At 39.2% G+C, this 55,664-nt stretch overlaps 6 protein-coding genes across 8 annotated transcripts; all 6 read right to left on the reverse strand.

Annotated features, from left to right (window-relative positions):
* Positions 1-305: 305 nt before the first annotated feature.
* On the reverse strand, positions 306-5,972 carry LOC131328977 (protein ACCELERATED CELL DEATH 6-like). The gene is made up of 4 exons (XM_058361980.1): positions 5,799-5,972; positions 3,824-4,525; positions 1,923-2,458; positions 306-1,414 (listed from the first exon to the last, which is right to left on the reverse strand). The coding sequence occupies exons 2-4, from the start codon at positions 4,479-4,481 to the stop codon at positions 776-778; spliced, it is 1,833 nt and encodes a 610-aa protein (XP_058217963.1). The 5' UTR covers positions 4,482-4,525; positions 5,799-5,972; the 3' UTR covers positions 306-775.
* A 5,927-nt stretch (positions 5,973-11,899) lies between these two features.
* On the reverse strand, positions 11,900-17,079 carry LOC131328979 (protein ACCELERATED CELL DEATH 6-like). The gene is made up of 3 exons (XM_058361983.1): positions 16,378-17,079; positions 13,812-14,347; positions 11,900-12,913 (listed from the first exon to the last, which is right to left on the reverse strand). Exons 1-3 carry the CDS (start codon positions 17,057-17,059, stop codon positions 12,272-12,274), a joined length of 1,860 nt encoding a protein of 619 aa, XP_058217966.1. The 5' UTR covers positions 17,060-17,079; the 3' UTR covers positions 11,900-12,271.
* A 2,569-nt stretch (positions 17,080-19,648) lies between these two features.
* On the reverse strand, positions 19,649-28,632 carry LOC131328980 (protein ACCELERATED CELL DEATH 6-like). Of its 2 annotated transcripts, XM_058361984.1 has the most exons (5): positions 28,550-28,632; positions 27,101-27,270; positions 25,478-26,099; positions 21,145-21,680; positions 19,649-20,585 (listed from the first exon to the last, which is right to left on the reverse strand). In XM_058361984.1, exons 2-5 carry the CDS (start codon positions 27,239-27,241, stop codon positions 19,941-19,943), a joined length of 1,944 nt encoding a protein of 647 aa, XP_058217967.1. In that variant the 5' UTR covers positions 27,242-27,270; positions 28,550-28,632; the 3' UTR covers positions 19,649-19,940. The 2 variants fall into 2 exon arrangements, with proteins under 2 accessions (XP_058217967.1, XP_058217968.1); XM_058361985.1 differs by lacking the exon at positions 28,550-28,632 and having other exon boundaries at positions 25,478-26,128; positions 27,101-27,224.
* Positions 28,633-30,518: 1,886 nt separating this feature from the next.
* LOC131328982 (protein ACCELERATED CELL DEATH 6-like) lies at positions 30,519-34,227 on the reverse strand. The gene is made up of 3 exons (XM_058361988.1): positions 33,520-34,227; positions 32,011-32,543; positions 30,519-31,496 (listed from the first exon to the last, which is right to left on the reverse strand). Exons 1-3 carry the CDS (start codon positions 34,175-34,177, stop codon positions 30,864-30,866), a joined length of 1,824 nt encoding a protein of 607 aa, XP_058217971.1. The 5' UTR covers positions 34,178-34,227; the 3' UTR covers positions 30,519-30,863.
* A 6,240-nt stretch (positions 34,228-40,467) lies between these two features.
* LOC131328623 (protein ACCELERATED CELL DEATH 6-like) lies at positions 40,468-43,654 on the reverse strand. The gene is made up of 3 exons (XM_058361541.1): positions 43,099-43,654; positions 41,648-42,180; positions 40,468-41,037 (listed from the first exon to the last, which is right to left on the reverse strand). The coding sequence occupies exons 1-3, from the start codon at positions 43,373-43,375 to the stop codon at positions 40,468-40,470; spliced, it is 1,380 nt and encodes a 459-aa protein (XP_058217524.1). The 5' UTR covers positions 43,376-43,654.
* A 4,878-nt stretch (positions 43,655-48,532) lies between these two features.
* On the reverse strand, positions 48,533-53,019 carry LOC131328981 (protein ACCELERATED CELL DEATH 6-like). 2 transcript variants are annotated; one of them, XM_058361987.1, is made up of 4 exons: positions 52,172-53,019; positions 51,620-52,087; positions 50,293-50,828; positions 48,533-49,446 (listed from the first exon to the last, which is right to left on the reverse strand). In XM_058361987.1, exons 1-4 carry the CDS (start codon positions 52,275-52,277, stop codon positions 48,814-48,816), a joined length of 1,743 nt encoding a protein of 580 aa, XP_058217970.1. In that variant the 5' UTR covers positions 52,278-53,019; the 3' UTR covers positions 48,533-48,813. The 2 variants fall into 2 exon arrangements, with proteins under 2 accessions (XP_058217970.1, XP_058217969.1); XM_058361986.1 differs by having other exon boundaries at positions 51,620-53,018.
* Positions 53,020-55,664: the final 2,645 nt, after the last annotated feature.

Consider the following 55,664-nt stretch of genomic DNA (forward strand, 5'->3'; position numbering starts at 1 on the left):
TTATTTTCTCTCATAGCCCGTTAAAAATTTTCAATTATACTCGACAGTTAGTTACCGAAATTAAGATATATTTTCAGCATCCAATTACCGAAATATAATATTTTTTTCAACAGCTATTTACCGAAAATGTATGTTCGGTAGTTGTTTACCGAAAGTTAAACATATTTTCGACATGTAGTTACCGAAATATAATCTTATTTTCAACAGCTATTTACCGAAATGTTATGTATGATTTTCAACAACCATTTACCAAAATGTAGTGGACTATGAGAGAAAATAAAGGGTTGCGAATAACAGCGGCCAAATTCAAAGAAGCACCATATCTTATTTGACAACATGTACAATGTCTTCGATCTCCACGACTGTCATTATTACACATCTACATGCTCCTTTTCCTTCTACTTCACACACAAGTACTAGCAATAACAATGATCCTTTTACACAACTCCCCATCAAACCCATGCACCCAAGGAGTCTAAAACTCTCCCGAGACTTCATTCTACTGAAGTGTCTTTGCGCCAGCCACATACCATCGGACCAACATTTCATTGGTCCCAACAAACTTATTCCACAACCTAGATTATTCACAAGAGAAATAACACAAGGCCAGGTTGTACATAAATAAACGTCGAAATCTCCCCCGTCCTTCTGCCTCAAGTTCCTTCTCTACTGCACCATCAGCTGTTGAACACTGATTCTGCGGGGGAGAAGAAATTTGAAACAAAAGGATGGGATAGATTACGGACAGAGGACCCTGTGCCACGAACGAACCTCCTTAGGCTTCCTTTTCATCACGGTCGGTGTAGCTTCCAAATGCATAGAGTAGGAGACGAAAAGAAAAGTATGACAGTCGGCGACAGATACCGCAGTTGGATGAACCCAAAAAGCAGAGGGGCACAAAGAGTAATGCGAGCACGATAAGAACGTTGGTGCCCATGACCAGGATAATATTTCCAAGCCAATGGAGTTTGCTCACCACAAGGTAGACACCAGCCATGAAAGCTATGGACATCATGGCAAGTGCAATACCGAGAAGTGGCACCGCCAATTTCAAGGCAACACGCATCGAACTGAGGTCACCCAACTGTGCCCATATGAGTGTGACAGTGACTATGATGGAGCTGTACATAGCTACGGTATCGCAAATCACGAATTCCTGAAACTTCACTTTTGCTAGCATGGTTGCCATGCCTTGGTCCGGGTTGGAATTGTTGTAGCCACCAGGGACAGTGAAACCAGCGGTGAAAGTTACAGCTGCGACTAGTGTTGCCACCAGTAGAACAACATTGACCTTGTCCTTGTAATTTTCTAGCTCGGAATTTTGCCCAGCACTTGAGGGTTTTTTAGTTTTGGAAACATTTGCGTGTGGAGATCGCGGAGCACCAGCTACTCTCAGGGCCATCCAGGTCAGCCGCTGCACAGTATAAAGTGTAATTTTCTACGTAGCAATCTTACATCCACAAAAACCAAATACAAAAAAGAGCAAATAACAGTCACCACGCACTATCCCTGTTAGGGGTGGCTCAAGGGAATTGGAGGTCGACAATCCAAGATAGGCCATTTCACATTCGATCAAATTTGTTGTATAACTCCAAATCGAAGTCATTTTTCTAGCTTTCTGAGATGCAAGATTATTAGACACTATGAGATCATTAGGCCCTATGAGATCGTTAAGCTCCTTTGCAAGGACTTACCATCTTTGTTGACTTTGAAATGTTTCTGCTGTTTTGGGACCTGTTTTCTAATTGGGTACCTTTTTGCCATGTGTCAGTTATAACATAAATCAAATCTATGCAAATTTGGGAGCCATTCAAAATTTGGCCTAGAAAGGAAAATCTTTATTTGCTTTCCTATAGACCAAAGCTCATTAAGGTGTTCTGGGCATTTGTAATATTTTCAGCATACTTGCATATAGAACATACCTTTCGAAATGATGCCATTCTTTCCATATATTCCTCAGCAATGTCCAGCGCTGTTAACCCGTCGTCGTTTCCAAGCTCTAGGATGACTCTCTCATCCCCTGTTAGAGCCCTAACAATCCTCGGATGCCCACAAATGGTGGCGACATGTAAAGGCGTGTTTCCTTCATCATCCTTCTCATTTAACAGTTTCTCCAGCTCAGGCATTTTGAGCATAGAACTAACTGTTTTGTCATTTCCACTCTTGGCTGCGACATGAAAGATATTCTGACCTTGTAAAGTGAGCAGTTCCCTTGAATCAGGGCAGTGCTGGAGCATCCCTTGGATTATGTCGACATGGCCTTTGCTCGTTGCTGTGTGAACAGGAAAGAGACCGTATTTGTCCCTTTGGTAAGCGGCAGCGCAAAAATTGTTTAGCAAGAACTTGACCCCTTCAAGAAAACCTATAGATGCAGAAAAGTGAAGTGCATTTCTCCCCTCCTCATCACATCTCAAGTGGAAGGAGGACTGGTCCTTTTCCCACAATACCCTTAGGACATCTGAGTATTGTTCTCAAAGAAAGCTAGTGTTAGGACTTCAGACTAACAACAAAAATGTTTTCAATGAAGGCGAAGCCAAGGATGTAAATTCGAAACCATTTCAGAGGGAAAAAGACAGATCTCCAGTTAGCAAATAGGACAAGAATTGCAAAATCCAACTCAAGTATGCATAGAATATTTTGCATCGCGTGACCATCCTTGTTGATGTGTGTTATCATTTCTGGAAAAAGGGATAATTGTGTTTGATGCTTTAAAACTTCTTACTCAAGGTTGGTACGGGACCACCATTTGTCCATTTCTACAAGCTATATTTCAAAATACTAGCTTACTTGACCTGTCTTCTTCACTTAGAGTGACTTCGATGTAGTGATGTAAGCACATACGTACAACGCTAAAATCAGGTAGGGGACAAACCAATGCAAGGGGATGAACCCAAGTCCAATTTACAGATACGTATGCAAGGAATTTGCTCCACCTAATGTAGATGGAATATGGACTATCAGAGAGACAAAATTGGTAGATGATTAAAAGGATGAGTATTTTCCATTAGCAGCTGAAATAAACAAAGGCGACCGAGTCAACTTTCTGTGTATTCTTTTTCCAAATGACTTTCTGAGTATTCTCAGATAGGATGTAAAAAGTTACCCTGAAAAGTGACAACGCAAATGCATTAGTTGGTTTTTCTCGCTTACAAGTGTGGCACAAAATAAAAATGATATCAGCTCCTAATCAAAATCTAGCATGAGAATATGAAGGTTTTTCCGAGTAACATTTTTTTTTCCTCTTTGTTATCTCATATCGTGAATTTATTCCCAAACAGGATAATTAACTACCCTATCACCTGGGTCAAAAAGAGCATTACTACTATATTACAACCTCTAAAAAGATGTCCAAAATGGAAAAAAGATGAAAAGAGAACAAAATTATATTCCATAAAACACACACAGTGGCGGAGCCAGAATTTCGATTTAAGAGGGGCCGAAGAAAGACTCAAATTTTCATTCGAAAAAGTAGTTTTTATACTAATTTTATTTTGTGTTTTGGACTTTTCGTATAATACACATGCAGATTATTTTGGGTCAATATGTATGTGAAGTTGTTTTGTTTTTTCTTCAAGTAACTAAATACAAGTACTTATTACTTATCTATGAAAGTAATTCTCAGAATTTCAGAAGTCGATGTAAATTTATTTGAATTTAACATAGATTAAATCATATATTAAAAAATACTAATATAATGATTATACCAAAATTCTATATCATATTAATTTCTAAAAAGTGGGGGGGGGGGGACTGGCCCCACAACAGCTCCGCCCCTGCACACACATATAGAGAAGGATGGAGCATTTCATGTAGAATTAGTTACCTATGTTCTTTCCAAGGATAGCAGCATGAACTGCTGACTTGTTTCTGAAACTCCCTTCGACACTACAATTCCCAACAGGATTATCCATAAGCAGCTTAACAAGGTCAACATAACCAGCTTCTGCTGCCAGATACAGCACAGACTTCCCTTCCTTATTAACCGAATACCATGCGCTTGGATTCTTATTGATAAGAATCCAAGCCACCTTCGGATGACGATGCCCTAAAGCCTCATGCAATGCAGTATTACCCTCTTCATTCACCAATTCCAAAGCACCTTCTCTCCAATCACAATTGATCAGTAGCGTGACAAGCAACGAGTCACCTGCTCTTGCTGCGATGTGAAGTGGAGTGTCGCCTTTAGAGTTTTTTTCAGCAACATAGAATGGTAAGTCCTTGCAAAGGAGCTTAACGATCTCATAGTGTCTAGAGCCTGTTGCAATATGAAGAACTGTGTTTTTCTGAGGACCTAGTTGGACACAGCCGGCTGATGAGTAATATTGCCTATCTAGTGTGCCATTTTCCATCGCTTTTATGAATTCAAGAATATCACCTTCTGTAGTTGCTCTGTACAGTTCGGGGTCCATGGACTCTGCCGTCCCATAGCTCTCCTCTTCCTCTCGCTCCTCCAACAAAGCTGGATTTTTGGGTACCGACATTTCTCAATGACTCGCTTCTCTCAGTCTCACAGTTGCGTTGCAATCTATATATAAAAAAGACTCTCATGCATGTCTTTTTACGCCAATTTTGCTATCAGTGACTAGATTGCTTGCCCCATTCAATTTATATATTCTCTTTAAACAAATGTACTTTTCTTATTTTTCTAGTCTTATGTATGGGCTCAACTACCTTTGCTGGTCTTTTAAAATGTAAAATTACGTTGAATCTTGAATATGAGTCCAAATGCCAAGAAAGCATGTTGGAAAAGTTTTGGACTACAGAAGGAAACTATGACAAGCAATGTACCTGTTGGCCTCTTTAATAGAACTAAGGCAATAATCTTGACAACTACTACATGGGAAAAATCCAGGATCCTTCATGAACCTCTCAAGTTCTATGGAGACAATATTTTTTGAAGGTTATACCATAAAAAAGTATCAAGACAAGAATATACTTAAGAGTATCCATTACTAAGAGACATCTAAACTAATGTGCTTGTCTTTTAGCTACTAAAACTAATCTGTTTGATGAAAGAAATGACATAGTCAACTGAGGCGTCCACGGCCTTTTCGGGTTACCTGGGGGCGGCTGGAACAGCATAAAAGTAAGCATGCATTTTCCTATGTTATGAAAGCAGAGTTATCTTTTGTTAATACACAAACAAGACATGTTCCTTGATGCTTCCCCTTCCACTGAAACAATGAAAAGGATTTTTTAATATCAAATTTTTACATCATATTCAATTCTGTTCTTTTGTGGCCCTTAAAGATCGCACATGGTTGGTGAACCAGTTGCTTTGACACTCTACGCTATTTCTATTACCAAAAAGGCTAAACTGAGCCTTCAAATAGCCTTTCTGTGGAGTTATTTGAGTTAGAGAAGGGATCTTCTAAAGATTCCATTTACACAGAGATATCTTAATCCTAGCACCTCTGAAAAAAGAAAAATGCCAACTCCGTGTGAAAAGGAGGTGAAATCAAATTTTAAGATAAAAGATGTGATCATCGCCTTCACAAATGAAAGAAAGTCCCATTAATCATCACCTTCACAAATGCTTCGTTCTCAAGTATCTATCTGACAAACAGCTCGGAGGGTGGTTGAGCTTAGTGCTGACCGCCAATTAGGAAATGATTCAAGACTAAATTCAATATGATCTACATTTTCCACCTCAAACAGGACTCCAGACTTCGAGTTGATAGTGGGAATTCAATTGAAGTGCTGAGAGGGGTTGAGCTTTTAGTTTTCTACTATTCACTGCACGTATCGACCAAATGCTACTAATGACAAATCATCATGATAATGGATAACTTGCTCACCTCAGTCTGTGGATCAAGAATTGGTTGATGCATCAACCACAGCCTACTCTCCAAAACTGAGCGGGGCATGGAAACTTAACAAGTAAAAAGCCAATGTGCTCCATACACTCCCACTGTCCCATGGAATATACGACCCCAACACCGAAAAGTCCTGTTAACCACATCAAACAGAACCCTCATTCCATATTTGATGAAAAAGTACCCTTCAAAGAAACGTGCTAAAAATAGAGAAAAACAGCGTTACAAAAAAAAATAAAAATGTCTGTGAGTGTTTAGTTATATTGGAAGGGGGGACTGACTCTTTCAGTATAGAGTTGAATTCATTTGTTTTCTTTCCCTTCTCATTACTGAAAGGGCCTGTAACAGTGTAAGAATTATTTTTAGTCTTGTGTTCATTCCAAAGAACACAAAATATACAAAACAAGCAAATTAGAAACACAAAATAGCACTCTCCCTAAATGTATTTGATGTTTCATTCATATCATCTATCTAGGATAGTTGAACAAAATGAATGAAAGAAAATCAAAATCCTGCGAGGGATTTTAAACCAACCACTGGGATTCATATGAGACATAGTCGGTTATCGGACTAACAGCCCATTTTGATTGAATGATCTGGTAAGAAAAGCAAATGACGCGGCGGAATTCACGAGAGACTAGTTAGCGTACTAGTCCAAACGAGATAAACAACTCGTCGCAACGAGCAATTCTTGCGCACAAGAAAGAAAGAGAAAATCTCTGAATATTATTGATAAAAGTTATAAAAGTTTTAATAATTGAATAGGTTACAGCCCTTTTTATAAGACTCTAACCCTAGAAATCCTACTGTAAAAGAAATAATAAATCATGCCAAAACAAGCGGCATTAAATAAAAGATATTTCCTAATTAATTAAAATAAAATCCTAATTCTTGTAGACCAAGAATCCTAATAAAGGCAGAAATCAAAATCAAACTGAATACGGAAAGTTAATAATTCTAACCTAAATGAAAATATTCCTAGCTAAAATCTTATTCTAAAACAATAAAAATAAAATACAAAAACTCTCCATTTTTGTCCTACATCAGTCTCCTTTTCTTCAAAAGAACTCGTCATCGAGTTCTCATTAGAAACTTGCCATCTGCCTTTCCAAATAAATAAATATTTGGAATACTTCAACTTCTCGCTCGTCTTCCAATAAAAGTACACTCGCCAAGATAGTTTTTTTGCACACTTCAATTGATTGACAATTTTCACAATACGAGAATTGAGTGAAAACTCAAACTGCTCCAACCCAAGAAAATCAATAAATTGAACGTCATGCAGAAATTCCAATTTCTCTTTATGTTGATCCATAGCAGAATTAATTGGTACATCATGTATGAATGATGTAGCATTAAGAGATCTTGTACCAAATTCACCATTGGGACCACTCATACTTCCGTGTGGCTCACAAGGCTCAATATTAGGGAAGACATCATCATGTCGAGAAATTATAGGTCCTGATTTATGACTTTCCTCTTCCTTTGGTTCTCGTACTTGATACAATGTTGCGATATTTTCATCCTTGCTTGCAATTACCTCATTGGTTGCACCTCCATCTAAATCCAACCGATGTTCGAGCATAGGGGCACTCAAACATTCCTCTTTGCCACCAACTTCTTCATCACCAGCTTCTTCTTCGTCACCAAGTTCAATCCGATCTCCCTCCTCTTTTGCAACTTCTTCAACATCTTTGACAATAATGGTTATATTCTGTTGCTTTGGCCCATATTTTTCCTTCAGTAATTCCTCATAGTTCCAGGGCAAAAATCTCTCCACCAAAAGTTTTTTAATTCTCGACCATGCATGAATTCGACGCTTGCCCAATCGATCTCTTGACGATTGTAATTTTAACCACCATTGTAGCGCCAGGCCCGTAAGCTTCAATAATAAAAACCTCCACCTTTGTTCAAAAGGAGTTTTCGTATACTCAAAAAAATCATCAATGTCCAATATCCAATCCAAACGATCTTCAAAAAATTCAAGACCACTAAATTTTGGCAACTTATTGTAATACCTGAAATTTGTTTGTCGCTTTATCGACTGATAATCATCATGGCCCTCGAATAACTCGCCTTCAAATTCATTCCTACTATCGTAGTGATAATAAGAATATCCTCCGGAGACGTTTTGGTGAATAGGTTGGTTGCGGGCAAATCCCTCAACGCGGTTCCTATTCTGGTTAAGAGGTTGGCGATGGGCAAATCCCAACGCGCGATCCTTCTCAACCCTTTCTGGCCTTTGGCGAATTTGTAGAGTCAACCCATGCAGTAAATCACGGATCTCTGCAAACTGAGTGCGAGTATCTTGACGGATTTCGGCTAACTGAGTGCTTCGATCCTGCATTTGTGTTCGGGTATCCTCCATCATTTTCCTTAGGTCAGCACGCCCACGACCAACGTCAATGGGTGTGTCTTCAACTTTGTTTGGTGACATCGAACCAGGCAAAGCCTTGCTCTGATACCACTTGACGCGGCGGAATTCACGAGAGACTAGTTAGCGTACTAGTCCAAACGAGATAAACAACTCGTCGCAACGAGCAATTCTTGCGCACAAGAAAGAAAGAGAAAATCTCTGAATATTATTGATAAAAGTTATAAAAGTTTTAATAATTGAATAGGTTACAGCCCTTTTTATAAGACTCTAACCCTAGAAATCCTACTGTAAAAGAAATAATAAATCATGCCAAAACAAGCGGCATTAAATAAAAGATATTTCCTAATTAATTAAAATAAAATCCTAATTCTTGTAGACCAAGAATCCTAATAAAGGCAGAAATCAAAATCAAACTGAATACGGAAAGTTAATAATTCTAACCTAAATGAAAATATTCCTAGCTAAAATCTTATTCTAAAACAATAAAAATAAAATACAAAAACTCTCCATTTTTGTCTTACATCAGTAAAGAAAGCTCATTTGGAGGAGCTTGGCAGTAGTGCCGAGTGGCCGATCCAGCCGTTCATCTTGGCATGGACCGGCCGCTCAGCACCACTGCCAAGCACCCCCGCTTGTCAGCATCTCCCATTCCCATTTTTTGGTGACCATGTGATGGTCATCATTTGCATTGGTAAAATGGGATCCACATGACAAATAGGGCGCATATTACTCATACTACATCAGCGACACACCACCAGATGGTAGGGTCACCAAATTATTAGTGTTGAAATTTCTAATCAAATCACACATTCATTTGGATAGATTGATTTGGTAAGAAAAACGATATTTTTTGATTGGTTCCTTTTCCTTTCTTTGATAAGATTTGGTAAGAAATGATTTCCCTTTCACATCACACACTTTCTCACCATCCGAAGGCACATTAAAGAATTTCAGACCCACAAAATAGGTTATGCTATAGCAGAGTAATTGGGGAATCAAAAGACGAGAACATAAAAAAAAGAAGAAAAAAAGGACAAGAAATTAAAAGAGGACAAGATGGGTTTTGTTGTACCTCAAATACTCCTAGTATTATTTTAGCTGTTTCTTCCTCTTTGATGCAATAACAATTGATAGATATCTTGGGGCTTAAGAAGTCACGAAGTGAGATAAGCATCTTCGTCACTCATCAGGGATACGCGAATTCGGTCGGAAGGCAGTGCGAAACTATGAACTGTTTGTCTTATTGGTACGAGTGGAGTATTATTTAGTAGCAGTATCTGTTAATTTTGGGAGGCAAGATCCGCTGTGCGACTGTGCCGAAAATTCTCGTGACTCGGTGCCCAGTGCCGAGGGTTTTCCGGCCATTGAATTTAAAAAGTAAAAAAAAAAAAATTATACAATTTAACGGCCAGAAAATCTCTCGGCACAGAGTCACAGAATTTTCCAGGATAAAAGGGATCGGACCCCAGTTTATCCATTTACCTGGTGCCACGAACTTTCACGTAGTTTCACAGTTATACCCTTCACTTAAAATATTTTTCGAACTTTCACGTAGTTTCACAGTTATACCCTTCACTTAAATTTTTTTTTTTTATAACCGTATGTCCGAGTGAGCTCTTTGACTAATTCCGAAGAGCTTTTCCTCGCACTCTTTTCAGTTTTCACAATTCGATTCCCCCTTTTTTTTTCTCAATACAAACCGATTTCTCTCTCTTCCTCTCCTTTGCTTCTCTGGCTGTACTCTTAATTAAAACTACTTCCTGGACGATCGTCGAGGAGATGGCTATTACTGTTCTCAGATGTGGATCGACCAGCCTCTTAATATACACTGCCAGCCAGTTTGTTTGAACATGTGTGGATGTTAAGTCGCACGTCCAACAAATAAAAAAAATGATTGAATTTTAATATGAAATTAAATTAATACAGAGTTTTGGGTATGTCATACCCCTCTTGTCTTTCAATTTTTGGAAATTAATACAAACCGGCATAGTAAACTAAGAAAGCCAGACAATGAGAAAGTGCATCTCTTGAAAGGATGTCGGCACACTTGTTGCTCTCCCGCATGACGTGATTAAGCAGCAGCGCTCCCAACTGGCGGAGAAGGTTGCAAGAGCAAATAACATGAAGGTGGTGGTGACTACGGTTATAGTCTCGTGTAGAAGGTTGAGAACATGAATAGCATCCACTTCAATAATCACTCTGTTGATTTGCTTTTCAATTAGGAGGTTGAGGATGTTGAAAGTATAAATAATAAAGTTGTCTCTCTTTCTAACAGCTCAAGTTTTTAAATGAGTTGGTGGTTAACAATCTAATAGAGGCCCTGTTGAAGAGCCATCATTTCAGCCGCTAGGCTTGAAGCTAAGCCCAGATTGGATGAGAACCCAGTTATCCAATTACCATTCCAATCACGTTCAATTCCGCCAGCACAAGCTTCCGAAATTGTGGTGCAATCATTACCTGTCTACCTTCAGTGTCGAGCTTAAACCAGCCATTCGGGGGTGGTGTCCATCCTAACGAGACAATTGAGGGACGGTTTCTGTTGTGGGGAATTTTTGGTTGAATCAAGAATTTCCATTCAAATGCCTTTCCTGTTATGGTGTTGAGGAAAGTGGTAGGGTGGGCATGTTTAAGGAGCATGTTGTTCCTTTGAAGCCAAATATGAACAAAGAGTAAGAGGAAAAAGGACACACCATGGAACTCCAGAGCTATGGATGATATGGGTCAAGCAGTTAATTTTAATCCACATTGATCAATGTCGGAATGGAAAGTTGGAAGGAGAAGGGATGGGACAGAGAGGGAATCTCAGTGCTTTGCAGCCACTGGACAATCCCTGAGGCAGTGAAGAGCAAATTCTTCAAAGAGATGGCAGCAGGGGCAAACGTTGGAGTTGAAGATATTTGTGGAGCAAGGTATCAGGAGTGTTCAGCCTCTGATGAATGGAAGCCAGATAAAGTGTTGGATTCTCGGATTTGAGGAAATACGCCACGCCCACCTCCAATCGGTAAGGGGTCTAGATAAGGGGAATGGTTTAGAAGTAAGATAAGCTGAGGAGTTGGACAATTTACCCGAACAAGAAGGTTTCCAGAAGAGGCTATCGGGAGAGTGAGCATTGAGAGATAGTGCATTGGATGGTGCTAGGAAAAACGAAGGAGGCAACACTAAAGTTCCACTCATTGTTGATCTAACAGTCCCTGACGGAGAGTTTGTGGTCAGAGGGGAGAAGCAGGCCTGCAATAAGGCTCCTAAGTGTTCCCGTTTCAAGCCAGCGATCAAACCAAAAGGAAGTAGAGGTCCCATCTCCAACACGGAGCCTGGTGTTATCCGTGAAGATAGGAAGTGCTTTGGAAGCGGCCCGAATAGTTGTGGATGGGCGAGAATGCTTAAAGGAATTGATGTTGTACTTGCTTCTCAAAACTCTAGCCCAAAGGGCTTTGTCATTGGTTTGCTGCTCAAAGGTAGTGTAGTCAGTCAATGCAATATGTCATGGGGAAATGATTTTAACATTCCCCTGTTATCTATTGGCACACCTCTTTTTTTTTGTTTTTATTCAAGTGATAATACCAATTTGCCCTTCAAATGGAAAAAGTGTTTCAGGAGGAAAGGGTAATCTAGTCATTTCACCTGAGTAAAAAAACAAAAAAGGGAGTGCAAATAGATAAAAGGAGAATGTGAAAATCATTCCCCCATGTCATGGCACTAAAATAAATAGTCGTGGCATTAACGTACGCCACCCTTTGCACGTAAGTATTACAACAATAATAGTGGTCTCTATTTATACAAAAATCCCCATCAAGCCAATGAGCCCAAGGAATCTAAAGACTCCCGAGACTTCTTTCTATCTCCAATTCCACAACTAGATTACACACAAGACTAATAACACAAGGCTAAGTTACATAAATGATCGACTGTCCAAATCTCCCCCCTACTTCTATCTCAAATTCCTTCTCTACCACACGATCTGCTTTTCGACACTGACCGTGCGGTGGGGAAGAGATTCGAAGCAAAAGGACGAGATAGATCAGGGACAGAGGATCCTGCGACATGGATGGACTTCGTTAATCTTCATGGATGGACTTCGTTAATCTTCATTTTCATCACGTTCGGTATTGCTTCCAAATGCATATAGTAGGAGAAGAAACGGAAAGCATGAGAGTCGGCGAAAGATGCGGCAGTTGGATGAACCCAAAAAGCAGAGGGGCATAAAGAGTGCTGCAAGCACGATAAGAACGTTGGAGCCCATAACCAGCATAACATTTCCAAGCCAATTATTGAGTTCGCTCACCACAAGGTAAACACCCGCCATGAAAGCTATGGACATCATGGCAAGTGCAATCGCCAGAAGTGGCACCGCCAATTTCAAGGCAACGTGCATCGAACTGGTATCACCCAGCTGTGCCCATATGAGTGTGACAGTGACTATGATGGAGCTGTACATAGCTACGGTATCACAAATCACGAATTCCTGAAACTTCACTTTTGCTAGCATGGTTGCCATGCCTAGGTTCGGGTTGGAATTGTTGTAGCCACCAGGGACAGTGAAACCAGCGGTGAAAGTTACAGCCGCGACTAGTGTTGCCACCAGTAGAACTACATTGACCTTGTCCTTGTAATTTTCTATTTCGGAATTTTGCCCAGCACTTGAGGTTTTCTCAGTTTTGGAAAAATCAGTGTGCAGAGATCGCGGTGCACCAGCAACTCTCAAGGCCATCCATGTCAGTCGCTGCAAAATATAACGATGGTGATTTTACTCCAGAAACAGTCACGACTTGTGACACACTCCCACCATCAGGGCAGGCTCAACGGAATTGAAGCCAACAATCTAAGATAGGCCTTTTCACTTTTGCTACAATTCTTGCAAACTTCCTCTTCGAAGTTCTTTTTCTAGCTTTTTGTGATGCAAATCAATATGTAGATACTAGTAACAGTTTTTATACAATTTACCGTAAAGGGCGGTAAAGCTATTCCATTTTATCTTCTTTTTTGACTAGGGAAAAGTTTATTCTATTTTCGGCCTTCTTCTCTAATTGGGTCCCTTCAGTGTATAATCCATTTCCAAACTACAGTACCACATACTAAGTCTATACAAAATTGGGATCCGCTTGAAATTAGGGCCTAAAGCACAAGCTTTAACATAGAGTAAGCCTACCCACCGTTGGACCCGGTGGCGGAGTCAGGAATTTCATTCAAATGGGGCAACTCTTTACAATCAACCAATGATCATTCTTGCAATTCCGCAATTGATTGTTCGACTTTTATTTTGAAAAGCTAGAAAATGAATTGGATGGACTAAACATGTCAAACAAAGTAACAATTTGCAATTTGCCTCCTTGAAACAAGCATTTAATTCTTTAAGGCGTCCATTGATTTGGTTGAAAATATGCAACGGTAAGCTCTATGCCCAAAATTTCCAATTTCTCTAACATTTTTGAGTAAGAGTACCCAAAAAAAAAGTACAGGGGATAAAATACCAGGGGGGCACGTGACCCCCCCCCCCCCCCGGGCCTATGCTTGCTTCGCCCTTGGTTGGACCCAAACTCATGGAAGTGTTCTACGCACTTTTATGCATTTGGTTTCTGCGCATTTGTTATATCTTCAGCGTACTTGTATATAGAACATACCTTCTGAAAGGATGCCCTTATTTCCATATATTCCTCAGCAATGTCCAGCGCTGTTAATCCATCGTTGTTTCCGAGCTCTAGGTCGACCCGCTCATCCCATGTTAGAGCTCTAACAATCCTTGGATGCCCACAAATGGTGGCAACATGTAAAGGCGTATTTCCATCATCATCCTTCTCATTTAAGAGTTTTTCCAGCTCTGGTAGTTTGAGCATAGAACTAACTGCTTTGTCATTTCCACTCTTGGCTGCAACATGAAAGACATTCTGACCTTGCAAAGTGAGCAATTCCCTTGAATCGGGGCAATGCTGGAGCATCCCTTGGATTATGTCAACATGGCCTTTGCTCGACGCTGTGTGAATAGGAAAGAGACCGCGTTTGTCCCTTTGGTAAGCGGCAGCACAGAATTTGCTTAGCAGGAAATTGACCCCTTCAAGAAAACCTATAGATGCAGAAAAGTGAAGTGAATTTCTCCCCTCCTCGTCACATCTCAAGTGGAAGGAGGACTGGTCCTTTTCCCACAATATTCTTAGGACATCTGTGTATATTTGTGAAAGAAAGGTAGAGTTAGGACCGAAACAAGATGTTGCCAATGAAGGTAAAGTCAAGGATGCAATTTAGAAATCATTTAAGAGGGAAAAAAGGCAGATTTCCAGCTAGAAGATAGGAAAAGAAAATGCAAAATGCAACAAGTATGCATAAAATATTTTGCATTGACGATCATTTGTGACGTGTGTGATCAATTTTGGGAAAGGATAGTTGTATTTGATGCTTTAAAACTTCTTCCTCAAGCTTGAAATAGGAGAACCATTTCTACAAGTTTTATTTCAAAATACGAGCTTTACGAACAATACCATTTCTACAAGTTATATTTTGGTAGATGCCTCAATGCAAGAGTGTCTTCTATCATTTATGAGGGAAGGTGGAACTGGCCTAGGTTGAGAAACTCAGTTATCCAGGAGATTCTGAACTTAACTCCTCTGGATTTGGTTCCCCATTTTGATGAGGAGGACAAGGTAATTTGGCTTCCTTCTAAGTCTGGGATGTACACCTCCAAAACAGCTTGGGAGGCTATTAGAACTCCGAGACCAACTGTGTTCCCTGGGCTCATCTGGTGTGGTTCCCTCACAAGATAGATTGGCTGCTTGGGGTGTTATTGTGGAAGACAGTTGTGTTCTTCGGTCTGATGGTTTGAGTCATGTTAAAGGATCCAACTCTCATGTTAAAGGATCCAACTCAATACCAATTGGCAATGAGTGAGGAGGCCGCCTAGGCTCATATACTAGTTTTGGAGGAGATAATTAACCGATGTGGGACAAACTTCAACAAAACCCTGCACGTGCGACCCACTACAAACAACGGTGCACTTATTGCACAAACGACGGGGAACAAATACTCTGAAACTCTAGCTCTGATACCATGTTAAAGCATTCAACTCAATACGAATTGACAATGATTGGAGAGGCCACCCAAGCTCATATACTAGTTTTGGAAAAAATAATTAACCGATGTGGGACAAACTCCAACAAGTCCCATAAACACCTTTTCTTTGAGTGCCACCTCTTGTCCTCTATGTTGAGATACTTTATGCAAAAGTGTTGGTATAGCAATGCTCCTATGTAGTGGGATATTATCCTGGATTGGATGTCTGGCCATGCAAGGGGTAAATCAAACTCTAATATTGTTCTCAGGCTTGTGTTTTCAACCATTGTTTACCACCTATGGAGGGAGAGGAATAGCAGGGGTTTTCAGCATATGAGAAGGCCTGTTGAAGCTGTCATTTTGGCCATTGAAGGAGATATTAGGGCAGGCCTCATGGGATGGAAGAAGTTGCCTTGCACTGCAGAAATACTAGGCTATGTGCTATCTGGAATCTTCCCAGTAAATGTCTGATTCATTAGTTTTAGCGTATTAGGCCTGTCTTTCATTGTATTCTTTCTATAGGCTTTCAAGGATCCTCCCTTGGCCTTTTTTTTCTTGGTAGTGTTCTTTAATGCAGAATTAGTTTAGCCAAAATATATATATATTCGAACAGGGCGATTCCGGGGATCCATAAAAAAACCTCTAAAAAAACCTTCCAAATCTTAATTTCATAGTTTCCGATCAAATTTTGATGATCCGAGCCGCTCAATGTGTTCAAAACGTGATTTTAAGGGTGCAATTGGTAAAAAAAATAACCGGAAGGGCTTGATTTGAGCAGTTTTTCATTGAATCGTTAAATAAAGTTCAATAAAAAACTGTTCGGATGAATCTTCCCGGTCATTTTTTTGCTGATTTTCCATGGGTACCCTTAAAATCATGTTCTGATTACATTGAGCGGCTCGGATCATCACAATTCGATCGGAAACTTGGGAGAGTGTTTTTAGAGATTTTTTTAAGAGTCTCCGGAACCGGCCCGATATTTTTGAACGAGATATATTTTCTGAGGGGGGGGGGGGGGGGGGGGGGGGGGGGGGGGTTAACAAGAAAACAGAACAGGAATATAATTTCACACACGGATCAAAAAGAAAAAAGAATATAATTTCACACACACACATAGAGGGATGGAACACATAATTCGTTAATTACCTATGTTCTTTCCAAGGAGAGCAGCATGAACTGCTGACTTGTTTCTGAACCTCCCTTCGACACTGCAATTCGCAACAGGATTATCCACAAGCAGCATAGCAAGGTCAACAAAACCAGCCTCTGCTGCCAGATACAGCACAGACTTCCCTTCCTTATTAACCGAGTATGATGTGTTTGGGTTCCTATCAATAAGAATCCTAGCCACCTTCTCATGACGATGCCCTAACGCCTCATGCAATGCAGTATTACCCTCTTCATTCTCCAATTCCAGAACACCTCCTCTCAAAGCACAACTGGTAAGTAGAGTGACAAGCAACAAGTCACCTGCTCTTGCTGCAATGTGGAGTGGAGTGTCGCCTTTAGAGTTCTTTTCAGCAACATAGAATGGTAAGTCCTTGCAAAGGAGCTTAACGATCTCGTAGTGTCCACAGCTTGTTGCAATATGCAGAACTGTGTTTTTCTGAGGACCTAGTTGGACACAGCCGGCCAATGAGTGATATTGCCTATCTAGTGTGCCATGTTCCATCGCTTTTATGAAATCAAGAATATCACCCTCTGTAGTTGCTCTGTACAGTTCGGGGTCCATGGACTCGGCCGTCCCATAGCTCTCCTCTTCCTCTTCCTCTTCCTCTTCCTCTCCCTCTCCCTCCTCTGCCAAACCAGGATTTTTGGGCACTGACATTTTCTCAAATGATTCACTTATCCGAATCTTACGTTTATATTTCAAATCTATAGAAAAAAAAGACTTTCTTGCGTGTCTTCCTTCCGTTCAACTTGCTAACACTGACTAGATTGCTTGCCTGAGTAAACATCTGCTCCTTTAAAAAAAGAAACTTTCTTATCTTTCTATCCTTATCTATGGGCCCAAGTAATTGCTAGTCTTTTAGAATGGTAAAATCAACTTGAATCTGGAGTATGAGTCCAAATTCTGGTTTTGGACTTTCGAAGGAAACCATGACAAGCAATGTTCCTGTCGGCCTCTTTGATATAGCTAACAAATACTCCAACAGCTAGTACAGTATATGATTATGTGATTGGATTACAGAGATATTGGATCTTTCATGACCCCCTCAAGTCTTGTGGAGATAATATTTTTTGCTGGTTATACCATAAAAAAAGTGCCAAGACAAGAATATACTCGAGTATCTACTGAGAAACATCTAAAGTACAAGGTGTTTGTCCAAAGAAAAGGGCATAGTCAATAGACACGTATGGCCGCTTTGGTGATTACTTGGATGCGGCTAGAAAAGGAAGTTTACAATGGGTCATATTGAAATGTCATTCGTTTACAATGAATGGCCCCTTCTTCTGTTAAAATTAGGTTTTGCACTTAGAGATTTTTTGACACGCGATCTCCTCCTCCTCTCCTCTCTCTCTCTCTCTCTCTCTCTCTCTCTCTCTCTCTCTCTGATATGGATCGAAACCCTAAAACCCAGAAGATCGAATCCCTAGAAATTTGGGTTTGGAGAAGGAGAAAAAAGATGAGTGGGGGAGGAGATGAGATGGGCGATGAGTTTGTAGCTGAATCACGGTTTGGAGATGGGAGATGGGTTTGTAAATGAGAGAGAGAAAGAGAGAGAGAGGTAGAGAGAGAATTAGGGTTGACTGATGGAGTAGCAGAGTTTTAAGGGGTATAAATACAGTTACCTCTTTTCCGTCCAAAATGTTAGACATTTCTTAATTAATTTAGACGGAGCAAGTGTAGTTGATGGAGAATGAAAGTTGAGGGGGCGAGGATGACAAATTTTTTAGTTGAGGAGGTGATGTCGATAAAACATGATGGTTGATGGGGTATCCTTGGAATTAAGACCATATTCACTTCCTTATTTTTCTGGCTAATTATCTCACTCAAAGACTCCTCACAGGAAATGGTGAACCAGTTATACCTTTATGCTAAATTCAGTCTCCAAATAGCGTTTCTGCAGAGTTTTTCCGGTTAAATAAGGGTTCCTCAAAAGATTCCATTTACACCCAGATAGTATCTCATAGGTACCATTATTTCTTGGTTGTGTTTTGCTTTCTTTAAATTTTGTTAAGCTAAAGGGGTAATTTCTTCAAATTATCGTCTGATTTCAGCACATTTGGTTTTGGCAACCAACGTGTTATTCACATGCATAGGCAAATTTAGCCCAAATTTTACTAACTATATGAGAAGGGTGAGGGAAGAGGATTTGACAATAATAGGATGAATTTGGGAAATTGGGAGTGGTGTGTGTGATTTTTTTCCCCATGATTTTTGCTCTGTTTAGGCATTAGATACTCTCTCTAGGCATAAATATAGTAGTTATACTCTTTTTTCCCATAAGTATGTATCAAGTTGTTTTAAAGAAAATAGAGAATTTGCAATGATTTTGTAGGTCGATGGCGTTCAAAGGCTAGCTAAGGGTAATGTTGGCATTTTTATTTGTCAATCACCCATTTCCGATCGGTGCTTTTTGTTAGAAAAAGTAAGGAAGGCCAGTGCTATTTCAAAAATCTTAGAGGTTTCTATATTTATCAGAAACCTCAGGGGAGGTCGGTGAAATTTACACTAAAAAATATGGAGACTACATGATTTTTTTACTACATCAATTTGATAGTGTATCTATTGCACTAGTTCAACATAATGTGCATGATTGCGGATAAAAATAAATAAATAAATAATGTGCATGATTTCAACACAATAAATACTTAGAATATAGTTGTATAAGTACAATAGGCGAAAAGTATTCAATAGAAAGATTCTTCCGTCTATTAAGAAAATCATGAATAATTGTACAATACAAAATTTTTAGAATCATCAAGAGTGGATATAACATGTTTAGTGTACATAAAATCACCACCAAACTCCAATGTAGGACACAAATATTATTGGTTTTCAACTTGAAAATTATTACAGTAAGTTTGAACTTTGAACAGTAGAGTTTGAGTTTTGGATAAAAAAACATTAACATTATCTACTTTGGCTTTGAACCATTTTATATCTACGGATATATTACTAATGACACAATTAAATCGGGCTTCCACGGGCTAAATTCTTCAGGCAGGGGTGGGCTTCGGGTAGGGTTAGGCTTCGAAAACCTCGAGCCCAAGCCTTGCCCATTGAGATTGGGTGGACTTGAGGCTGGGTTAAATCTCAACGGGTTCGGGTGAGCTTTAGGTCATTGAGCCAAATTTACAACCGTAGGTAACATGTACATCGTCTTCTCTACAACAGTCATCACACATGCATATGCTCCCTCTTCCTTCTAATTTTCTAATTTAGAAGTAAGTACTAACAATTATAATGGTCTATTTGCACAAATCCTCGTCATACGACTTTTTAATTTCAACACAAGTCTCTTTGCGCCAGCTAGATACCATGCATCAGACCAACAGTTCATTGGTCCCAATACACTTATTGTACGACTAGATTATTCACAAGACATTAACACAAGGCTAGTTGTAGATGAATAAACATCCAAATCCCACGCGTCTTCTATCTCAAATTCCTTCTCTTTCACACGATCAGCTCATGTGGTGGGGAAGAGATTTGGAATAAAAGGACGGATTTGGAACAGAGGGTCCCGTGACATGAACGAACATCATTCATCTTCCTTTTCATTACAATTAGTGTAGCATCCAAATGCATATAGTAGGAGACGAAACGGAAAGTATGAGAGTTGGCGAAAGACCCAGCGGTTGGATGAACTCAAAAGGCAGAGTGGGATGAAGAGTGCTGCTAGCACGATAACAACATTGGAGCCCATAACCAGAATAACCTTTCCAAGCCAAGTGAGTGTGCTCACGACAAGGTAAACACCTGCCATGAAAGCTATGGACATCATGGCTATCGAGATTCCCAGAAGTGGCACTGCCAATTTCAAGGCATCTTTCATCGAACAAAGGTCGTCAACAAGCAGTGCCCATAAGAGGGTGACAATGACTATGATGGAGCTGTACATAGCTACAGTGTCGCAAATCATAAATTCCTGAAACTTCAATTTTGCTAGCATAGTTGCCATGCCTTGGTCTGGATTGGAATTGTTGTAGCCACCGGGGACATTGAAACTAGCGGTGAAAGTTGCAGCCACGACTAGTGCTGCCACCACTAGAACTGCATTGACCTTGTCTTTGTAGTTTTCCATTTCTGAATTTTGACCGGCCCTAGAGGTTTTTCTAGTTTTGGAAACCTTTGCATGTGGAGATTGTGGAGCACCAGCTACTCTCAAGGCCATGCATGTCAGTCGCTGCAGAATAGCGTACCATTTACTATGAAGCAATCTTATGTGGACAAAAACCTAATGCAGAAACAATCCAACTACACACACAACAATCCAACCCCAACACCATCCACAACCACTCACATATATGTGGGGCTCATACCTGTTGTGTTTGGATTGTTGTGTACCTACACTTTATCATGCAGAAAATTGCACATAACAGTTACATGTTCCCTCTGTCGGGCTGGCTCAAGGGAGACAATCCATGACAGGCCTTTTCACATTTGGTTAAAATCCTATAGAACTTTCTATTCGAAGTTATTTTTCCAGCTTTCTGAGATGCAAGATCGATCATTATATCTTAAGAATTAAGTTCTGCTAACAACTTGTATGCAATTAATAGTAATGTACTCCATGTAATCAATTTTTGGACAATGGTTCTGCTGTTTTGGGCCTTATTTTTACAATGTGACCCTTTCGCCATATGTCAGTATATACTCATATATCAAATTTATGCAGACTTTGGTGTCTTCCAAGAAATTGGGCCTAAATGTATTTTTTCAGTGTACTTCTGTATGGAACATACCTTTCGAGATGATGTCATTGGTTCCATATATTCCTCAGCAACGTCCAGTGCTGTTAACCCATCATGATTTTCGATGTCTAGGTTTACCCTCTTGTCCAATGATAGAGCGTCCACAATCCTTGGATGCCCCCAAATGGTGGCGATATGTAATGGCGTGTTTCCATCATGATCCTTCTCATTTAAGAGTTTCCCCAGCTCTGGCATTTTGAGCATAGAACCAACTGCTTTGACATTTCCACTCTTTGCTGCGACATGAAAGATATTCTGACCTTTTAAAGTGAGCAATTCCCTCGAATCTGGGCGATGCTGGAGCATCGCTTGGATTATGTCAACTTGGCCTTTGCTTGACGCTCTGTGAATAGGAAAGAGACCATATTTGTCCCTTTGGTAAACAGCATCACATAATTTGCTTGCCAGGAAATTTACCCCTTCAAGAAAACCTAAAGATGCAGAACAGTGAAGAGCATTTCTCCCCTCCTTATCACATTTCAAGTGGAAGGAGGACTGGTCCTTTTCCCACAATATCCTTAGGACATCTGAATATAATTCTCAAAGAAAGCTAGTATTAGGACTTAGGACTAACAATGAAAATGTTTCCAATGAAGGTGAAGTCAAGGATGCAAATTAGAAACCATTTCAGAGGGGAAAATGACAGATTCCCAGTTAGCAGATGAGAAAAAGAATGCAAAATGCAACAAGTCAAGTATGTAGAATATTTTGCATTAACCCTTTGCAGCAGCTCGGAATGTCTCTCCCCTCTCTACTCTATGGTGAAGTTGGCGACATGGCAAGATAAGAGAGGTCCAAAATATAGGCCATGAAGATATCATACTCTTTAGATTATATTCCAAGCATATCCAATCAAATCAGGACTCTTTTCAAGTACCGCAATCTCTCTCTCTCTCTCTCTCTCTCTCTCTCTCTCTCTCTCTCTCTCTCTCTCTCTCTCTCTCTCTCTCTCTCCTGCATATGTGTGTATGTGTGTGTGCACGCATGTGTACATACTGTTTACACCCATTTTGGACACTTTTTGAAAGAGCCAATGATTGAGTGTCACATGGCAAGTGGGCCCAAGTCCAAGTGCGAAAAGGATCAACGGTTGAAGAACCAATCCCAAAATGATAAAGGTACACTAGATTTGCCCTACCCTAATATTCAGCAACAAACTCCTACTTTTTAGGGTAGTTGAGATTTTTCAGGGTTTGATTGCATTCACAGGCAGATTCTCAGGGAATATTCCTTCATTCCCCTGGATTTTAAGCATTAAAAAGGTTAAATACGTGAGGATCAGTCATGAATGCCACGTGGCACTTAATGAAACACGTTTCAATTGAATATGGTTAGTGGGATGAGCAAAATCAGGGAAAAGTCCCTGAAAAATAAGAGTTTTGCTAGTTTTTGACCTATCAAAGGGCCACGTGGCAACCGTCAGGGGAATTCTTTCACATCCCACATCAGTTGGGAAGTAAGAGTAGTATATAAGGATTCGCCCGCCAGCTATTGTATAACTTAAGGTTAACCTTTTAAGCCACGTGGTTAGGCGAATGGTTAGCAGGTCAACTGGGGCGGGTCGTTACAGTTGGTATCAGAGCAAAGCAGAGCACAACCCCGGTCTACATGGTGGGGGCTACCTCTAGAATCTGGTACAAGCATACTGATTATACTGTACAGAGCTATGTGTCACACTATGGCCACAAGAGGTTATTGGGCCAATGCAACGAGGACGTTGCAGCCAAGATAAGGAGATTGTCACATCCCACATCGGTTGGGATTGTGAAGTAAGAGTAGTATATTAGAATTCGCCCGCCAGCTACTCTATAACTTGAGGTTAACCTTTTGAGCCACGTGGTTAAATGAATGGTTAGCAGGTCAGCTAGGGCGGGTTGTTACAATTTCGGTTTTCAATCAACGTCTACAATCAATTTGAACTCAAAGGAAGTGGTTTGAAGACATAGGACAGGTGTCGCATTCTCAGGGCCTAATTTAAGGGATGGTTGGCAACTTTTCAGCGCATATTTAGGGAAAATTCCAACACTACAATGGTTACTAGGAGGTTATTGCTACATGAAGCATGAGTGAGCCATGTTTATAGAAGAAATGGTTCGTGCATGCTTGAAAGAAGGAAAAGGCCTTGAAAAATAAGAGTTGTCACTTTTTGACCGATTTAAAGGGCCACGTGGCATCAATCAAGAAATTTACCGTCAATATCAAAGGTGGTACATATTTATAGTGTTTTTTTAATAAGTGGGAGTAGTTTTTTGCAGAGGACACGTGGAGCAATCTCAGGACTTTATCTGTTGTTTTCAGGGTCTTTACTACTATAAATAGGAGAAAATAGGGCAGGCCCAAGGCTCTCGCCTCATCATTTCAATACCAGTTTTACAGCTTCTCAGCATTCACTTTCCAACACTTTTCATTTCACACAGACTTGTAATTCCGATATTACTAAGTCCCTGTCTTTTCTTTCCTTTTCCTTTCATGTACTTAGTCAATTTGTTCATGGAAATAAAATGGTTTTTGTTTCTTGTTGCATTTTGTTATTCACTAAAATATACGAACTTCACGAGTAAGGTAAATCCAAACCAACATTCCCGGCCTTTCTCAAAAGGTTGTGGAGCAATCACTTGCATGAGAAGTCAGTATTCCGCGATTCCCTGTCTGTTTAGACCACGTCACGGTCTTGGCACGCCCGTATCACTCGCACTCAACGTTCCTTGACTGCAGGGTACGTTTCGTTATGTTTTTGGAGCAAACACATACATATGAAAATTTATTCCAACAAAATAATCAAAATGCAAATCCATCAACGAAGGGAATGAGATCCGTTTTGAGGATGGAGAAAATTGATTTGAATGTGCCACCATCACTTCTAACTTTTGCACATGCTACAACTATTGATGACTGTAAAAGAACCATGATATACGAGCTTCCCAGTAAAAGAACCATGATATACGAGCTTCCCAGTAGAGTTCAAACCCCCCCCCCCCCCCCACACACACAGAGAGAGACCTTGAAAACGATTTGTGGGTGAATTTTTTTTTTTTTTTTGTCAAACTTTAGAGGTACATTCATTGATATGAAAATCATACATCGGGAATGGATAGCCATCCACAAGGAGAGGGGAAAGCAATCACAAATGAGGCCTAAACTCACAAACGAACATAAATGACCTCACACAAACAAGACTCACTCCGACCTTGAAAAGCCATCAAGACGACGTAGAAAACCCACCACAACAACACCCACAATGAGTGAGAGAAAGTCCCACATAGGGGAAGAAAACAAAACAAAAAAAAAAGCAGCAAACAAAAACTAAAGCAAAACCTATGAGCAAACAGTAGATCCACACCCCTTAGTCCAGCTGCCCAAAAACGCCGATCAAAACTCTCACTGTCGCCACCGCTGCTGCCACAAGGGTGGCCGAGACACAACAAAGGCCACAGAACAAAACCTTGATCACCACAGCAACCATACCCCATCGTACAGCACCACCAACTGCTATCTCCGTCCCAAGAAATTACGCCCTTGTCAGGGCGCGAACGACAAACCTATGTGACGCACAGAACAGCAAGAACGAGCCTGGCCTGATAACGTCGATGGAACTGCTGGACGATCGAAAAGAAGAGCACACAATGAGGAAGATCAGACAAAGGAGCACACTTGCAGACTGCTCTGGCGACAATTGGCTCTGTTGACGTCAGAGCTCGCAGATATCAGGGGGGATAAATCTGAAAGGGGGAAAGAGAGTGGGGAAAGAAGCAGGGGGGAGGGGCAGGCCCCTCCCCCAGGAAAACTCTAAGCGTCGAAACTCTTAAAGAGAGAGAGAGAGAAGATTTGTGGGTGATTTACACTGATATCGTGTATTCAATGTATAATTGTGTGGTGATAATTCGTAAATGATGGTAGTTGGCATCAAGAGGCCTTTGGCCCAATGGCATCATGGGGTGCACTTAGGTTTGAGGAGTTCAACTCCTCTAAGTTGCTAAGCTAATTATTCTAACAATACTAACTTTCGCCAAGCAAAAGAAAAATGATCGTGGTTGGCAACTTGGCTTGTAACAAAGGTCCTGCAAAGGCATTAGTTGGTTTTCTAGCTTGCATGTAGTGGCACTAAACAAAAACATTATTAGCTCATAATCAAAAATTACTAAATTAGCATGAGAGGTCTTTTCTGAGGAAAGAGGGGGAAAAAGGAAAATAAAAAAATAAGGAAACAGAACGAGATTATAATTCCAAACACAGAGAGAGAGAGAGAGAGAGAGAGAGAGAGAGAGAGAGAGAGAGAGAGAGAGAGAGAGAGAGAGAGAGAGAGAGAACTTAATTTGTTAATTACCAATGTTCTTTCCAATGATAGCAGCATGAACTGGTGACTTGTTTCTGATCCTCCATTTGACAAAGCAATTCCCCACGGGATTCTCCATAAGCAGCTTAACAAGATCAACAAAACCCGCTTCTGCTGCCAAATACAGCACAGACTTCCCTTCCTTATTAACCGAATACCATGCGCTTGGATTCTTATTGATAAGAATCCAAGCCACCTTCCGATGACGATGCCCTAACGCCTCATGCAATGCAGTATTACCCTCTTCATTCTCCAATTCCAAAGCACCTTCTCTCCAATCACAATTGATCAGTAGCGTGACAAGCAACGAGTCACCTGCTCTTGCTGCGATGTGGAGTGGAGCGTCGCCTTTAGAGTTTTTTTCAGCAACATAGAATGGCAAGTCCTTGCAAAGAAGCTTAACGATCTCATAGTGTCCACAGCTTGTTGCAATATGCAGAACTGTGTTTCTCTGAGGATCTAGTTGGACACCGCCGGCTGATGAGCGATATTGCCCATCTAGATTGCCATGTTCCCTCGCTTTTTTGAATTCAAGAATATTACCTTTTGTAGTTGCTCTGTACAGTTCGGGGTCCATAGACTCCACCATCGCATAGCTCTCGTCTTCCTCAGCCTCCTCCAACAAACCAGGATTTCCGGGTTCTGACATTTCTCAAATGACTCACTTCTCTCAGTCTAATTTTTGCATTACAAATGTAAAAAACACTCTCATGCATGTCTTTTTCTGTTAAATTTGCTATCAGTGACTAGATTTCTTGCCAGATTCAATATATAATCTACTTAAACAAATGAACTTTCTTATTTTTCTAGTCTTATGTATGGGCTTAACTTGAATCTTTAATATGAGTCCAAATGCCAAGAAAGTATAGTGGAAAAGTTTTGGACATTCAAAGGAAACCATGACACGCAATGTTCCAGTCGTGAGTCAGCCTCTTTAATAGGAGTAAGACAACATTTTGGACAATATCTAGGAAAAGTCCTGGATCCTTCATGGACTCAAGTTCTATGGAGCAATATTTTTTTGCTGATTATACAAGAATATATTGGAGACTCTTGGGCCTAGCTCAAGCGGTCGTGTAGCTCCCCTTTGGGAGTGAGAGGTTGTGGGTTCAATTCCAATGGAGAGAAGGTCAGTACCCTTTGTGGTAATCACTAACAACTAACTAGTAACTCTACTAACATCCGTATGACAAAAAAAAAAAAAAAAAAGAATATACTTGAGTCCATTACAAAGAAACATTGAATCTAATGTGTTATTTTTTGCTACTAAAACTAATGTGTTTGTTGAAAGAAAGGGCAAAGTCAATCGACGCGTCCATGGCCTATCAGGATTATTTGGAGGTGGCTGGAACATGATAAAATTAAGCATGAATTTTCTTATTTTATGAAAGCAGCTGCAGGGTTATCTTCTGTTCATACCCAAACAAGACATGTTCCTTGATTCTTCCCCTTTCACAGAAACTATGAAGAGAAAATTTTAATAACAAATTTTTACAATAGAAATTCAATTGAAGTGCCGAGGGGGTTGGTTGAGCTATTAGTTTACTATTCACTGCACATATCGGCCAAATACTAAGAACGACAAATCATCATGATAATGGATAACTTGCTCACCTGATCAGTCTTTGGATCAAGAATTGGTTGATGCAATACATGGGCAACCACAGCCAACCCTCCAAAACTCAGCGGGACATGGAAACTGAGCAAGTAAAAAGCCAATGTGTCCATAGACTCCATACACTCCCACTGTCCCATAGAACATATGATCCCAACACCGAAAACTCCTATTAACCACGTCAAACAGAACCCACTATTTGAATTAGTGTACCCTTCAAAGAAGCGTGATAAACATATATATAGAGAAAAAGACTGTTAAATTTTTTTAAGAAACAGATATGAGTGTTAGTTATATGCGAAGGCCCGCCTGACTCTTTCAGTCTAGAGTTGAATACAATGTGTATGGGAATTTTCTATCACATACCGGCGGATTTCTTTTTTCAGTTCTGATACTTACATAAAAGGGGATCATTCATTTATAAAAGTGGTCAGCCCCTTTGAATTGTGAGAAAGGCAGAGAAAAGAAAAGAAACAAGAATCCAATCACTTTTTTGGATAACAAAAAGGGGTGAGGAAGGATAAGAAATGAAGGGGGAAAATGAGTTTTTATTGGTCCATTATTGTTTTTCTGGTCAATTTTACGTGATTTTGGTGAGAAATCCATACCATTTCTTTTCTCCCTTTCTCACTATCAGAAGGGCCTGTAACAGTGTAAGAATTATTTATGGTCTTGAGATCATTCCAAAGAATACAAAATATACAAAACAAGCAAATTAGGGAAACACAAAATAGCACTCTCCCTAAATTTATTTGATGTTACATTCATATTATTTATCTGGAATAGTTGGCCAAAATGAACATAAGAAAAATAAAAATCCTGCGAGGGATTTTAAACCAACTACTGGGATACATATGAGATATAGTGGGATATCGGACTAACAGCCCATCCTGTAAGAAAAGTAAAGAAAGCATTCAAATTTGAGCAATTCTACGGTCACCGCATATGGTGACCATGCGATGTGTCACCATTGCACTTTTAGAAAGTTTACCGCCACATGACCAATGGGGCGCAATCTACCATACTACATTAGTGACACGCATCCAAAATACTGTCACCAAATTATTAGTGTTGAAATTTCTCACCAAATCACACATTCATTTGGATTGATTTGGTAAGAAATGGTGTCATATGTTAAAAACAATATTTTTTTATTGGCTTCCTTTTCCTTTCTTGAAGAGATTCGGTAAGAAATTATTCCCCTTTCTCATCACTTCCTTTCTAACCATCCAAATTCCAAAGGCACCGTAAAGAATAAAAGGGTAGCTAACAAAATTCAGACCCACAAAATAGGTTTTCATAGAGCAGAGTTATTGATCAGCAGAATTCTAACACTACGGAACGAACTGGTTTCACACCGGGAGAACAGGGGAATCGAAAGACCAGGGCATAAAAATAAATAAATAATGACAAGAAATTAGAAGAGGTGGTGATGGGTATTGTTGTACCTCAAATACTTTAGCTGTTTATTCTTCTTTGATGCAAGAACACTTGATACATAACTTACAGCCACTTTGGATGAGATGAAGTGATTTCAAGGGAAAAGAAAAGAAAAGAAAACGTTTTGGTTTCTAGCCAAATCACTAATTTGGATTAACTATTTTGGTGAGAAAAGTACCAAAATAAAATATTTTGAGTAACTTCTCCCCTTTCTCTCTCACAAAAAATGATGGTGAGATTTTGTAAAAAAAAAAAAGGCTCTTTTTTTTTATCTCACCTTTTCTCAACCTCCAAATAGGCTTAGGGTCGACTTGGGCGTAAGAAGTGTTGAAGTGAGAAAAGCTGCTGTCTTCGGGGGAGTTTAGAGGGTGGAGGTGAAGAAGATGGGATCAATTTCCCCCCATACTCCATTTCTCCATAGGCCTCCATACCCACCTTAGGGCTCCCACACCCGCGCTGACACCAAGAATAACTGTTCATCTCGTAGAAACGCAGCCAGAACTTTCACTCTTTTTCTTCGGCTGCCTCCCTATTCTTTCTTCCCTCTCCCCATGGCAGCCCCTCCGCCTCTTTCCTCTCCAAGAAATTACATTTGAAATTTTAGTTGGAAACTATAGGTTCGATGTTTCCAGTTATCTTGAGTTTTAAAATCTTACCACCATTTTGTGTCAAGTTTTGAACAAAATAAGAAAATCCCTAATTCATCCTAGATCGCGCAATGGAGGACGTATATTTGGTAAGTTTCTTGATCACATATAGTGACGAGGGCGACTATTCACAGTGCCGTATTTTCTTTCATAATCCATTACATTTCGGTAAATAGTTGTTGAAAATCATACATAACATTTCAGTAAATAGCTGTTGAAAACAAGATTATATTTCAGTAACTACATGTCGAAAATATGTTCAATCTTCGGTAAACAACTGCCGAACATACATTTTTGATAAATAACTGTTAAAAAAATATTATATTTAGGTAATTATATGTTGAAAATATATCTCAATTTCAGTAACTAACTGTCGAGTATAATTAAAAAAATTTAACGGACTAATGGAAAAAATACGAGACTGCAAATAGTAACCCAAAGAGATTGCTAGAGGTTTAGTTGTTGATTAGTAATTTTTTAAAGAAATGAAAGAGCCTAGGGCAATGATGCCTCAAATAAACTTACTTCTTTTTAGGGCGCCGCTATTCGCAGCCCTTTATTTTCTTCCGTAGCCCACTACATTTCGGTAAATAGTTGTTGAAAATCATAAATAACATTTCGGTAAATTGCTGTTGAAAACAAGATTATATTTCGGTAACTACATGTCGAACATATGTTCAATTTTCGGTAAACAACTGCCGAACATGCATTTTCGGTAAATATCTGTTGAAAAAAATATTATATTTCGGTAATTAGATGCTGAAAATATATCTCAATTTCGGTAACTAACTGTCGAGTATAATTAAAAAAATTTAACGGGCTATGGGAGTAAATAGAGGGCTGTGAATAGCAGCGCCCTCTTTTTATAGTAGTTCTTTCTTTACGTGCATGCATATAATAAATATTATTTATTACATAAATATCTGACCAATTTTTTTAAGTCAGCAAATATATAAAAATTATACTCTCTCCGTCCATTTTTAAGTGTCCTGCTTCGTAACTCTAACTTATTAAGAAAACATCATCATTACACTTTTTACATTAACTTTTACAAACACTTTTCCGACTTACCTTCTATGGAGACATCATCATTACACTTTTACTCATTAACTTTTCAAAATGGAATTTACTTTTAGGGGCAAAATAAAAAATATACCAATTTTTACCCACTAACTTTACAAAATGAATACTTATTAAGGGACATCCCAAAATAGAATACTGGACTTTAAAAAAGGGACGGAGGACAAATGTTTGTATACATGTTCTCCACCACTAACCTCAAATCTACACACACATTACACATGCAAATATACTTCAGATCAAACGAGTCTTCAAAACAAAAAACAAAAGAAGAAAAGGTCTAATTAGATATGGGCATTACTCATTACATCTGTATATGCTCCTTTTCCTACTAATTTACACATGTATTAACAATAATTGTGGTCTAATTATACAAACCACATACCACCAGACCAACAGTTCATTGGTCCCAATCCACTTATTCCACAACTAGATTACACACACAAGACACATAACACAAGGCTAGGTTCCAAATCTTCCCCGTCCTTCTATCTCAAATTCCTTCTCCACCACACGATCGGTTTTTTGAGACTGACCGTGTCGTGGAGAAAAGATTTGAAACAAAAGGACGCAAAAGATAAGGGAACGGATTTCATTAATCTTCACTTTCATCATGTTCGGTATAGCTTCCAAAGGTGTATAGTAGGAGGCGAAATGGAAAGTATGAGAGTCGGCGAAAGATGCAGTAGTTGGATGAACCCAAGAAGCAGAGGGGCACGAAGAGTGCTGCTAGCACGATGACGACGTTGGAGCCCATAACCAGAATAATATTGCCAAGCCAACTGCCTTTGCTCACCACAACGTAAAGACCCGCCATGAAAGCTATGGACATCATGGCTAGCGCAATAGCTAGAAGTGGCACTACTAATTTCAAGGCAACATGCATCGAACTGAGATCACCAAGCTGTGCGCATATGAGAGTGATGGTGACTATGATGGAGCTGTACATAGCTATGGTGTCGCAAATCACAAATTCCTGAAACTTCAATTTTGCTAGCATGGTTGCCATGCCTTGGTCCGGGTCAGAATTGTTGTAGCCACCAGGGACAGTGAAACCAGCAGTGAAAGTTACAGTCACGACTAGTGTTGCCACCAGTAGAACTACATTGACCTTGTCCTTGTAGTTCTCTAATTCGGCATTTTGCCCAGCACTTGAGGTTTGTCTGGAAACATTTGTGTGTGGAGATCGTGGAGCACCAGCAACTCTCAAGGCCATCCATGTCAGTCGCTGCAGAACATAGGGTGTAAATTTCTACAGGAAAATCTTACATGCACAAAAACAAAATACAGAAAAGTGCAAATAACAGTCACGACACACTCCCTCTGTCAGAGCTGGCTCAATGGAACTAAAGGCCAACAATCCAAGATAGGCCTTTTCACATTTGATCATAGTCTTGTAGAAATTCCTATTCGAAGTGATCTTTCTAGCTTTCTGAGATGCAAGATCGATTATTAAATCTTCATACTAAAGTTCTGCAAACAATTTTCTTACAAATTGGTAGTAAATCGACTCATCTAATCTATCCCTTTTGACATCGAAATGTTTCTGCTGTTTTAGGCCTTCTCTTTTAATTGGGTCCCTTTTCGCCATGCATCATTTTATATACTACATCAAATCAATGCAAATTTGGGACCGTTTCAATATGGAGCCTTAAAAGAAAAATCTTTTTGTATAGACCAAAACTCTTCTAGGTTTTCTGGGCATTTGTTATATCTTCAGCGTACTTGTATCTAGAACATACCTTCCGAAATGATGCCATTGTTTCCATATATTCCTCAGCAATGTCCAGCACTGTTAGCCCGTCTTTGTTTCTGAGCTCTAGGTCAACCCTCTCATCCCATGTTAGAGCGCTAACTATCCTGGGATGCCCACAAATGGTGGCGAGATGTAAAGGTGTGTTTCCTTCATCATCCTTCTCATTTAAGAGTTTCTCCAGCTCTGGCATTTTGAGCATAGAACTAACTGCTTTGTCATTTCCACTCTTGACTGCGACATGAAAGATATTCTGACCTTGTAAAGTGAGCAGTTCCCTTGAATCAGGGCAGTGCTGGAGCATCCCTTGGATTATGTCGACATGGCCTTCGCTCGATGCTGTGTGAATTGGAAAGAAACCGCATAGGTCCCTTTGGTAAGTGGCAGCGCAAAAATTGCTTAGCAAGAACTTGACACCGTCAAGAAAACCTACAGATGCAGAAAAGTGAAGTGCATTTCTCCCCTCATCACATCTCAAATTGAAGGAGGACTGGTCCTTTTCCCACAATATCCTTAGGACATCTGAATATAATTCTCAACAAAAGCTGGTGTTAGGACTTAGGACTGAAAGTGAAAATGTTTCCAATGAAGGTGAAGTCAAGGATGCAAATTCGAAACCATTTCAGAGGAAAAAAAGACAGATTTCCAGTTAGCAGATAGGAAAATAATCGCAAAATGCAACAGGTCAAGTATGCATAAAATGATTGGCATTCGGCATTATTGGTGACGTGTGTGATCATTTTTGGAAAGGGATAATGGTGTTTGATGCTTTAAAACTTCTTACTCAGGGTTCAAACAGGACCACCATTTCTACAAGATAAATTTCAAAATATGATCAAAGATGAGCATGAGAAAATAATGGTTTCTTTAGTAAGTTTTCTCTTCCTTTTTGTTATCGTATGTCAGTTTATTTCCTAAATGAAAATTAACCATCCTTTTCACAAGGACAGAGAGAATTAATAAAACATTGCAAGTTTCAGAGAAATAAGAAAAATGGAAACAATAAAAGAGAATAATTCTAGACACACTCACACACATGGACACATGCACACATGCACACAAAGAGAGAGAGAGACAATAACCAATACCCACATAATCCCCAAATGCTTGGAGACAGACAGAGTCGGTTTTGAGCTAAAGCTTGCGTTGTGGCAACTTTAGGCCCCCAATTATTTTTTATTTTTTTTTGCATTTTAGGGGCCCTCCTACTTTTTGACCTATAATAAAGTTCAACAAAAAGGGCCTCATTTTCAATTTTCGCTCTAGGACTCCGAAAAGTTAGGGCCGGCTCTGGAGACAAACTTAAGCTTTTGTCAATACATACACAAAGTTGCTGCACTAAAAAATATTTATCACTGAAATACCAGTTGCCTTGTACCTCCAAAAACTGAGGAACTCAAGGGGCATTATTCTGTGGAACCATGCCCCCAAATCAAGTCGAAAGGCATCAGAGAGAGAGAGAGAGAGAGAAGGATGGGACACTTAATATAGTAATTACCTATGTGCTTCCCGAGGATAGCAGCATGAACTGGTGACTTATTCCTGATCCGCCCTTCGACACTGTATATCCCAGCAGGATTCTCCATTAGCAGCTTAACAAGACCAACAAAACCTGCTTCTGCTGCCAGATACAGCACGGACTTCCCTTCCTTATTAACTGAATACCATGCGCTTTGGTTCCTATCAATGAGAATTCGAGCCACCTTCTGATGACGATGCCCTAAAGCCTCATGCAATGCAGTATTACGCTCTTCATTCTCCAATTCCAAAGCACCTTCTCTCAAATCACAATTGATTAGTAGAGTGACTAGCAATGAGTCACCTACTCTTGCTGCGATGTGGAGTGGAGTGTCACCTTTAGAGTTTTTTTCAGCAACATAAAATGGCAACTCCTTGCAAAGAAGCTTAACGATCTCATAGTGCCCACAGCTTGTTGCAATATGCAGAACTGTGTTTTTTTGAGGACCTAGTTGGACACAGCCGGCTGATGATTGATTGTGCCTATCTAGTGTACCATGTTCCATCGCTTTTATGAATTCAAGAATATCACCTTCTGTAGTTGCTCTGTACAGTTCAGGGTCCATGGACTCTACCATTCCATAGCTCTCCTCTTCCTCTCCCTCCTCCAACAAACCAGGATTTTTGGGTACCGACATTTCTCAACTCACTTCTCTGAGGTTAGCGTTCATACAACAAATCTATATAAAAGAAACTCATGCTCGTCTTTTTCCGTCAAAATTCAAATTGGCTGGCAGTGACTAGATTGCTGGCCCAAGTAATTGCTGGTCTTTTAGTATGGTAAAATTGACTAGGATCTTGAGTATGAATCCCAATGCCAAGAAAGTACATAGGAAAGATTTTGGACTATCAAAGGAGACCATAACAATCAATGTTCCTGTCGACCTCTTTAATATATCTAAGAAATAAAAGTTATACGATTATGGGATTGGACAACAACAAACATATTGGATCCTTCATGACCCCTCAAGTCCGGTGGAGATAATACTTTTGCTGGCTGTACCATAAAAAAAGTACCAAGACAAGAATATACTAGAGTATCCATTTCTAAGAGGCATCTCTCTAAACTGATGTGTTTGTTGTAAGAAATGGCATAGTCAATCGTTGTTACACGGCCTTTTGGTGACTAATTGGAGGTGGCTGGAACAGGATAAAATTAAGAATGCATTTTCCTATGTCATGAAAGCAGAGTTATCTTTTGTTCATACCCAACCAAGACATGTTCCATGATTCTTCCCCTTTCACTGAACCAATGAAAAGGAAGTTCTATGTTTTATGGAATTTACCCCCGGTTATCGTGGAATCCACGCTATAGAGCAGTAACGCACAGCAGCACTTAAGCATCCCCAAGTGCGTAATGCTTTCCTTAGAAAGATTAAAAAAAAAAAAAAAACTAATAGAGTCACTATCCTGTCATCAACAACTCTTTAACATATTTTTAACTCGTGGCTTCCACTTCACACTGATCAATGAAAGAAGGAAACAAAAATTTACATGGGTTAGGTCCCACAGAATGATAAAAGGAAATTTAACATGAACAAATCATTTCATCATTAATTGAGATGACATTTTCCTTGATGCTTCCCTCCTCCCCTTCTACTGAACCAAAGAAAATGTAAGCTTTATGTCTCTTTTTTGCCAGCTGGGTAAAATATAATGTTTAGTCTGTACGACTTATTTAACTCATCTAGATGACCCAACCAGGAATGGTAAACTAGTTGCCTCAATGCTCCTTGAGATTTCTACTGGCAATAAAGGTTATGAATACACAGTAAACTCGAGTCCCGAAATAATTTGCAATAAAGTTCACACTCAAATAAGCATTCCTTCAAGATTCCCCTTATACAAACAGATATGTTACATGGTACAATAGTTTAGCTAGGACGAGAAACATCCAGCAAAATCATTGAGTACCCTCAAAATATGTATGAAACAAAATGCATGAAATGATTTATACAAATTCCACTACACGAGAGAATGGCAAAAGGTAGAGACCAGTAAAACTAAAGGGGTTAAGTCATTCTTCCTCGTCTTCGGTGGTAACTTCCAGAGGCTAACATCATCAGGCAAAAGAAATAGTATGAGATGTGCCGTATGACAGGGAACATGGTGGTATCGGGAAAGAAGAGTGTATTAGGAAAGCACATTTCAGTCATATCCGCATTTCAGTCATATCCTTGACTGAAGATATTTCAGCCCATGATTTTAGCACCTCATGGTCAATATGTCCATGTGCATTCTGTAATCATGCTAGCTGTAATCTTGCATAATCCCATGACTTAGGGGATTTGATTCTTGCATAATCCCATGACTTAGGGGATTTGATACTCTTGTACTCTGTATATATAGTGATCAAAGATGAATAAAATGTTTAAGAACTTCCAGAATTTTACATGGTATCAAAGCTACACTAAATTCATATAGTTCTTTACATCATTCTTTACATCTCACAATGTCTTCAACTGATTCTACCCCTCCTGTCCAGCATGAATCCATAGATAATCCCTACTTCTTGCACCATTCTGACAATCCAGGCCAAGTTTTAGTTTCAACTCTTCTAAATGGTGATAATTATCCCTCATGGCAGCGTGCTATGATAGTTGCTTTGTCTGCCAAAAATAAGTTTGGCTTTGTTGATGGTTCTTTACCAAAGCCAAATGATTCCTCTCCCAATCGTTCATCATGGGTTCGTTGTAACCACATGGTGCTCTCATGGTTGCTTAATTCGCTTGATTATAACCTTCGGGAGAGTGTTATTTTTGGGGAAACTGCTTCAGAAATTTGGGCTGACCTACGTGAACGATTTTCTCAAGGGAATGGTCCACGTCTTTTTCAACTTCAACGTGAGATTGTTAACCTCCATCAAGACCAACAATCTGTCGCAGCTTATCATACTCGAATGAAAAGTTGCTGGGATGCTTTATCTCATCTTACCAATCTTCCCTCCTGCACTTGTGGAGCAGCCAAAGCAATATCTGATCTACAACAACAATTTCGGTTACTTCAATTCCTTATGGGATTGAATGATTCCTTTACCGGCGTACGCAGCCAAATGTTACTAATGGAACCTTTGCCATCTGTGAACAAGGCTTATAGCCTACTCCTTCAAGAGGAGAAACACCGTGAGGCTCTCATTCCAACAATGGAATCCACGAATTCTATTGCTGCTATTGTTAAGCATCAAAGCTCTAATTCTGGGCCACAGATTTCCCTCACAAATCCAACTGCTGCTGCTGCAAATTATAGGGGCCATTCAAATGCTCCTCATCCTAATGGGGGACAAAAGTTTCACAAAAAGATTCGCCCACGGTGCTCATACTGTGACCAAATTGGACATTCTAGAGAGAAATGTTATAAGTTACATGGGTACCCCGCACGTCCAACAATTCCATCCCAAGCTCACAACGTTGAGGTTCCTGATCCTCTTCCTATGCCGCCTATTATGTCGCCTAGCCACCCACAATTCACACCAGAACAATATCAACAGATCATTTCCATCATAGGTAATTCGCAACCAAGTGCTCATCTTGCAGGTAAACCATCTACCTCTCTTTGGATAATTGATACCGGTGCTACCGACCACATGGCTTGTTCTCTTTCATTGTTTAATGATTGCCACCTCTCTTCTGCATTAAACCCAGTTCGATTACCCAATGGCTCCACTACTCCGGTAACCAATGTTGGTACCGTGCATCTTACTTCTAATCTGATCCTTCATAATGTCCTCTGTGTTCCTACTTTTTCACACAATCTCATCTCTGTTAGTAAACTCACTGCTTCTCTTAACTGTGATGTCATATTCTTCTCTTCCCATTGTGTTTTTCAGGACCGACGCACGGGGACGATGATTGGATGGGGTAAAGCACATGGCGGATTATACATCTTTGAACAAGATGATGAGCATTTTCCTTTCACCAGTTTAGTCCAAAAGCCTTCTTTTGATCTTTGGCATTGGCGTCTTGGTCATCCTTCTGCTGCTCGCTTGCGCATTTTAGCAAAGTTGCAATCTGCAATTTCTTACCAGGATTGCTTATGTTCCATTTGTCCCCTTTCCAAGCAAACTCGATTGCCATTTCCTAGTAGTTATATTAAATCTGTTGCTCTATTTGATCTCATTCATTGTGATTTATGGGGTGGTTACCATACACCTTCTTTGATTGGTGCTCACTACTTCTTAAGCGTGGTTGACGATTTTAGTAGATGTACTTGGGTATTTCTAATGCGTGCTAAATCTGAGGCAAAACGATTTTTATGTGATTTCATTGTCATGGTCAGAACCCAATTCAACAAAACAGTGAAATTCATTCGTTCAGACAATGGTTCGGAATTCATTTTCAATGAAGTCCAAAAATTCCTTCAGGAAAATGGCATCCTTCATCAACGTAGTTGTGTTGGAACACCTCAACAAAATGGAGTGGTTGAACGCAAAAATAGACATTTACTTGAAGTCGCTCGGTCCTTACGATTTCAAGCAAATCTTCCACTTAAGTTTTGGGGTGATTGTGTTCTAACAGCTACTTACTTGATCAATAGAATTCCTACACCGGTCTTGTCTGGAAAATCTCCTTATGAAGTTCTGTTTGGCACTATGCCCAAATACTCTCATCTTCGTGTATTTGGTTGCTTATGCTTTGCTCACAATATTCATTATAGTCACAAGTTCGATGCCCGTGCTCGAAAGTGTATATTTATTGGATATCCATTTGGACAAAAGGGTTACCGCTTATACGATCTTGAAAATGGGAAAACCTTTACAAGTCGGGATGTCACATTTCATGAAACTGTTTTTCCATTTTATATTCACTCAGCACCATCTGAATCCCATCCAGTCATTCCCGTACCTATTCTTGAAACCGTTGATTCTCCAGTGTCATCTATAGCATCTCCGAATTCCACTGTTTCACCCATGTTGACCAATCAGTCCACAGAGACCAATATATCTCCGCAAAATGATACGGCACCTCCCATTCGTCAATCCACTCGAGTTCGTCAAGTTCCAGCCTATTTACGTGATTACGAATGCTCTACTGCCATGTTGCCAACCCCTCCAAGGAAGTCCAGTGCACAGGTATCACCCGGTTCTCCCATTCCTTTGTCCAATTATCTCAATTACTCTAAATTCTCTACTGCACATATGTCCTTCATAGCAGCCCTTTCTTTAGAAGAGGAACCTACTTCTTTTACCATGGCTATGAAACATGCTCATTGGAGGGATGCTATGGCAATTGAAATTAAAGCCTTGGAGGACAATGATACTTGGGTTTTGACTAATCTTCCTCCAGGAAAAACACCAATTGGGTGTAAATGGGTATTCAAAATCAAACGTCACTCCGATGGAACCATAGAGCGTTATAAGGCACGTCTTGTTGCCAAAGGTTACACCCAACAAGAAGGCCTTGATTATCATGATACTTTCGCTCCTGTGGCTAAGTTAACAACCCTCCGTTGCTTACTCGCTATAGCTGCTATCAAGCATTGGTCTTTGCACCAACTTGATGTGCACAATGCATTTTTACATGGCGACCTCAACGAAGAAATTTTTATGAGCTTACCACCAGGCTTTCATCGTAAGGGGGAGACTCGAGTTTGTCACCTTAATAAATCTCTGTATGGTTTAAAGCAAGCTTCCCGTCAATGGTTTGCAAAAATTTCGTCTGCCCTCCTTGAGGCCGGATATTCTCAGTCAAAGGCAGATTACTCTCTTTTTATGAACAAAAAAGGTGATCACTGCACCTTTGTCTTGGTTTATGTAGATGATATTCTCATAGCAGGAAATGATGATCAGGCCATATCATGTCTCAAAGCTTTCCTACACCAGCGTTTTCGTATCAAAGATCTTGGCCAATTGAAGTATTTTCTTGGCATTGAAATCGCTCGTTCAAAATCTGGAATTTTTCTCAATCAACGCAAATATTTGCTTGATATTCTTGCTGATGCGGGTTACTTGGGATCACGGGGTTGTGAATTTCCTATGGAACAACAACTCAAACTCGATCACAGTGGAGTTTTACTTGATAATCCTAGTCGTTATCGTCGTCTTGTTGGTCGGCTTCTTTACCTGACCATTACTCGGCCGGATATTGTTTACGCCGTCAATAATCTCAGTCAATTTATGCATGAGCCTCGACAACCCCACATGGATGCTGCATTGCGTCTATTGCGCTACCTTAAGACCACACCGGGGGAAGGAATACTGCTATCTTCCAGCAGCTTGCTACAATTGACTGGTTATAGTGATTCCGATTGGGCCAGTTGTCCGATGACCCGCAGGTCTACAACTGGTTTCATTACCTTTCTTGGCCATAGTCCCATCTCTTGGAAGACAAAAAAACAAGTCACTGTTTCTCGCTCTTCCGCCGAAGCTGAATATCGGTCCATGGCCACTGCAACTTGTGAAATTACTTGGCTCAAATACCTCCTAACAGATTTGGGAGTTCCTCACCATCAACCAGTTGCTCTTCATTGTGATAATCAGGCTGCAGTGCACATCGCTGCCAATCCGGTCTTCCATGAGCGCACTAAACACATTGAACTTGATTGCCATCTTGTGAGGGAGAAAATTCTACAAGGTTTAATATCCACAGTGCATGTTCCTAGCAAAGAACAATGTGCTGATATCTTTACCAAAGCTCTTGGACGCGATCAGTTTAGTTTCTTAAAATCCAAGTTGGGCATGATCAATCCTCATGCTCCAACTTGAGGGGGAGTATTAGGAAAGCACATTTCAGTCATATCCGCATTTCAGTCATATCCTTGACTGAAGATATTTCAGCCCATGATTTTAGCACCTCATGGTCAATATGTCCATGTGCATTCTGTAATCATGCTAGCTGTAATCTTGCATAATCCCATGACTTAGGGGATTTGATTCTTGCATAATCCCATGACTTAGGGGATTTGATACTCTTGTACTCTGTATATATAGTGATCAAAGATGAATAAAATGTTTAAGAACTTCCAGAATTTTACAGAGTGGAATAAAGAGCACTAAGAGAATGGAAAGGAAAACAATTCCCATGATCAGGACAACATTGGCCAACCAAGTGAGTTTACTAACAACTAGACATACACCTGCCATGAATGCTAAGGACATCATAAAAAGAGCTAGCCCCAACAATGGTAGGGCCAATCTGAGGGAAGTGAGGATTAAATTGAGATCACCTAACTGTGCCCAAATGAGAGACACTGCAACTATCATTGAGCTGAACATGGCTATGGTGTTGCAAATCACGAATATTTGGAACTTGCTTTTATTCAGCATAGTTGCCATGCCTTGGTTTGGATCGGAATTGTTGTAGCCACCGGGCATTGTGAAACCCGCTGTGTATGTCACCATGGCTACTAGTGTTGCCACCAACAAGAGTGTGTTGATCCTGTCCTTGTACTTTTCCATGTTAGGCTGTTGATATCCCAATGAAGTTTGTGTAATTAGTTTTGGAACTTTAGAGCATTTTCTATTCGGTGCACCCGCAGATTTCAATGCCATCCAGGTCAATCGCTGCACAATTTCAAGAAAACAAAAGAATAACATCTGCTGGTGGTAATGACTACGGAAGCAGTAAGGAAGAAAATGGTAATTAGTGAGAGTAAATAACATAAGCAGTCATATTTCTCTCTCAAAACACACATGCAAGCAGAGGTATGCAAGATCATGTCGACCTGCACAAATGGCCACAGATTTTCTCTTCCCAAAGCCCATGCTCCCTATATGTCCAATGCACTCTAAATCACCCAATGTAGTAGAAAATATCAGGTCTCAACGATTTTGAGGTGCGATCCTACAATTGGAAGTACATTAGGACAGGGGGACATAAATTTTGGGAACAAAATAGACAAAACGAACCCATACTCTCACAATAGTTTTGGGCACCAAACCTTTTTTGCACAAAATCACATGGCTAAGGAAAAATTTCTCAATGTTCCACAATATGCTAATCTAGAAAGATGTGCAAGATGTGCTCGCAATTGTTTTACAATAAAGGCCATCTGACAGCGACAGGTATAAGTTACAAAAAAAGAGGCCCTAATTTTTGCAATTTGTGGACTATAATTTTGTGTTCTTCTGATTGTGTAACATCGCAGTAGTTACTTTTTAGCAGCACACGTACCTTGCGGAATGAAGCCATTGTATCCATGCGTTCCTCAGCAGCATCAAGAGCGGTCATGCCATCACCATTCACTAATTCCAGGTTAATTCTCTTGTCCCATGTCAAAGAACTTACTACTTTAGGATACCAGTGGATTGCTGCCAAGTGCAGAGGTGTGTTCCCACTATCATCTCTCTCGTTTAGAAGTTTCTCATGCTCAGGAGTCTTAAGTATATAATCGATGACATTGCTTTTCCCATTCCTAGCAGCAACATGAAGAATGTTCTCACCTTCGTTTGTCAACAACTCCCTCCAATCAGGGCAATGCTGAAGCAACTTCCGAAGAATATCCAAATGGCCTTTTCCTGATGCTGTGTGGACAGGCAAGAAGCCATTGCCATCCCTTTCAAGTACACATTCACTGGATTTGTCTAGCAAGTATTGAACTCCCTCATAGTAACCTTCGGATGCTGCACAATGGAGCGGAGTTTCCCCATCTTCATCTCTTAATAGAATGAATTTTGGCATTTTCTCCATGATAATTTCTAACATACCTAGAAACAGAGGAGAGTGGGATGTTGTGAGACACTTATACATGAATAACCACGCCCTTTAATAGTATCAAAAAGATCAATCATTTTTATTCTGTTACAAATATTTACAAAGTTTCAATACTCCGGTGCTACGTTAACAACTAAGGTTTTGTACCCCTTTTTATTTTCTTCATAAAACCGGTACTACGTCAACAACTAAGGTTTTGTACCCCTTTTTATTTTCTTCATAAAACCGGTACTACTTCAACAACTAAGGTTTTGTACCCCTTTTATTTTCTTCATAAAACCGGTACTTTAATACTTTAATTTGGTTTCAGTTCAAATATCGATTGGCACCAGCCGTATTGGATACCGACTGGCATGGTTAGATACCGGGTGAGTACAAGATACCGAAATCTTTAAGTCTAAAAAATTTACTCCATTAGCTTCCGAACACTCACTCTGATTGCAACTTCAATACAATTTTCCTTTCAACAAAAGACTTGAAGTAGTTTACAACCAAGGTCTTAAATAACAGTGTCGGAACACGTAACAGCAACGGTCGTAGTTTAAAGGCATCGATAGTATCAAACAATACATAGTAGGAATCGGTTGTAGCAGTCGTCAATCTCTGTAACCGTAATGACCGTGAACTGGTCAGTAAATCGTAAACAGACTAATACGTAACGGGATGGGTCGATACACATGCATCTAATCAATATATAGGAGTATAACCGAAGGTAAAAAAAACCGTTGCGTATTGACCGATATTCAAAGCCATATTACAGACTACAAGAATTTTATAAGAGCAATGCTAGGAACACAATTTTAAAATATAACTCTGGACACAATGGCGTCCAAAGCCGTTCGATGATGATGGTTTCACATTCATCGGAATGGCTCTGAACACAGCTGAAATAAAGGGTTATAGGCTCACACCTTTATTTCTTCCCCTAATGGCAGCATTAAGTGGGGAGTTCCCTTTGATGTCCTCAGAGTTGGAATAATACCCCTCGTCAATGCAAATCTGCAACCTAAGCTCAACCAAATCCACTTTCCCAAATTCAACGGCCAGATAGAACGGAGACTTCCCTTCATTATTCGCAACAAATGACACTTCTCCCCCATATCTTATCAGGTATTCAACGAATGACAGAACATGATTTTTTGCATGGTAGAAGGTCTCAACGACCTCTACAAAATGAACCGCTCCCATAATTATTGCGGCCCCGAAAAAATTGAAAATGGACGAGAATAGACAGTAAGAAACTTGACAGGACCCCTCCCCTCCGTTAGTGCGCCGATAGCACGGTGGGGTGTGTACGGCACCTCGGTGTGCTCAACTCGTATAAACTACTGTGTTCCTTTCGTTTCCCTCGGTTACTTGCTTTACAATTTTTTGTTGTAATGGCAGGCGATGAGAAGCTCGGCGTGTCAGCTGCGATTGTGATGAGAAGCGGGGTAGGGCGTTCCGGCGTCACAGAGGGTTTCTCATAAGCTCAGCTATTTTAATTTCGTCGCAGCTTATTCCTCCGGTGAAAAATATCTTGCGATTGTCCATAATTTCTTATTTGTCATTCCTTAAACAATGCCCTGATCCATATTCTTAATACTACCGAAGTACAGTACTACATCATGAATAAAAATGTGGTACACGAAATTGACTTTCACACTCTCCTTTTATTTAACGTATACTCTTTTTTTATTTTGTAGTGTTGTAAAATAACATGATTATCCTTTTTATATGTAAAGAGAAAAATGTATGAAGAGTAGTTTCATAATTTCACATGAATGAAGACAAAGAATGTGACGCAGCGGAATTAACAAAATAATTAATTGCGTACTAATCTAAACGAGATATGTATTTGTAGCCATGAGCAATTCTTGAATCCACAAGAAGAATAGAAAAATTTCTGAATATTATTAATAGAAAATCTTAAAAGTTAATTACGACGAGGGTTGCACGGTTGCACCCTTTTTAATACTAGTAGAGAAATTCTATTTTAGGTAGGACATTAGTAAGACAATTTCTTGGTAGTTAAGAAATTATAAAGAAGAACATAAAATAAAATAAAAGACCAATAAAATTCTAAAAGGAAAGGAAATAAAATTCCTAGAAAAAATTCTAAATCATGCCAAAATAAGAAGATTAAAAACGTGCAAAATAGGTAGCACAAATAAGATTTCCTAATAATATAATTTCCAAAATAAAATTCTAATTCTAAATAAAATTTTAGATTCTTATTTTTATAATTCTGTAATTATAAAAATAAGAATAAAATATTTTAGAATCTTGTCCTACATCAAAATAGAGTGCACTTGGATAAAAGCGCGTGTGAAAATCAATTTCCTTCCAAAGGTAGAATTTTTGATTGGTCCACTATAGCATGTTTTTAACCCCACTAGTCCACTTTTAAAGTTCTTAACTCCTCTGGTCCACTAATAATTTTCATGACAAAATTACCCTATGTAAAATAAACAATGGCCTTATTTGGCTAACACAAAAAATATATTTTTAAAATTTTTTTTGATTTTGTTACAACCACGTAACCACCACCACCACCACCACACCCACCTCCGCCTCCACCACCACGCCAACATATAACGTTATACTCCTATGTGTGACAAAAATTTCTCTTTTCTTTTTTTTCCCACCTCCACCACCACGCCAACATATAACGTGATATGTGTGACAAAAAAAATTTTTTTCTTTTTTTATTCATGTTTTGAGTCATTCCCTTCTTGAACCCGACACCCCTTAACATATAACGTTATATGTGTGACAAAAATTTCTCTTTTTTTTTTTATACCTATTTTGAGCCATTTCATTCTTAAATCCGCCACACTTAACATATAAGGTTATCTGTCTCAATATGCGCTCTTATCTTATGTTTGGTACTACATCAATAAAAGTGCACATATAATCTTATATGTCTCAATCTGTCCTCTATACGTTATAAAAAACGAAGATAGATTTGAAACATATAAGGTTATCTATTAATATCTGAAACATATTTTTGACCAACACAAGTACATATAATATTATATGTGCATATCTAAATTTTGTACCATGCCAAATATGTTCTCTGCATGTTGAAAAAGTGCACATATAATTTGTTCAATTTTTTTCCAAGACATACCATTTCCGTGGTTTTTCATCTTTCAGAATTTAAACAGTAACGAATGGAGTAATCATCATAGTATATCATTTCCTCTTTTCCTATCAAATGTAAAATACAGTAGCAGACAGAGACAAAAAAAGTGAGAAGAATTTTTGCCAACAAAACAAAAGACAAAGGGAAAAAACACAAATAGGACTCCTACCCCTCTACATCATCGGTTGCTTTCTATGCCAACTGCCAACACTAGGATGAATGCCTATATACGTGGAGGTCGTCAAGACTTCAACGGATCTCTCGATTTTGGCTTCTTAGCCCAAAACCCTTATACAGCGCCAACCAAATCCTCGCCGGCATCCTCATCACCGTTGAAAGACGCATCAACATAGGTTTTTTGCCATGACTGGTACGCGGTCGTCCATATCGACCGTCACTTCTAACAAAACAAGAGATTATGTCAATGAGAGAGAGAGAGAGGAGGCTGTGCTCCAGATTTATTTTTGGTCTAGGGTTTTTCTCTATATGAGAAATTATATATAGAATGACATTTTTGTCTTGATTTAATTTATTTTTTAAAAAAAGTGGACTTAAGGTCTTATACTAAACTATATTAGTGGACTAGAGAGGTTACAAACATTAGAGGTGGATTAACTGGGTTACAAGTTCTCCATAGTGGACCCTATATTAATTTTTTATTATTTATTTCTTTACCATTCTACAAAAAGAACAAACTAAAATTAAAATAACTAAGGTATCCGGGTCAGTTTATGCTCATTTCAACATCTCGGTGACTCAATCCCATCGTCCATAGTTTGGGAATCCAATTAAATATGGACTGCCTCATAAGAATTGATAGTATGTGAGAGGTTTTGAACTGAAACCTCTGAAAGAAGTAAATTCCCAAATTGCCACTAGGCAAAACCCTTGAGATTTCAAAGAATGGGTTATTAATAGGACAAATGTAAAACGAAAAACTGTCAAAATGCTTGTAAAAAGTTCTTTTTTTCTCGGTACTTCAAAAAAGTATTTGCATCAAGTGTTCAAACTTCAACGAACCGTAGAAACTTTATATCCATTTCAAAATTAATTAGCAATAAGTAGAGAGATTCTAAATGTTATTAAATGATCATCCATTCAACTCTCAAGCAATGTGAGACTCTATTTTTTTAACATCCCCCCTCACATGCAGCCGCGTTTTGAGGTCTGTTACGTGTGGCCACTTTTGGGTCCTGTCATGGTGCAACCTTTTTGCTGGTCTGTCATCGTGGGATATGGATTGTAAATTTATTTTAAAATGTGAAGTGGAACGGACCCCGCTTTGATACCATGTAGAAACCTTATATCCATCTCAAAGCCAAACCACTTAGCTTTGAGATGGATATAAGGTTTCTAGATGTGTTCTATTTTGAAAAGTCTATGTCTGATTATTGATATTTGTCATGCACTAAAGTCTTTGTTTGCATAGTAATACAGGTAGGATAATTATCCCTTCTCTTGTCTATAAAAGAACAGAGAAAACAGAAAGAAAAGAAATACCAAAAAAAAACCCGCTAAATTTGCAACAATTCATAAGTATTTTCACCAATTAATAATACATTACTGATTACTTCAATGCTAAAACAACCTGTTTATTACAACAGACACACCAATTAAACTACATTTTTGAGCATAGAATTACATAGTGAGGTGTTGGAATAGAGTTTCTTGAATATGATCGGATTTAGAAGATCGATCCTAATAATAGTTCTTGAAGAACTAACTTTATACTCATATTGTGTTCATTATTGTCTTTACTTTTCTGCCAAGTTTCTTTATTATTGTCTTAATTTTATAACATGTTATTAGCACGAAGTTCTAACCATAGAGGGTGTCCTTCTAGAAATGATGTGCCCCTAGTCCTTAAAGTATTTTAAGTATTATTAAAATAAAATATAAAGATGTACACTCATGTTGAAAAAAGTTCATCTTAGGCGTCACATAAAAATACTAAAAGACAAACTTTTTTGGAAAAACAGTCTTTTAGTAACTCTTTGGTCGTCTTTCACAAACTTTTCAACTCTGGACTTTATTTTTATATTTTTCTGATTCCTCTAATTGAGCTAAATGTTGTGATGTAGAAATTATACCCAAGTTTAACCAAAAAGACTCCCAAAAAATTAGGAAAAATGACGGTTAAAGATGTGTTTCAATAATTAATACCCGCCGATGACATTTTCGACATTAATAAATGTTTTTAGTTTGTCCTTGACGGATATTAATTAGAGCTACTATTAATTATCAAAATACATTATGGGTCGTCGTTTTCCCAAAAATTAGCCTACGTTGCTGTTGCAAGCGACGCTTCTATCGGTTAGTGTGTCCATCTAGCAATAGTTTGAAATCGACGTTTTCGTCCGAATTGTTTGTCGTGAGCAGAACTTCTTTTGGTATGACCAAACATGGCGCAAGCAATGTTAAATATTGTGTACAGTGTGTAATAAAAGCCAAACTTGGTGTACTCCATGTTGGACGTGCAATGCACCATGTTCGCCACCAGTGAGTTAAAATCTCAGCTCTCCGGCATAACATATATACACATAGAGAAAGTCTACTATATACATCTCATAAAAGGGTATATTATATGCACCTATTTTATGGTTCATTCATAATATTTTAGTGTGTTTCATAACTTTTGTTTTAAAATTCATAATTTTTCAGCAGTACAATTCGTAATATTTTTATTATGATTCATAACATTTTGGTGTATCTCGTAACCTTTATACGATTCGTAACATTTTTTTTATAATTCATAACATTTTAGAAAATACATATGATACATACTCAAATAAGGAGTGTGTATTATAGTCTTTTCCATACACATATATATACAGACACAGATATGTTAAGATTTCTGATCAAACGAGTCTTAAACAAAAGAAAAGAAGAGAAGGTCTGATTACATATGTTCATTTCTTAGTATTACATATATGTATACGCTCCTTTTCCTACTAACTTACACATAACTATTACTCCCTCCGTTCATTTTTAGGGGTCATGCTTCGTAACTCCAACTTATTAAAAAGATATTATCATTACATCTTTCATATCAACTTTTATCTCTACTTTTCCTATTTACCCTTTATGGAGACATCATCATTACACTTTTACTCACTTGCTTTTCAAAATGGAATCCACTTTTATGGACAAAATAGAAAATACACCAACTTTTACCCATTAATTTTACAAAATGAACACTAATTAAGGACAGCTCAAAATAAAATACTGAACTCTAAAAAATGGGATGAAAGAAGTAGTAACTACTCCAATACAACCACAAGCCACCAGACCAACACTTCATTGGTCCCAATACACTCATTCCACAATAGATTACACAGAAGAATGACAGGCTATGTTGTACATAAATGAACGTCCAAATCTCCCCCGTCCTTCTATCCCAAATTCCTTCTCCACCACACGATTAGCTTTTCGACACTAATCGTGTAGTGGGGAAAATATTTGAAACAAAAGGACGCAAAAGATAAGGGAACGGATTTCGTTAATCTTCAATTTCATCACGTTCGGTATAGCTTCCAAAGGCGTATAGTAGGAGGCGAAACGGAAAGTATGAGAGTCGGCGAAAGATGTGGTAGTTGGATGAACCCAAGAAGCAGAGGGGCACGAAGAGGGCTGCTAGCACGATGACAACGTTGGAGCCCATAACCAGAATAACATTGCCAAGCCAACTGACTGTGTTCACCACGACGTAAAGACCCGCCATGAAAGCTATGGACATCATGGCTACCGCAATAGCCAGAAGTGGCACTGCTAATTTCAAGGCAACATGCATCGAACTAAGATCGCCAAGCTGTGCGCATATGAGAGTGACGGTGACTATGATGGAGCTGTACATAGCTATGGTGTCGCAAATCATGAATTCCTGAAACTTCACTTTGGCTAGCATGGTTGCGATGCCTTGGTCAGGGTCAGAATTGTTGTAGCCACCAGGGACAGTGAAACCAGCAGTGAAAGTTACAGTCGCGACTAGTGTTGCCACCAGTAGAACTACATTGGCCTTGTCCTTGTAGTTCTCTAATTCGGGATTTTGCCCAGCACTTGAGGTTTGTCTGGAAATATTTGTGTGTGGAGATTGTGGAGCACCAGCAACTCTCAAGGCCATCCATGTCAGTCGCTGCAGAACATAGGATGTAAATTTCTACAGGGCAATCTTACATGCACAAAAACAAAGGGGGCGACTATTCGCAGTCTCGTATTTTCTCCCTTAGTCCGATAAAAAATTTCAATTATACTCGACAGTTAGTTACCGAAATTGAGGTACATTTTCAGCATACAATTACCGAAATATAATATTTTTTTCAATAACTATTTACCGAAAATGTATGTTCGGCAGTTGTTTACCGAAGGTTGAACATATTTTCGACATGTAGTTACCGAAATATAATCTTATTTTCAACAGCTATTTACAAAAATGTTATGTATGATCTTCAACAACTATTTACCGAAATGTAGTGGGCTAAGGGAGAAAATACGGGGCTGCGAATAGTCGCCCCCAAAACAAAATGCAGAAAAGTGCAAATAACAGTCACGACACACTCCCTCTGTCAGAGCTGGCTCAATGGAACTGAAGGCCAACAATCCAAGATAGGCCTTTTCACATTTGATCATATTCTTGTAGAAATTCCTATTCGAAGTGATCTTTCTAGCTTTCTGAGATGCATGATCGATGATTAAATCTTCATACTAAAGTTCTGCAAACAATTTTCACACAAATTGGTACTAAATCGACTCATCTAATCTATCCCTTTTGACTTCGAAATGTTTCTGCTGTTTTAGGCCTTCTCTTTTAATTGGTTCCCTTTTCGACATGCGTCATTTTATATACTACATCAAATAAATGCAAATTTGGGACCCTTTCAATATGGGGCCTTAAAAGAAAATATTTTTCGCATAGACCAAAACTCTTCTAGGTTTTCTGGGCATTTGTTATATCTTCAGCGTACTTGTATAGAGAACATACCTTCCGAAATGATGCCCTTGTTTCCATAAATTCCTCAGCAATGTCCAGCGCTGTTAACCCGTTGTTGTTTACGAGCTCTAAGTCGACCCTCTCATCCCATGTTAGAGCTCTAACAATCCTCGGATGCCCACAAATGGTGGCAACATGTAAAGGCGTGTTTCCTTCATTGTCCTTCTCATTTAAGAGTTTCTCCAGCTCTGGCATTTTGAGCATAGAACTAACTGCTTTGTCATTTCCACTCTTGGCTGTGACATGAAAGATATTCTGACCTTGTAAAGTGAGCAGTTCCCTTGAATCAGGGCAGTGCTGGAGCATCCCTTGGATTATGTCGACATGGCCTTCACTCGACGCTGTGTGAATAGGAAAGAGACCATATATGTCCCTTTGGTAAGCGGCAGCGCAAAAATTGCTTAGCAAGAACTTGACCCCTTCAAGAAAACCTAATGATGCAGAAAAGTGAAGTGCATTTCTCCCCTCCTCATCACATCTCAAATTGAAGGAGGACTGGTCCTTTTCCCACAACATCTTTAGGACATCTGATTTTAATTCTCAACGAAAGCTAGTGTTAGGACTGAAAATGAAAATGTTTCCAATGAAGGTGAAGTCAAGGATGCAAAATTAGAAACCATTTCAGAGGAAAAAGACAGACTTTCAGTTAGCAAATAGGGAAAGAATTGCAAAATGCAACAAGTCAAGTATGCATAAAATATTGTGCATTCACCATCATTGGTGACGTGTGCGATCATTCTAGGAAAGGGATAATTGTGTTTGATGCTTTAAAACTTCTTACTCAAGGTTTAAACAGGACCACCATTTCTACAAGATATATTTCAAAATATGATCAAAGATGAGCATGAGAAAATAATGGTTTTCTTTAGTAAGTTTTCTCTTCCTTTTTGTTATCTTATGTCAGTTTATTTCCTGAAGGAAAACTAACCATCCTTTTCACAAGGACAGAAAGGAGTAATAAGACATTGCAAGTTTCAGAGAAATAAGAAAAATGGAAAACCAATAAAAGAGAATATGAATGTATTTTTTGACACACTCACACACACGGACACACACACACACACACACACACACAGAGATACAATAATGAATACCCACATAATCTGCAAATGCTTGGAGATAGACTTAACCTTTGTCAATAAATGCACAAAGTGGCTGATTTAAAAAATATTTACCACCGAAATACCAGCCGCCAATACCTCCAAAGACCAAGGAACTCAAGGGACTATGCCATGGAACCATGCCCCCCAAATACAGTCAGAAGGCATCATAGAGAGAGAGAGAGAGAGAGAGATAGGACACTTAATTTAGTAATTACCTATGTGCTTCCCGAGGATAGCAGCATGAACTGGTGACTTATTCCTGATTCGCCCTTCGACTCTGCATATACCAGCAGGATTCTCCATAAGCAGCTTAACAAGACCAACAAAACCCGCTTCTGCTGCCAGATACAGCACAGACTTCCCTTCCTTATTAACCGAATACCATGCGCTTCGGTTCCTATCAATAAGAATTCGAGCCACCTTCCGATGACGATGACCTAACGCCTCATGCAATGCAGTATTACGCTCTTCATTTTCCAATTCCAAAGCACCTTCTCTCAAATCACAATTGATTAGTAGAGTGACAAGCAATGAGTCACCTGCTCTTGCTGCGATGTGCAGTGGAGTGTCGCCTTTAGAGTTTTTTTCGGCAACATAGAATGGCAAGTCATTGCAAAGAAGCTTAACGATCTCATAGTGTCCACAGCTTGTTGCAATATGCAGAACTGTGTTTTTCTGGGGACCTAGTTGGACACAGCCAGCCGATGAGTGATATTGCCTTTCTAGCGTGCCATGTTCCATCGCTTTTATGAATTCAAGAATATCACCTTTTGTAGTTGCTCTGTACAGTTCGGGGTCCATCGACTCTGACGTCCCATAGCTCTCCTCTTCCTCTCCCTCTTCCAACAAACCAGGATTTTTGGGTACGGACATTTCTCAAATGATTCACTTCTCTGAGTCTTACGCTTGTATTACAGGTCTATAAAAAAGGCTCTCATGTGTGTCTTTTACCGTTCAATGTGCTGGCAGTGACTAGATTGCTTGCCTGCTTAAATATCTTTCTATCCTTATGTATTGGCCCAGGTAATTGCTGGTCTTTTAGAATGATAAAATTGACTGGAATCTCGAATATGAGTCCAAATGCCAAGAAAGCACATAGGAAAGGTTTTGGACTTTCAAAGGAAACCATTACACAAGTCCCATGGAGACAATATTTTTTGCTGGATATACCACAAAAAAGGTACTAAGACAAGAATATACTTGAGTATCGATAACTAACAAACATATCAAGTAATGTGCGTGTTGAAAGAAATGGCATAGTCAATCGACATGCGCACGGCCTTTGGTGATTACATGGAGGCAGTTGGAACAGGATAAAATTAAGAATGCATTTTTCCTATGTTATGTGAAAGCAGAGTTATCTTTTCTTCATACCCAACCAAGACATGTTCCTTGATCCTTCCCCTCTCACTGAACCAATGGAAAGGAAGTTCTAAATAACAATTTTGTCACAATTGAGTCTATTCAGTTCTATGTTTTATGGGTAATTAACTCACTAAAGGCCCCACATGAATGATGAACCAGTTACATAGATGATCTACACAACTTCTATCACCAAAAAAGGCTAAACTGATCAGTCTCCAAATAGTTTTTCTGTGGAGTTGTTTCAGTTAAATAAGGGTTGTTCAAAAGATTAGGGCAAAGTTCACTTTGACCCCTTGTGGTATGGGTCATGTGCGGATACGCCCCTATGGTTTAAAAGCGTGCACATAACCTCCTATGGTTTTGAAAATGTGCGGATAGACCCCATGCTGTATTGTTTTTCATCCATATTAACAGGCACAAAATTAAAAGACCGATATACCCTCATCATCTCCCTTGATTATTATTCTTTTTTAAATCTAACCACACCATCCCCTATACCAAAAATTGAATCCAAACCGTTGATATTGTAGAGCTTGACGAGTACTACATCTATGCCAAAATTCAAGTCAATCAAAAAAATGAAAAATTAAAAGACCGATATACTCTCATCATCTCCGTTGATTATTAATCTTTTTTAAATCTAACCACACCATCCCCTATACCAAAAATTGAATCCAAACCGTTAATATTGTAGAGCTTGACGAATACTACATCTATGCCAAAATTCAAGTCAATCAAAAAATGAAAAGTTCGTGGTCAAATCGATTTTGTTATGAAATTAAATTTTCCAATTTGAATTTACCACAAATTAGATCACTGGGTTATTGATGCCTGATCGAGATGAATTTTTACAGAGATACTTTATTCTTTATTTAATACATTATGAATGACTCAGATTACATTCTAGAGGCGTGTGTGATACACCTTAGTTAATATGGATGGAAAACATGATGGCAGAGGGTTTATCCGCACAATTTTAAAACCACAAGAGGTTATATGCACACTTACCACAGGGGGTGTATTTGCACATGGCCAAAACCACAAGGGGTGGAAGTGGACTTTGCCCAAAGGATTACATTTACACGGAGTCCAGAGATATCTTAGAGCATCTCCAATCCATACAAAATAGAGGATGGATGTAACACATTGAGGGGAGATTTTGTAATTTATTCCACTTTTTCTTCACTTTTTGTACTTTTTTGGGAGAATTTTTGAGGGACCCACCGTCCTTTTTAGAGTTCGAAGGAAATTTGTACTCCAAATTTACTTTTGGTCCTCCATTTTTAGAGGACCAAATTTACTTTTGGAGGACCAAACTCTAAAAAGGACGGTGGGCCCCTCAAAGATTCTCCCAAAAAGTAGAAAAAGTGAAGAAAAAGTGGAATAAATTACAAAATCTCCCCTCAATGTGTTACATCCATCATCTATTTTGTATGGATTGGAGATGCTCTTATAGGGACCAAAAAAACTCGCGCATAGAGAAGAAATGGCTTCGTAAATCTCTGAACAAAGAAAAATAAGGACAATTCCAAGTGAGGAAGAAAATTGGTGAAATTGGTTTAAAGATAAAGAAGTTATTAAATTCTTCTTTGATGGACAAAGATGTGATTATATCGATTAGGCCCTATGTTACATCGTTCCCGTACTAGGAATGGAAATAAAAACGTGATATGCCGCATGCCCTAAACTATGGTACAGCTAGGTAGACTTATGTGGATTAGAATATAAGAATGTGCTTATTTTGATATGAAAATCCAACTAGTACAGAACATTATTTTTTGAACACTTGAGCAAATACATTTTAGAAGCATTTTGACATTTTTTTCGTTTACATTTGTCCTATTAATAATTCATTTTTTGGAATCCAAATGGTTGGCCCGCTTGGGATTTGCTCCATCCCAAGGTCTCCGTTCAAAATCTCCCATCAACTCTTATGGGCAATCCAAAAGGGGCTTTGTCCCAAATTCTCCCGGTATGGACAATGGGATTGGGTCCCATGATAAGTTGAGGTGTGCGTAAGCTGACCTGGATACCCTGAGTTGATTTAGTTTGTTCTCCTTATAGAATGGTATAAGGAAATAAGTAGGAAAAACATCGGGATTCGATAAGAGAATTCATAATCTAGGTGTGCCACATTTTGATTCAATACGTTAATTTGTGTATTAACTATTAAGAAAGATGTGATTATATGGATCAGGGCATTGTATAAGCAATGACAAATAAGATCTTATGGACAGTAAGAGCATTCAAAGACATCTACTTATGGACAATCGCAAGAAATTTCTCACCGGAGAGATGAGCTGCGACGAAAACTGCTGAGCTTATGACAAACAGGTCGGGCAGGCCATTTCCCCCCGGGCCAGATGCTAGAGAGATGTTAAAAAAGAAACCCTCTCTGAATAACCCGGAACGCTACTCATCAGAATCGCGTAACGAGTTTCTCGTTGGTTGCCCTTAGAACAAGAAAAGGCAAGTAACCGAGGGAAATAAGAGGAACACAATAATAATCCCAGTTGAGCACAACGAGGCGCCGTGCACACGGTAATGCATCTTGCGCACTGCTGTTAGGAGCGAGACTACTCCGTGTGTCATGGAGATGTTGCGCCTATTCTGAACCTCCTTCAAGCGCTATGCATAGCCTAAAGAGACTCTAATAACTGGTTCTTTTTCTGGAATCGGAAACTGTAGGCCTGCAGTGCACTACAGGCTACAGGGCACATCCAAACCGTCTGTTTTCATAGTAGAGTTTTATTTTGAATTCGAACTGTTGATTGTTAAGTTGAACGGTTGGCGTGTTTCACAGTAAACCTTGCAGTGCACCAGGAAGGATCACCGGATCCTATTTTTCTTGCCTCAGTGAAGAGAGTTCTTCTAATCTACCTGAAAACTAAGTAA

This window comes from Rhododendron vialii, chromosome 6a (assembly GCF_030253575.1).
Source record: "Rhododendron vialii isolate Sample 1 chromosome 6a, ASM3025357v1".
NCBI classification, from domain to species: Eukaryota; Viridiplantae; Streptophyta; class Magnoliopsida; order Ericales; family Ericaceae; genus Rhododendron; species Rhododendron vialii.

What these genes read in the sequence shown, in the direction of transcription:
- LOC131328982 (XM_058361988.1), bottom strand. Translation starts at nt 34,177, where the DNA reads ATGTCGGTACCCAAAAATCCTGGTTTGTTGGAGGAGGGAGAGGAAGAG. An exon ending in TATCCTCGGGAAGCACATAG is followed by an intron (nt 32,544 to 33,519) that starts GTAATTACTATA and finishes AATTATATTCAG; the next exon opens with ATGTCCTAAGGATATTGTGG. An exon ending in CAATGGCATCATTTCGGAAG is followed by an intron (nt 31,497 to 32,010) that starts GTATGTTCTAGA and finishes TATGTTCTGCAG; the next exon opens with CGACTGACATGGATGGCCTT.
- LOC131328623 (XM_058361541.1), bottom strand. Translation starts at nt 43,375, where the DNA reads ATGGGAGCGGTTCATTTTGTAGAGGTCGTTGAGACCTTCTACCATGCA. An exon ending in CATTAGGGGAAGAAATAAAG is followed by an intron (nt 42,181 to 43,098) that starts GTGTGAGCCTAT and finishes CTCTGTTTCTAG; the next exon opens with GTATGTTAGAAATTATCATG. An exon ending in CAATGGCTTCATTCCGCAAG is followed by an intron (nt 41,038 to 41,647) that starts GTACGTGTGCTG and finishes GAAATTGTGCAG; the next exon opens with CGATTGACCTGGATGGCATT.
- LOC131328981 (XM_058361986.1), bottom strand. Translation starts at nt 52,277, where the DNA reads ATGTCCGTACCCAAAAATCCTGGTTTGTTGGAAGAGGGAGAGGAAGAG. An exon ending in TATCCTCGGGAAGCACATAG is followed by an intron (nt 50,829 to 51,619) that starts GTAATTACTAAA and finishes AATTAAAATCAG; the next exon opens with ATGTCCTAAAGATGTTGTGG. An exon ending in CAAGGGCATCATTTCGGAAG is followed by an intron (nt 49,447 to 50,292) that starts GTATGTTCTCTA and finishes TATGTTCTGCAG; the next exon opens with CGACTGACATGGATGGCCTT.
- LOC131328979 (XM_058361983.1), bottom strand. Translation starts at nt 17,059, where the DNA reads ATGTCAGTGCCCAAAAATCCTGGTTTGGCAGAGGAGGGAGAGGGAGAG. An exon ending in TCTCCTTGGAAAGAACATAG is followed by an intron (nt 14,348 to 16,377) that starts GTAATTAACGAA and finishes AAATATACACAG; the next exon opens with ATGTCCTAAGAATATTGTGG. An exon ending in TAAGGGCATCCTTTCAGAAG is followed by an intron (nt 12,914 to 13,811) that starts GTATGTTCTATA and finishes TATATTTTGCAG; the next exon opens with CGACTGACATGGATGGCCTT.
- LOC131328980 (XM_058361984.1), bottom strand. Translation starts at nt 27,241, where the DNA reads ATGGGACAGTGGGAGTGTATGGAGTCTATGGACACATTGGCTTTTTAC. An exon ending in TTGATCCAAAGACTGATCAG is followed by an intron (nt 26,100 to 27,100) that starts GTGAGCAAGTTA and finishes TTGTTGGAGGAG; the next exon opens with GCTGAGGAAGACGAGAGCTA. An exon ending in TATCATTGGAAAGAACATTG is followed by an intron (nt 21,681 to 25,477) that starts GTAATTAACAAA and finishes AATTATATTCAG; the next exon opens with ATGTCCTAAGGATATTGTGG.
- LOC131328977 (XM_058361980.1), bottom strand. Translation starts at nt 4,481, where the DNA reads ATGTCGGTACCCAAAAATCCAGCTTTGTTGGAGGAGCGAGAGGAAGAG. An exon ending in TATCCTTGGAAAGAACATAG is followed by an intron (nt 2,459 to 3,823) that starts GTAACTAATTCT and finishes AACAATACTCAG; the next exon opens with ATGTCCTAAGGGTATTGTGG. An exon ending in GAATGGCATCATTTCGAAAG is followed by an intron (nt 1,415 to 1,922) that starts GTATGTTCTATA and finishes TATACTGTGCAG; the next exon opens with CGGCTGACCTGGATGGCCCT.